Here is a 72,089-nt window from a genome sequence, read left to right on the forward strand (position 1 = left end):
CAGCGTCTGTGCACACAGACGCCCTTGGGTGGGCGGATGGAAGGGGAGCCCGTGCACGTCCTCCCCAGATGGAGTGTTTTCTCAGTGCAGCAGGCAGCAAGGTCATCAATCTACGAGAGTGGTTGTATGAAGTGAAGTAACGTACCATCAGGTGAGCAAGTGATGTGTTCCGATTCAGAAATATAGAAAGGGATGACGATGAGGTCTAGTGGGTAAGAATCTTTTCTGAAAACACTTATAAATAATGGGGTTCACATGTAACTTCAGCTGAAATTCAAATAAAAATAAGCACAGTATGGGATGCTCTAAATTTTCTTTATTTTCTAATAGCTACTTAAACCACTCTACAAAATGCTCTATAACACTATTAAAAAGCTTCTGAAACATTTAGGGTGGGAATGAGACCCCGGGTACCTATCCATCAAAACATCATGCAAACACTTCTTAGAAGGTATTTAGCTTTGTGGAATTACTAACAGGTGATGGTACATTGTAGTTCCATATAGCACAGTGAGAATTTTCTCCAAGCATTAACTTTAAAATAAAACACACATTTCTTTTGAACCGCTTCAGATTAAATTGTTTTGTTTTTCCCAGAAGTTAAAACTAAATGCAGTCTCCTTTCCCCAGTCACAGCTGTGAGCTCACGGAAGATCTGTATACCCACTGCTGCTGGGACTCCTCATCTGGGGAGGCGGAGGGTGAGGGTTCGCGTCATCACAGGTAGAAGAGAGAATTGGCTAATTCCAAACTCGGTTCTTTGTGGATGCTTTGGGCCACGAGGAAGGTCAGCTTGTGTGCATACTGACACGGTGCTGGGATACTGATTAAGCCCTGAGAGGAAAACGTATGGGTGGTAATTAAGAGGATAACTTGTTCTTCAAAGTGATTTTTTTCTTGACATTCTTTCCTCTACTAGTTACGTATAAGACAGAGTATGTTTGGGAAGAAACAGTCACTAGACTCAAACAACAGAGGGCACCCTGCTCACTGGGAACTTGTGCTCCCTGGGCAGAATGGGGTGGAGGCCTGGCTGGCTTCAGGGTGCTGGGAGCTGGGAGCCAGCACACTTAGGGCTAATCTATGATTCCTTTCATTTAATGTTCCAAGGGGCTCTGAAGGAATCTAGGCCTTGGATTCTGAGAGCAGCCCTTGGCCTCATGCACAGGCACACAGAACAGGGCCAGGCCCACTACTTTCCCACCAGACATCCGAGCTTGCTTCACCTTCCTCGTCTGCAACAGGGAAATAACAATACCCTCATTTCCTCAGAGTTTTGCATAAGATGATGAATGTATATAATAAAGTCCTCTGAAAATTATAAATACTAATGTATTAGTAGTTATTTCTACGACAGACTGGCTTTCCCCCACTGTGGACTAAGGAGTCATTCATTCATTCATTCATTCCTCTATTGTGAAAGTCTGTCATTGTGCCAGGTGTAGGGACACAAAGGTAAACTGGGTAACAATTCCTGGGTGGGAAGCTTGAGTATCCGTAGTCAAGTATTAGTAACAGCTGTCACTCACCGGCCAGTTGAAGTACAAGTGGCACAGCTTGAATGTAAGTCTCTGCATGTGGTCAGGCTTCAAGCCATTGTCATCGTAGATGACGTTATAGTAAGTAGGATTCACAGTTCCCCGACGGGCAGACTGGCTGACCAAGTAAAAGTCGTACCTGAGGGGAAAATGAAATAAAAGTGAGAAAGAAGGCAAACAAAATAAGGCCAAACTTGAGCAAAACACAGCAAATGTTTTATTAAAAATAGGTTTTCGAAGAGCACTTGCCATTCAGGACGCGTGGCTTCTGAATCCACCACAGTGCCAAGGGGCGGGTTCTGTAAGGTGTGGTTCATTTCCACAAAGAATCGTGGCATGCACTTCTTCCTGACCACAACTACTGACAGTTTGGAGCTTGGAACCAGAAAGACAGAACAGTAAGACAGAGAGCACTAAAACCAAGCCACACAGCCTGCTGTTTCTCTTATTTGGTAATTTTGAGGAAATAAATGAATTAATAAATTCATTATAAAAGCACTGCAAAAAGAAATAAACAAACAAAAAAACACCCCCGATCTCTCCTCTCCCAGAGACATATATTATACAATTTTTAAGTTAGGGATTGTCCTCATTTGCTGCAAAAGTGGGGTAGGTCCAGTCATTGGCTAGTTTGTATCATTTAAAGGGGACAGGGAGGAATCGTCGACAGGGCAATCAACTTCAATTAGCACTTCTAAAAAAGGTTTTCCAGAATTACATGTAGAGACAAGATTTTTTTCCCATTAGCAATCGTCCCCCTAATTTTCACCTTCAGTCTTCCTCTCAGTGTCTGAATCGCAAAGGGAGAGCCCCAAGTCCCTCTGACTCCTCAAACCGTCACTCCTGAACACGCTCCTGCAAAGATGGATGGACGGGCCAAAGACACACTTGGGCCAAATGCTGAATGACGAGTGTTACAGTCAGCGTCTGGTAAAGCCAAGGCCAAATCCAAATATTGGCCATCACGTAAGGTACTTCTGGGATGCAGCGATCACTGTGAAATTTCATGGTGATCTCTGAATTAAATTGGTCATGTTTCCGATACTGAGACTTACAAGTCAATGTCACAGTGCAAGAAAACAAACGTCTTGGCACTGTCAGCTACCCTCAAATGGCATCTTGTGATTCTGAATTTACCTGAGGTCAGTGAGGAGCGAGAGATGTTGGCTCTGACAGTGTGGATGCAGCTGAGGGTGATATTGTCCCCAGGCTATTATGCTCTCCCTTCTATGTGTCACTAATGAGGTCCAGACTTAGCTCCTTTGTGGCTCTTGGCTGCCACACTTGGCCGATGGGGGTGACGGTGGTGTAACCCTACAGGTGGAGCACTGTGAACTGCTTGGAAGAAGATGCTTTCTGAATATTGCGAGATTACCATCCTCCCCCATTTTCCAGTTCTAACAATTTTCTTGCACTTGCCACTTGACATAATCAATGTTGTACTGAAAATGCTGTATGAAACGAGTCTAGAAATGTGATAATGGAGCAAGGTGCCTGGTGTTGGACTGATTTCCAGACGCACCTCAGTGCTCACAGCACTCACAGGCCTCTCAGCACCTGCCGTAGGCTTAGCAGCACAGCAGTGCCTGCACTGCGGAGGCTCAGCCCTGTGTGTGGATTTGGGCCTTGAATTTGAAGTCATAGCTTATCTTTTCCCCATGGCATGTTTGTATGTATGAAGCGTCTTCACCAGCCAGCAGCCCCGCAGGCCTTCTGCTGAGTCTCAGTGACAGCTGCTCTGTCTGGAGGATGTCACCTGCCTTCCTCCAGGTGCCACCACCCAGGCTATTTACATCAGACCATCCCGAATACCCTCCAATCTAGGGGAAATCAATTCATCCAAATGCAAAAACACAGATAAATTTAAGTACATAAAAAAAAAGACATGCTGCCATATAGTAATTCCAGTAGAGAATGACAATGTGCTATAACTGTGAGTGTGGAGAAAAAACAGCAATTTAATACCTCGTACTTGAACTTGCTTCCGTCACACTGCTCAGCAGCTGTGGCACTTCGTATTCGATAAGTGTTTTTAGCTGACCATCCCCTACACCGTCACGGTACACAACAATCCGGGCTGGCAAATCCTGATTGTACTTGTACCATTTGTTGAGTGCTCCTGCAGAATTCGGTGTGAGAAAAGAATGACTTGTCTGATGCCAGCAAAGCATAAAGTTCCCATTAAATATCAATGTTTAAATGAGTTTGCTATTTCAGACCGCTGTGCAATAGGGTGATACCTAATTTGGGTTGTATTTGCAATAACATAAAAACAGGTAACTTTAGGGAACATTCCTGCATCTTTGCTATTTGAGGAATCATAATGGTTTCTATGCCATATCAGATTCTTAAACATAGCACATCACTTCAGTATAATTTTAATAGTTAAGCAATACATTAAATTTTAATTCACACAATAGACATACAAATTCCCAAAACCGAAGTACTACTAATGTGGTTTCTTCAAGTCTTTAAATCCTCTCAATAAAAACAGACTGAGTAATTTTTGGTCATTTCCTTCTCTAGTGAGCACAAACATGAACACCTAAGAAAGACCTTGGCTGTCCCTCTGAGAGCATCTCTTCACATGGACTCACCCAAGCGGTTCCACGTCTCACTGACAATACAGCTTTAAAAACCTTCCACCCGACTCTCCTAGAAATCACCAAAAGAGCAGGGTTCCTACCCAACAGAAACTTTACATGGCCACTAAAAGAAGAACTGCCAGGTTTTGAAGTGAGGAGAAAGTAATGAAATAATGTAATAAAGGTGGAATGATCCTTTTTGTGTATATATTGTATATATAATTACATTAGTTTATTGTCCAGGAAATTCATTTTAGTTTGATAGAAGATCATATATGTAAGTCCATTACCAACACATATCACTAAATTCACTTTTTTAGGAAAAAAAATCTTTACAACCCGTTACCCACACTCCCATGCCCCCCAAAAAAGTTTACAGATGGGAAAACGCAGCTCAGGGGAGGGGTTGGGAATCACAAGCATGCTGCGTAGGAGTGACAAAGGCAGATCTGGGCCGGTCCCTCTTTCTGTGGAATCCACTGCGAGAGTGCCTTTCCTCGCGGGCTGTCTTCCCCATCTTCCCCTGCTGTGCCACACTTTACCCACTGACATCCCCGAAGGCTTCTCTCCTATTTCTAGACCTAACACTGCTCTGTCACAGTCCTTGTTCCTCCAGTGTAGGTTTCTTCTGGCTTTCCAACTATTTGCCAGAGCCATCAGCATTTACAAACTCTCCCTCCTCCTGGCTTTCTGTTATCACAGGCAGGTGACAATGTAGATTGTACAGTCTGACTGTTAGCCCGAGTCAGCACTCAGCTCTGGGGATCTCCAGCTGGCTGCCAGTTGACTCAGGCAGGCTTGGGGAGGTTGCTTCCTCCTATCTGGTCTCCTACAGACATGTGGACCTCAGATCTGAAGGAATAGACCTTGCAGCCCACCCACTCCACCATGTTTTTATTACCAGTCATGAAAACTTTTAAGCAATCTGCAACCTCAGTGGTTGTTCTCTGAAGGATACAGCGGGAAAACCACCTAAGGTAAGCAAAGAACATAAGTAAAGCTCAACCTCAAAATATCTATTATAAACATGCATCACGGTTAAATTAAGAAACAGATATGAATAAAAATCAATGTTGTTCATAATTTTGTATATGCTATATGATCACAATTAAATTTAAAACGTACCCTCCTCCAAAGTGAAATTTATCAAAAAGAGAAACTAAAGCAATGTGCTGACATCAGACACACTGAGTTCAAATCCTGGCTGGTATACCCATCAACTACCTGACTTTGCTATGCAAACCTAAGCTTCTGTTTCCTACCTGTAACGAGGAAATTTCCAAGATGGTATGATGGTTACTCCCTCACACTATTGTTGTAAAAATTAAATTTTATGTATATATAAAATTTGTGCTTAGCATAGTACTTGACACATAATAAGCAGCAGAGGCCTCTATGCTATGATTGTAAAGGAATTTATTAGTTTAGCAGATCTTCTACTTTCAAAATAGTCAAAGATTTCTCAAGCACAAACTTCCACTTCTATTAGAGAGTCTTTTAGACTTACAATCTTAACATGATTACCTTATTTAAATTTCAGACGCAAGTTTTCTTGCTAAAGTTATTAATTAATTTAAAGCACTTAGAAAATGAAGACATGACTCGATCACCAACTTACACCATACACAAAAATAAATTCAAAGTGGGTAAAAGACTTAAATATAAGTCGTAACACCATAAAAGTCCTAGAGGAAAACATTGGCAGGAAGATCTCAGACATTCCACGCAGCAACATCCTCACAGACACGTCCCCTAAAGCAAGGGACATAAAGGAAAGAATAAACAAATGGGACCTCATCAAAATAAAAAGCTTCTGCATGGCTAAAGAAAACAGCATTAAAATAAAAAGAGAACCAACAATATGGGAAAACATGTTTGCCAATGATACCTCAGACAAGGGCCTGATCTCCAAAATATATAAAGAACTCACATGACTCCACTCCAGAAAGACAAACAACCCAATTAAAAAATGGGCAAAGGACTGGCACAGACACTTCTCCAAGGAAGACATACAGAGGCCCAGAGACATATGAAAAGATGCTCAGCATCACTAGCCATCAGAGAGATGCAAATTAAAACCAGTCAGAGTGGCCAACATAAACAAATCAACAAACAAATGTTGGAGAGGATGCGGAGAAAAGGGAACCCTAGTGCACTGTTGGTGGGAATGCAGACTGGTGCGGCCACTGTGGAAAACAGTATGGAATTTCCTCAGAAAACTAAAAATGGAAATGCCCTTTGACCCAGCAATTCCACTGCTGGGATTATACCCTAAGAGCCCTGAAACAGCAATCCAAAAGAACCTATGCACACCAATGTTCATAGCAGCACAATTTACAACAGCTAAGTGCTGGAAACAACCTAAGTGCCCATCAGCAAATGAGTGGATCCAAAAACTATGGCACATTTACACAATGGAATTCTACGCAGCAGAGAGAAAGAAGGAGCTTATACCCTTTGCAACAGCATGGATGGAACTGGAGAGCATTATGCTAAGTGAAATAAGCAGGTGGTGAGGGACAAATACCATATGATCTCACCTTTAACTGGAACATAATCAACAAAAGAAAAAAGCAAACAAAATATAACCAGAGACATTGAAATTAAGAACAATGTAACAATAGCCAGAGGGGAGTGGGGAGGGGATAGTGGGGAGAGGGGTCTACAGGAGCTACTATACAGGACACAAGGACAAAATCAAGGGGGAGGGTAGAGGTGGGGGAGGGAGGTGGGACTGGCTGGGGTGGGGTGGAGGGATGGGGAGAAAATGCAGACAATTGTAACTGAATAAAAAAAAAAAGAAAGAAAGAAAATGAAGATGTGATAGGAATAAATAAGCATGCTATCAACACTGCTATACTTCTCCGCATATATGCAGCAATAATGACGCAGTTAGCATGCTGCTAACTAGCTGGACGGCCTTTATCTGCCTGACTAGGGAAGCGACACACAGAACAGGGATCTCTTTCAGCCTGGAATGAAGTCAGAGGCACGCTGCTATTTTTCCTATTTCCCATGTTCCCAATATATACCCAATTACAAATTTAATGGAGCAAATCCAACAGCTTAAGTCTAGACAGAAGAAATTTTGCCAATAGCTCCTACAGCCTCAAAACATGGAATAGTGACAGATATTAAAATAATTCTAAGAACTATAATTTAATAAGAACTATGAGCTCATATTTAATGTTAGCCCTAATCTTGCCTATGTATCTAATAGCTGTGTGAACAACCACCGTATCAAGTGTCTGTGAGCATTAAGAATGATAAAATAGTAACAAGCATGTACTGAGCATTTACATGGAATGAGTGGCAGCTTAGGATACAAATCCAGGCAATCTGATTCTCCGCTGCTGGACATAATGCACGTAAAGTTCCTAGTGCAATGCAGAAGTTCAGAAAACAAATGCACAAGAGTTTCTACATAGCCATCATTTTAGGAATACGACTGGCATACGAGCAATAGCTTGTCCTAATGTATGAATAAATGATTTTTAATGAGGCTATGTATTGCCCCAATATTATCAATCACATTTGTATATGTAAGTATAATTTATGACCCTAAGTGTTCATATCTTTGTAATGAGTAAAGAATACAAACTATTCCTTGCTGTGTAGTGTTTAATCAAACCACACTTAACAGTCTAGATAGTAGAAGAACATGTTAGGTCAATTTCAAAACTACCTGGTGATTCTGAGGTTAATACTGGCCACGAATCCAACCACCACGATCCCCTTGTTGAACGCATCTTTACAGACATCAATGCCAACTACCATCAGGGACTTTAACTGTAAAATTAAATTTTCCATGATTTAATGGGGTGATGTATTATTTCCCCAAACAATAACTTAATATGAAATTTAAAAAATATATCACTCCAGCTGTTACAGTTCAGTAGGTTGAGCACGGGCCTGTGAGCCAAAGGGTCGCTGGTTCAGATCCCAGTTGGGGCACATGCCTGGGTTGCAGGCCATGTCCCCAGTACAGGGCGCACAAGAGGCAACCACACATTGACGTTTCTCTCCCTCTCCTTCTCTTTCCTTTCCCCTCTCACTAAAAATAAATAAATAAAATCTTTAAAAAAAATTATCCCTAGTTATTTAATTAAGTTAAGCTAGGTGCCAGGGAGGTCAAGGTCCAGGTAAGGCAGATTCTTAAACCAGAAGCCAAAGAGTCTGAAATATGAGGGGAAGAATACAGTACACACTTTGCTTAAGAGACTCACTAGAGTCCAAAATAGCAACCATCCCGTGTGGAGAAGGCCAAGGGCCATTGGTTCAAAAGATTCTGGGAAAGTGGTCAGTCCATTTACCCCCTGCCTCCAGGATGAAGGAATCTGAAGAGGAATTCTTTTCTTCTTCAGATCTCTAAGGAATCCTCATCCTCACCTGGCTCTGCACCTCTAGGGGGTGCAATGGCCAATGGTCCCTTATTTCTCATCCCCCCCACTTTCTCCCACAGTGGCAATGGTTCAAGATAGAGAGAGGATTTTCTCAGTTTACAACACAGTTCGGAGGCTGAGCTCACAGACTCTGCCAGTTCTGCTGGATGGGTCTGGGAGGCCCATCCAGGGTGCAAGGCTACTCTGACAGTTAGCGCCTTGTGAAATCAGGTAAAGGCGGAGCCCAAGGAACAGATTTTAAATAGCTGCCAGAAGGCTCCAAATCAAGTCCCTCCAAGTCTATGCCAAACTGGATTCTCCTTCATGAAATATCTGTTACCAGCTTAACAGGAGCTCCCTGAGAGCGTGGGCATGCCTCACCTTTGCACACCTTCACGGTGGCTTGTGCACTGCCACAACTCAGAGTAGGGGCTCAACGAGCCAAACAATGCTTCTGGGACCATGCAAAAGTATCTGTTACTTTGATTTAACTTTTAAAATGAATTAATCAACTGATGGATTACTAAAAGGAGAAGAGTGACAGGCTCCTCACAGGAATCTCGACGGCCCACAGCTCGCCTCCGAGTTTGCAGGTCATCTGCATGGCGATCTTGGTGGCGATGCTCATCATCATTCCCTGTTTGTTCAAGGTGTGAACCAGCACACACTGGCTAGGGACGGGGCAGTCGCAGCTCAAGTATTTTTTAACGGACTCATAATAGCTCTGCTGATTGGAAGGCAGAATACACATTACCTAAAAACAAAACAAACAAAAAGTCAATTTGTTTACGCTTAAAAATAGCTTTATAAAGAAAAATGAACACATGGATTCTCCAAACATCTTCTGCCCTTAAGTTCTCAAGAAGCAAATATGAACATGCCTACAGGTCTTTAAACTTTGATAATTAAGGCCATTTGAAAGGCCTTCTCATTAGCCATCCACTCCACCAAGCCCCACTCCAGTCTTACCTTATCCATCACCCTTGGCTTTCCCTTCCCCTTCATCTCTCTACTGATTTAATTCTGTTCATGCCCTCAAGTTCCCTTCCAACCTAGCTTTTCCTCCAGCCACCTCCCCCTTTTGACCACGCCCTTCTCCTGTGGCTCCCCAGCTCTCATCCCCTCTGCCTCCCAGCTTCACCCACAGGGAAGAATTGGCTTACACTGTGGTCTTTTTCCCATCAGGAACTGAACAACCAAAATAAAGAAACAAAACAACAACATTTTTTTGTTCACTGGTATTGAAAGTAGGGATATGGGAAGCGGGAAAATAAAGAGAAAGAAACTTGAGATCTGCTGGTACTTTTTAGTTCCACCCATCTCTGTCACTGCCCCTATTTCTTATCAGGTATTTCCCTCACAGAAGGACCTCCCCTGGACTATCTCTGTCTCCTTTCTATCTCCCATTCTCTACCTTCAAAAACCACTGAATTATAGAAAAGACAGGCTCTCTCATGATTAGCAAAAGAAAACAAATGAAGTGATTTTTTTCACCTACAGATCTGTTCAAAATCATAATGTCAAGGGCTAAAATTATTTACAATTAATTATATAAAGTGGGAAAAGGTATTTTTTAAATTGTCAGCAAAATTCTCTTAGGAGCCTTCCTTCCTTCCATCCTGTGAGTTTGGGGCCAAGCAAGCTAGGTGGCAAAACAAGGCAGGAGCCCAATGGGACCAAGAGAAGGTGGAGCCGAGTGAGACAGGTCACACATCAGGGTTGGAAGCAAGCTAATGTGTGGTGAATAATGGCAGCCACATTTCTCACTACCAGAGAAGGGGGGTATAAATTTGGGAAGGGAGAATGCTTTCCTGTGGTATTGAGTTGGAACTGGAGGTGTGAACGTGTTTTTAATATACACATAGATACATGTGTGCATAATGTATATGTGTGTATGTACACATAAACACATACATACATGTATTTGCCCTCGTCTCCCCACTGAGAAAGCCTGCAACAGCGACACTCCAGGAGCAAATGAGCACATCCCATGCCCAGACCTTGGTTTCCAAATACTGCTCTCCACCCAGAGGAATCAGGGTTCATTAGAGAAACTTCTGATTCCAGAGCTGGGCAGCAAAACTTCAGGGTTAACCTGAAATATCTTATTGTGCCAGGCGGCAAGGGCATGTCCCAAGAAAACTGGGGAAATGTCAAAAGGCTTGAATAGGGCTCTCACAGGAAAACCCAGGAACAATCTCAGCATCAAAGTAACAACAGCAGTCATGGACTGTAAGTTGGGAAATAAAATAGGAATGCAAAGTGATACAAATAGATGAACGAAGAAATGGAGAGAAAAGGGAGCTTTTCTTTATAATGTGATGCCACCTAGTAAATGTAGAAGGAAGTATGGAACTAGAAAGCCACCATTTGGCAACCATCAGAGTATTAACGGATTCTGTCAAGAAGGACCAACGGAGTGCTCGCTCGGCAGCACAGGTACTGAAATTGGGACGATACACAGATCAGCATGGCCCCCGCGCAAGGATGACACGCAAATCCATGAAGTGTTTCATGCGTTTAAACACATGTATTTATAACAACAACAAATCAGAATTATCAATGGATTCTAAAATGAGTGGATAAAAGTCTGATGAGGAACAGATATTCACATAGTCCTGAAGTACCTCCCTATGGAGACAAACCAGCCCTAATTAATTACGAAGAGAAAAGAGTAACTTGACAGTGGAAACTTGACTGATACCACCTTAATCAATAGGGTACCTGGGAGGATGCGGTAAAAACAAAGAATCATACTCCTGCGAAAAGTGCATAACCTGAATTTAATCAAAAGGAAACATCAGACAAACCCAAATTGATGGACTTTATATACATAACTGGTCCGTACTCTTGAAAATTAGAAGGTCATCAAAGGCAAGGAAAAACGATGGAACTGTTCCAGATTGCACATGAGACTAAAGAGACGGGACCACTAAATGCAACACATTAGGTCCTCTTACCAGAGAGGACAAGTGTGAGATAAACGGAGAAGTGTTCAGAGGCTGTGGATTAGCTGGTCATACTGTCTCTTGGTGTTGATGGCTGTCTTATGGTTCTCAGGAGTGACTTCGTTTGCAGGGAATACACACTAAAGTATTCAAGGGTAATAGAATATCATATCTGTAACTTAATCTCAGATGGTTTTGGGAAAAAAAATAGATATAGATATATAGGACAATAGATGATTGATAGAAAGAAAAATAGAAAATGATAAAGCAAATACGATAAAATGTTAACAACTAGGGATTCTGAGTGATGAGTATTTGGGAGTTTTTTGTACTAGCAACTTTTCTATAAGTTTGACTTTATTTTTTTAAATAAAAAATAACTGCTTTTAGTGTGAGAATTCCCTTTGTTTCATACCACATCCTCATGGACCATTTTTTTGTGTGTATTTGACTAAAAGAGCTACACCACTTTGTATGATATATGAGTGGGAATGTTGGGAGCTGGGATGAATGAGCTCGGGAGGTAAGATGAGGAGATGGGACAGGAAAAGCACTGCAATATAGTGCGAGGCTGAGACCACGGAGAAGAGCACACCCTTCCAAGAAACAGGAATGGGTGAGATGTTTTTAAGAACAGGGAAGTCCATTTTAACTTGTCTGCAATGTTGAAATGTGATGTCATTATTCCTTGGCTCCAAACCCTCTGCAAAGTCAGCCTCACACCACACACACACACACACACACACACACACACACACACACACACACACACACCTACCTACTCTGGGAAATGAGGCAATTGTGGAAATCCCACAGGGTGATACAACGCAGGAGGAAATGGCACTCACAAAAGATGAAACACACCCAGGAGGGCAAGAATTCAGAGGAAGCAAAAATATGGGGTCACAAGTGACATGCAAAAACCTAGGTGACATGGAACACAGGTGCCCCAGCATTTAAGGGATAAGATAGGAGTTAATTTATCTCAAATCTTAGTTGAAAAGATGACTGCCCCACTAAGTAGAAAAATATGTAGACATCCCAGAAGCTGATATAGGGGTAACCACAAGAATTTTAAAATAAATATTAGAAATATGAAAGAGAAATAAAGTATTGATTAAAATACAACGATTAATACTTTCTTGGGCACTTGGGGAAACACATAGCAATTTGTAAACATAACACGGGAGATTATGTTCATACTCTCTCAAGACTGTTAGATATAATTAAAAGTAAAAATTACACATCAAAGCACAAGATGACCCTGTACTTACCAACTGAACGTCGGGATCAAGGAGTTTCTGTATGGCGCCGAGAAAGGCCGCTGGACTCTCTTGTACTTTCGTGCTACGTAAAGAGTAGTTTTGAAGATTTAAAATTCTCCTCTTAGTGGCACATAATCATATAGAGTTAAAATAATACAAATGGATTTTTATAACAGACTAGCAACTTGAGAAGAAAAATTATTAGAGAAACGTGACAACCTTTTGAGTCTAAAATTGTTTCTCCCACTACAAGACATGCCAGAAATATTTAACAGTCACTTATATTAGCTTAAGATAGTTTTGTGGCAAGTAAGATTTTTGGAATTGTACAGAATCCCTACAATTAATAATTCTGCTGCTCAAAATGAGGTTGAAAATGAACTTTTAAAATCACAAGTCACAACATCAAGTGTCTAAAACAAGATTTAAACTAGGATTAAGATTTCTCTAATACCAAATCTCCATAAGAACTTTAAAATGAATGTTCCAAAAATCATCAGGTTAATGAGACCAAGATGTTCAGCTATTCTTGAATCTGTATAATTCAGACTAAAAGATTTTCTTTTCTTCCCTGACAGCTTGTTTGGAGCCTGGAATATTCAGCCTTCGTCAATCAGTCAGCAAATACTTATCAATTAACTGTTCTGTGTTCACAGCAAGTTATGGGGCAGAGGCTACAGAAATGATTCCCACACAGAGGAATTTATAAATCCACTTTCTTTATATAGAATCAGCCTCTTAAGTGTGTATGATTGCCTGGCCCGATGCCCAGTGGCCTTTTAAAACTTGCCCACCAGGGGGCAGGACCACTCTCTCCTACTTGCTGATTCCTACCAGCTGTAGGAATGGCGTAACAGCTCTTAAAACAGCTCAGTGCGTCTGACTTTTCCAATTCAATCTCTTGAATCAGACTCTACCACTATCTTACTGTCCATTCCTTCTAAAGTCATCTGGCAAATGTTTCAGATGGGAGAAACTATGCATATAAACCTAACAGGTAAATGGATACTTCATGTGGGATGGGGGGGTGGGAGGGAAGGATGGGATAAGTACAGACTTTCAAATAAAACGGGCCAGGAACAGAAGATGGACACGAGCTTGCTCATGGAATTGGTGTGCGAAAGATGCCAGCCCAGGGTCTGCTTTCTGTGGCTTCTTACATTAACCTTTTCCTGCCTTATTAATTAGTTCATAGTTTAAGAGAAATTAGAGCAGGTGAAACTCAAACCAGGCAATCTGTTAACAGATTTGATAAGAAGAGAATGCTAAACTACAGTATATAATGTGACTGGGGCTATCTGTGGTTTTCAACAATGCATGCACTGCTGATGTAATTAATTAGCAACCATGTGTTTAAAGAGTAATTTCCACCCTGTCAATGAGGACATCTGCATCTCCACCATAACGAAGAAAAAGAAGCGTCTAGTGCTCCTCACTAACTAAGCATATCGAGCTCAGTAAATGAGGCATGACCAACTTCATGACTTTTCTAAAGCAAAGCAATATTCAGTGTGGAGCGTGCTTGTGTGCGTGGGTCCCCGACTAGCCTGAAAGCAACTCATTTGTCTTTCTCACCCCTCCACACTGGCACAGTGTCTAACACACGGAAGATACTCAGTAAGTGTTCAAAAACTAAACGGAGGGCCTTGGTTTAATCAGAAAACTGTCTAAATGACTAATTTTATTCTATAGTAACAGAATCAGAAAAGCTTATTTCAGATCTATGTTTACATTTAATTGTAAAGCCTAAAATGTATGAAATGAGTCAGGAAAGCAACTTTATTTTTTTTAATATCCTGTTTGCTGTTAAGTTTTGTAGGTAACTAGTATGACAGAATTAAAGAAAAAAAGTTGAGTAGGTAATATATGAATTTATACCTGAACTAGCACTGAAAAAACTTCAAGGTAATGAGACTATTGCCTAAAAACCTGGAAAAAAATATTTTACAGAGACCAACATAAAATATATTTTAACTGTATAAAATTTAATCATAGCAAAAACATATTTACTTACAACTACTTTCTTGGCACTTCAAATTAGGAAACTTTACTGAGATAAAGAAGCTTTTATATCTACCTCAGCCCTTATTTCCTAGCTTCTGACCAAACTGAATTAATATATTAAAGAGGTTGGGATGATTTTCAGGGTATTCTCACATTTTGGGGTAGTCCACGTTAAATCCCATAGAACTTCCAACTCTTCTTAAGCAGCTCAGAAAGTTCTCAGTCACATTTTCAGCTCTGTTGCTACAGATAATCAACCATTTATTCAGAGATTTTGCACTTAAAATCTTGCAAGTTCGAATGTCCTTGGACCAATCAGCAGCAGACATGGGTTGACACTGAGAAAAATAACAATCATGACAGGGTTGAACACATTTATCCAGAAAGCATTCAATAAAGACAGAGTGAAGATGGTCCACACTTGTCCTAAGAGAACTATTTAGAACTACTTGCAACTATTTGCTCTTCAGATTCAAAGCACTGACACAAGCACTGCACATGTGAACAGAATGCATGTGTTTCCCAGGAGGGGAGGCATCTGAGCACCATCCAGGTCGGCCGCTCCATGGCTGCAGAGCCTTAGACAAGTCCCTTTACTTCACAGGCCTCCACTGTGTATTAAAAAAAAAAAGTGTCTGGTTCAAAGACCTCTAGGTTCCTTTCCAGCTCTAAGAATCTCTGACCTTTATTATGAATGGCGGCTCAGGCAAGCGGGCTGTCCAGTTTGGTTGGTCTCTCGAATCTAGGCATCTAGGATCACTCAAAGAGAAAATGCTGATTACTGATACTCCAGATCCTCATACTAAAACTAACAACCCTACAGGCAAGTTAAGAATATATTTATGCAAGGAGCAGCTACACCGAGGAGCAAAGATGAGGCCGGGACAGAAGCTCCTTTCCCACTCTTGGAAGGCTCCTCAGGTGACCAGGAAAGACAAGCTCCCTGCACTGACGAGGGGAGACTATTTAGACTGGGCACACTGGTCCCTAGCCTTCCGTGTATATCCATGGACTGGAAGTGAATGGAAATGTCCTTGGTATTGCGAGCCAGGAAGAGCCACTGTTAGAATTTAAAAGAAACACACTGTAATCTAATTCCTTGCTACTCAAATGTTGTCTTGGAGCAGCACGGCTGTCTCCTGAGAGCTTGTAAGAGATAGAGTCCTGAGCCCCATCCCAGACCCTCTGAATCAGAATCTGCATTTTAATAAGTTCCCAGGTGATTCATCTGCACATGAATGTTTAAGAAGCCTTGTAATCCCCTTGTTTTACAGACCCCAAAGCTGTGGCCAAAAGAGGTTATGGAGCCAGTTGGTGGCTGTGACAGGTTTAGAATGCTGGTGGTCTTGACTTTGCAACCAGAGCACTTTCCGCCAAGCACTCTGACTTCCAACCACCTGCCATCCTCACGAGGCCTGGCTGTCAGGTGGCTAGGCAGGGACTCCGTGAAGAGACCTTAGGCTGAGAATGGAGGGGAGGGGTTAGCTCCTCCATGGACGGTTCCATCTGGAGCCAAGGTTCATTCCCTCCCTTTACAGCCAGTGTGAGGAGAGTCACGCCCTCTCACCTACGCTCCTACCTGTTAACAGGCTGGCAAAAGACCCAGGACAAATGCCCACGGCCCACTCCGAGGTCCGTGAACCTTTAGTTTACTCATCTCCTAGAACCCAGTCTCAGGAAAGCAGAATTGGTCAAGAAGTCAACGACCCAGTCACATCTAGCCATCTGCCGCCACCTCTAGGAGGCAGGATCTCCCATTTTATGTTCCTTTTATGGAGACCTGTTTGCATGCCAAAAAAATGCGGGGGTGGCGGGGGTGGGGGGCGGGGAGCTGACAAATAGAAGACTTTCCTTATTGAGATAATGAGACAGGTCATTTTAATATTTAAATCCGCTTCATATGTGGAGCTAAAATTGAGCTTCTCTTTATTGATTCCTGACCAAGGTCCTAACAGGGGCCTATATTTTAGTACTTTAGATAATTATGTGTGGTTTTGTTTTGTATTGTTTTTAAAAATAGTTTTCATTTAAAAAATAGCTTTTTTCAGCTTCTCCAATAAGGTTTTGGTAATTTAGAATAGATTATCAAAAAGAAAGGATGAAAAAAATCCCCATTCGGCCAACACAAACCAACTGCTGCTCAGTTTAAACTGTTTAAACATGGTAGTTTATTATATCAAATAGGGCAAGAAGAGAGCCTTTAAAATGAATAAAATATAATTGAATTTTAAAATGGGAAAAGTAGAAATGCAACGCACAATTTTGTATAGAACAGACTCACTTCTTGCACTGAAGCCCTAAAGAAGCAATGATTGGCCTCTTCAAGTTTCAGAACATCGTTCTCCTTAAATGCTATGGTTTGGGATGAGATCTGTGCGAATTTCTTCATGTTTATGCCAACTGAGCAGCATTTTACTTTGGGATAAGAACAACTCCGGTATCGGGAAACATAATTTATTGAAATTAACCTTTACCAGCTAGCAGAATTTTCCCAGGTACTATGATTTTTAATTTTTTTTAGTGACATAGAGTACTACAATACTCAATAGTAGGTGGCATGGTTTAATTATGATGGCTTGAAATACCATTTTTTAATGCGTTTTTAAATGTGACACATCACACTGACTGATGTAAATCATGTGCTCTGGGGGCCTCTGAACCCACGCAAGTACTGAAATTGAAGAGGAAAAGAAAGGGGACCTCAAGGTTTAGGACAAAGGGAACACATGAACATACTCACGGAGAACCCAAATGAATATTACAAGCCCACTTAGTCCCTCTGGCATGTGATCGAACTTACACACAGTCAAGCAATTACTGTTAAATAAAAATAAAATCACAACACTTACTATGTGGCCTTGCACTAATATTTTTTCTGAAGGCACAACCCGGCCAGTCAGTGACATCTGGCATCCGAAATGCAGCCCCCAGGTCTCCAGCTCAAAACGAGCATCCTTGTTTCTGTTGATAGAGTTGAGTTTTAAGTCATTAAAGTGCTTCCTTTCTAAAGAATTATAATCATTAGAAACAACTATAACTTAATGAATTATTCAGAGGCTGATTTATTTTTTAGGATTCCTGACTTCTATTTCTACTCACTAATTTTTTTTCTCCTGCTCTAAAGAATTATGGGAGTGAGATCTGGGACTTGCAGGGATGGAAAAGGCTCCCAGGGAGGCACACTGGCTGGCGAAACGGGCCTTGGAGCCAAACAGACCAGAGCTTAACTCCTACTGCTGACGTTTAAGACTATGTGGCCCTGATCAGACTTTTAACTTTTTGATCTGTGGTTTTCTTGTTGGTAAAATGTATGAATTATAAAACCAGCTACTTCATAAGGCTGATAGGAAGATTCAATATGATGATACATGGCAAGTGCCACCATGGTGCCTGGCAGATGCGACGTGCTCAATAAATGTCACATACAATTCCCGGTAATAAACTTAATAAAGAGATATTGTGGAGTCTCTGGATGTGGAGACGTCGTCTGGGAGTAACTGAATTTGTGGCTTGAGAGTAGATAGAGGATGACACAGAAAAGGAACACCAGAACCTCGTGCTTCAGAAGAGTCACAGGGCAGACAGGACAGTGGGAAGACTAACAGGAGAACATGAGCATTAGTAATAATAACCACTTTATTTAGCTTTATAGTACTTTGAGGTTATAACTTAATAGGCTTTAATCACAGTTCATGTATTATCTCATCGGATTATTGTATGTATTACAGATTACGATACGTATGGTCACTGCTACCAGCTGTGGGCCCCTTGAGGAGAGCGGTCATACCGACCGCGGGCCCTGGCATGTGTAGTGCAGTAGCCGGTACATGGTGAGCCAGACGCTTACAGAAGAGACTGATGTGATTCATGCTTTCATTCACCTATCAAAGCTTCCCCTCTCTCTTTAGGGAAGCTCAAAGCTCTCTACCACTGACTTTCCACAACAGCTCATTATTTCCATCTACTCGTGTTACATCTAGTCTAGTCGTAATGACTACTTCGAGTTAATTATTTTGCCTCAGGTACTATCTGTCCAAGATGAGATGGGTGAGGTGATCCCTGGTCAGGACACTGGGCTGAAATAAACGGGATTACTGGAAGGTGGCAGGGAGACGTGTCAGGAAGACTAATCCATAAAGGGAGAGAACAAGGAATAAGTGGGAATAAGTTATTCTCAAGTAGGAATGAGTCTGGGGGACATCCAGGATAAGTGACATAAAGAGTAACCACAAAATAGAAAATTATGAAACCATGAGCATTATAATAGACATGCACATTTATTATAGAAACATTAAAAAAAAAAAGCAAGTTACAAAGCATGATGCATAGGCCCTGGCCAGGTAGCTCAGTTGCTTAGAGCATCATCCTCATACACCAAGGCTGAGGGTTTGATCCCGGGTCAGGGCACATGCAAGCAGCAACCAACGAATGCACAAATAGGTGGAGCAACAAATGGATGGTTCTCTCTCCCTCCCCCTCTCTCTCCTCTCTTTCTCTCCCTCTCTAAAATTAATGAAAGTTATTTTAAAAAAACATGATGTACAATGTTATGCCATTTCCCTAAAAATAACATGATTATATGCATTTGAAAATATCTGAAAGTATACATCATTCATTCAATTATAATTCATTCATTTATTTAATAAACTTTACAGAGTACACACGCCCTTCTTTTTTTGTTTATGTATGTAAATTTCTAAATTCTTCCTTTAAATTTTTTTATCTTTAAAGAAAGATCATTCTACAACAATGTTGCCCAGTAGAAATATACAGCAAGCTACATATTTAATTTTAAATTTTCTAGTAGCTGCATTAAAAAGTAAAAATTAACAAGTAAAATTATTTTTTAGATATATATTATTTAACCCAATGTATCCAAAATGCAACCCTTCCAAGATGTGGCATTAACCACATTTTAAGTGCCCAATAGTTACATGAGGCTACAGTGCTGGACAGTGAAGTTTCAGGAGGTGAGAAGGGAAACAGAGAGTGGCTTTCCATCACGGAGTAGAGCTGATTGTCATAAATGAGGGCAGGAAGGCCACTGAGAATCAGGTGGGCTGCACCGAAGGGCACAAAGGTATTCCTAAGTTTAAACAATACATGGGGGCTTTTCCCAGTGACCAGTATGCTGAGGCCACTCTACTAAGATCCGAACATTCCTGACCCTGACTGTTGGGGGCCTGGAGTGGTTTTAGAGCATTTTGTTTTTAAAGTTACAGTCCTCTTTCCTCTTCTTTTTTCAAACTTTTATGCAGAACCTGAATGCATTAAGTGGATGAAAGCAGAGCCATCTAGCTGAAGCGGGGTAGTAGTTCTGCTGGAGCAGACTTCACCTGCCTCCCTGCAACCTGTAGACCTGGGGTATCCTGGGTGACCCTCCAGCCCTGCACAACACAATTCAAAAGTGCCTTGATCTGAATCAATAGGAATGAGACATTTTCACCAGGGAATGCAACATTTTATAGATCATCCGATTCTACAAACTAGGCCAGAGGCAGGGTGCACCCTGGTTCCAGTGAGATGTCTGGTACCTCTGGATGTCGTCGGCAAGCCTGGCCAGGCGCTGCTGCCTTCCTACGGGACTGAGACGCGTTTCTTCAGCCACAGCTTTCATCAGCTGGAAATCAGAGGTTGCCTGGCTAGTCAGTCCTATTAAGCATAAACAAAAATAAAGTAAGAAAAATGAACACCCCAACCCACCTCAGGCACAGAGTAAGCTTTTCACTGAAGCTGAATCAGATAGCACTCTCCAATAAAAATGCAAACTGTGTATGTCATTTTACTTTTCTAGTAGCCCTGTTTAAAAAAAAAACACACTCAATAAAGAAACGGATGAGCCCTGGCCAGTGTGGCTTAGATGGTTGGGCATTGTCCTGCAAACCGAAAAGTTGCCAGTTTGATTTCGGGTCAGGGCACACACCTGAGTTGTAGGTTCAGTCCCCAGTTAGGGCACCTATGAGAAGCAACCAGCTGATGATTCTCTCTCGCATTGACGTTTCTCTCCCTTTCTTTCTCCCTCCCTTTCCCTCTCTCTAAACCAAAAAAATAAAATTATAAAAAAAGAAACAGGTGAAATTATGTTAAATAGTATATATTATTTAATTCAATATATCCAAAAAGTTATCATTTCAACATGTAATCCATATAAAAAACTTATTCAGTTATTTTCCTTTCATACTGTCTTCTCAATCTAGTCTGAAGTTTACACTCACAGCACCTCCCCATTTCCTCGGCCACACTAGTCACATGTCGAGTGCTCCACAAACACACGTGGCTACTGACTACTGTGTGGGACTGTGCAGGTCTAGAATATCAGAATACCACTAACAATGAGCATCCCTCCCTTCAAGGAACATATCCTTCTGCGTGTTTCTAATCACAAAACATACACACGCCATACTGATTTAGGCAACACAAGTATGTAAAAAGTAGAAAGTCCTCCCTTCTTTTTAGTCCCACCCTGCTAATCAAATAAACATGATTAAAAACATAATCAAATAAACTCAAGACTGTTAGTATATAGTGAAGGCTACTGTCTGGAAGCACAGGCAAGAAGAAAATAAGGATGATCTGGTCACAAACAGTATACCAGAAGAAAGACTCATATTGCTTCCTAAACTAGTGAAGCTCAAAAAATGGCAAAGTGCAACAACCTGGCGTTAGGAAAATATCTGGGGCCTATTGTACATAGAGATAACAAGTGGAATACATGAGGTAACCAAGCAACTTCCAAAGGGCACTCTATCCTCCCACTTTTTCTACTATCAAATGAATTACTCAAGGGTCCATCCTCCAAGGGTCCAATCAATGCTCTGGCACGCAGCTAACAGAAGGAGGGTCTACCGCTGCTAAGTATCAGAAGCCTGTGGTCAAGAACCCGCTAGAGTATAAAACATAAACATTACCTGTTAGAAAGCAGACCTCGGGTATCAGGTGGACCATCCGAGCCTCAGTGTTATTTCTCTTGCTTTTCAACAGACTAACAAGCATTGGCTGATGTAGGTCAGATAAAGTAATATCATACTGCTATAGAATGCAAGATTAATGGGGGAAGGGTTAATATGGAAACATCGTAAAATGAGCATCTTTGCTTATAAGCAGCAAGGTAATTGCAAAATGAATACATAAGCAAATATTTTCAATGAAGAAAAAATATCCCATGGCTACCTAGTGATTTCTGCTTCCTTCCTCTCAAGTTCTATTTTTTATATCTGAGGGCTAATTTTTACTTCTCTTTCACAGGGTGACATCATTTTATTTTGTTTGTAATCATGTCCATGCTCTCTTCTGGGTTCCGTCCACAGTCAGAACAGCCTCCAGCTGGCTCCGTACTCCGGTCAGTGACCTGCTGGAGCTGAGTCAGGCCAGCATTTCCACTACTGACGACGGAGGCAGGCTGCCCCATGCATAACTGACTGGCTCTACGCACCTATATTCACTTTGAAAATATCTAACACAAGCTAGAGGCAAGGGTTATGTTAAGTCAACCTCAGACTTCCCCAAAGAGTGTGGCTGTCCTTAACTTCCAGGATTGCAAGATATTGTAGGGAAGCAGCTATGAAGTCTGACAAAGGTGAATCTGATCCCCAAACCTTCTACTTAATAGTACTGGGACACTAGGGAAGGCACCTCCCTTTCCTCTTCTATAAAATGAAGAGAACAGTAGTCAGTAGTACCCATGTAAACCACTAGCATCGTGTCTGGTTTCTAATGAACTCCTTCTACCTTACCCCCTTTTCCTCTCCTAGGCTTGAATTTCAACATTTCACTTTGCCTGAAGTCTATTTCTCTTCCAAAGGCAAGAGTTCCAATTAACATTCATCTCTAGTATACTTTACTCAGCACTGATGACAGAACAACTGGAATTATAAATTATAAAGTGCCTGGGCACCATGTGATGCTGACATCAGTAATTATAATTAAGCAAGCACTCCATTTCAATAAGGACTTTTAGTCATTAAAATGAAAAACAATTCAGAAAATTGCAGTTTACAGTGGTGATTCCAACTCAAGTTATAGCTAAAAAGCTTAGAAAAGCCTTTGTGGAAGGAAGAGTTTTTATACACGGCTTCATCAATTCAGTACACACCTCGTGCCTATGATGTTCCAGGAGCTGCAGTGGTAATTATCCATGAAGCAAGGTAGATGAGAAACACAAACAATATGCTAAGTGCTTCTATTTTTCCTTCTCTAACCTTAACAAACCTATGAGGCAGATATTATCATCATCCCCTTCACAGATGAGGGACACCGTCAGCAACTAAGCAACTTTCCCAAGGCCCCATAACTGGACATTAGCACAGCCAGGACTTATCCCCAAAGACCTGGGAACCTCTGCTTGCTCCAACACTCAGTACTGGGTCCTGGGGGCAGGGAGGGGCTGGGGAGGGAGAAATGCTGGTGGTAGTAAAACAATTTATGGCTCTTAAGTCAGGGAAGGGTTTATGAAGGAGGCAGAGTCCAAAAAGATTGGACTTGAAGAAAATGTGGGGGTGTAAGGACTCTGGGGTAACAACTCAAGCAAAGCATGCTCTGGGAAGAGAGCATTCTATTTACCTGGGGTATGGCCAGGAATTCTCCCCACTACACTATGTCATAAGGTAAATTTTACCCTCTCCCTTGCCCCAGTTTTCTTAGCATTTGAAGGTATGGTTCAGGATAAGATAAAATGGAGAAATACAAAGGTCGATATCAACATGTCTTCCACTTTGAAAGTAGGCTACATAATAATTTAGTGATCCTTTTCTGGACAGAAAGACATTTGAGAAAAAGGCAATTTTGTTTCTTTTTCTCTTCAATTACAGCATAAATGTAGTGAACATGACTCACTTCAAAGAAAGTGAGTGGGATTTTACAATCATTCCTTTTCAGGATGTCACAGGTAATCCATCTGCTCAAATGAGAACAAATTTAACAGCACAGAAGAGAAACCCAACCTTTCAACAAACTTTGTGTTTACAAACAAATGCTATGGAGCACATTTCACGCACACGATTGCAAGGCACTAGGCACCAAGGGCTAGCCAAATGCCACCCCCCCCACCCCATCCTAGAAGGAAGACATGCTCTGGAAGCAGTGTGACAAGTGCTTAGAGCACAGCAAGGCTCTTCTGTGACTGACGGGAAGCAGAGTCAAGAAAGGACTTCACTAACGAGGTGACCTTTGACCGTGAAGCTCGGATTTTCCAGATGGTGAAGGAAAAAGGCATGGTGTGGCTTTATGCATATGTCTAGTGAACATGAGCAAAGCTGGGGAGCATTTAGTGACAGACATCAAGTGGACTGGGGGACGGCAGCATGGGGTGCCTGGTGGGAATGCCGTGGGAGATGAGGCTCAAGTGCAGATGGGGCCAAACTGTGATGCTGGAGATGAAGAGGGGAGGCTGGGAAAAGGCGGGCAGGGTCTCCACCATCCACCCAGTGCTTACAATGTGCAGGTGCCAGGCCAGATACTCTGTGTGCACTATTATCTCACTCACTGTTTTCTCTGCACCATGAAGGCAGGCAAATGACTCCCTGTCACAGATGACACTTCACATTTAGCAATTTGCTTGAGGTTGCACCACTAGTACCAGGACCATCTCATCCCAGAGCTTGTGCTCTTAACCACATTTCTGGGCAGTGTTTCAGAGAGCTCTCCCTGGTGGCCGTGAGATGACAGGTCACAGTGAGGACAGGGCTGGGGCTGGGAGACCATAAAGGGGTGACCAAAATGCCCCAGGTGGGAATCCGTGAGAGGTTCTGTATTGAGGCAGTGAATAGGGTGGGGAGGAGCACGGGTTACAGGGATAATTCAAGGTAAAAATGGCAGCACCCTTGTTGGTGACAACCGAGGGAGGAGGTGGGGGTGAAGCAGAGCAAGGAAGCAAATCCCAAGGAGAAACACGTGAGAAAGACAATGAATTCAGTACGAATTATGTTAGTCTGAGATGTCTGCAGGATAGTCGTGCCAAGGTGGTCTGAAAATAGAGATGAGTACATCATTTAGAAATGAGGGCAAGGCAAAAATACTATATTTGAGAGGTCTCAAAATACAAAGAAAAGATCCTACGTGCAGGAACCATGGTGAGTAATAGCATTTAAGGTTTGGAGGAAATTAGCGGGGAAAAACATTTAAAAAATAAAGGCTGAGAAAAAACAATCTGAAACCTAGCAAAGAACCACCAGGGATGTGCCCCAAGTATCAAGGTGAAAGTGGTTGCTAGTGTCAAATGCCATCAAAAGCCCATTAGGATGAGAAGAGTAAGTGAATTTGACCTTTAAAGATCAATTTCTGTAGCAGCCAAACCAGATACGAGACTTCAGGAAGAATTGAAGCGGTGCTTGGAGCTACTGTAGGTGACGACCTTCTAAAGAAATTAGCTAAGGAGAGAAAGGAGACAGCTGTTTTGAAGGTGTAGAAAGGTAACAGAAAGCCTTGTGCTTTGTGTTTTTAAAAAACAGCTGTGAGAGTATTTTTAGACTCTCTGGAATATGACTGCACATTAAAAGAAGGAGCCTCTGAAGGTGGAGGTGGGGGCAGGGGTAACTGTGATAATTATGAATCAATCTTCCAGAGAGAGCAGGAGATTCCATCAATAAATGTTTGCGTGTCTACTATGTGCAAGGCACTGTGGTGACCCTGGGTGAAGTCCAGAAGGGGAGTCAGACCATTCACATCCTGCCCACAATAATTTGATGCAGAGAAGGGGGGCCTGGGGAGAGCATCATGGGGTTCCCCTAAGAGTTGACAGCTGGGCTGAGTATTGAGGGTGTTTAGTAACTGGCTGGCTGTGAAGGGGTGTCCAGGAAGGGGAAGCAACATGTGTGAAAATGCAAAGGGAAGTAACCGCAGAACATACAAAGGCAACAGGAATGGAAGAAGAGACTCAAAAGGCAGGGAGGGGTCATGTCATAAATGGCCTTGAAACTCTACCCAGGAGCTTAATTACATCTGGCTCCTAAGGAAATAGGGAACCATGGAAATATTTTAAGCAGGAAGTGACGTTACCATATATGCTTTTAAGGGAGATTACTCAGCCTACAGGAAGAAGGACACAGGAGACAGGACGGGGATCTGGGCCAAGGCAGGGATGGTAGGGAAGGAGGAGAAGGGACAAGTCAGAGAATGATGGTGGAGGCACACTCAGCCTGACAATTTAAGGAACCTACTGGACTTGGAGAGGAACAGGGAGACTTCTCTGAGCTAAGAGGAAGGGAGATGAAGAAGAAGGGGACAAAGTCCTACCTGCTTGTAATAATCCACATAGGTGATCTCTGTGCCGTCCCGCTTCTGAAAGGAGTCCGTGGGCTTCACTGACCAGTCAATGTCGTCAATGCGATAGGTTTTGTTATTGTATCTGGTGCATGCAAGAAACTTTTAATTTTTTTTCAAATCATACAAGATATGCAGCAATTTTACTACAATTTTAATTCAAAGTATCAGACTCCAGATTTCAGAAATTATGAGCGAGAGTAACACAAAATAGTCACTTTTTAAAAAAATGATCAGTTCTTCTGTGAGAAGAGTAATAATTAACTCTTCAGTCTGCACTGGCAAGGGTGTCCGACACCGGAAGTGCTGGGCCACACTGGAAGAAGAGTTGTCTTGGGCCACACATGACATACACAAACACTAATGAAAACTGATGAGCAAAAAAAAGTTTTAAGTAAATTTATGATTTTCTGTTGGGCCGCATTCACAGCCATCCTGGGCCACATGTGGCCCGCGGACAGTGGGTTGGACACCCCACAGGAAGACTATTGTATTCCAACAACACTGGGAGAGAAGTTGTTAAGACCACAAACTGTTTTTCTCACTGATGGACACTCTGACTTCAGGTAACTCATTCTTCAATGCCAGAAGGTCAAACCACTGTTTGAAACTTTCCCATCAGCTTCTGGTACCACACCGATTTTTCCTGAGCCCCTAGATAGCTTTTCTGATAAAAAGCACACAAAGAGGGTCGATTTGGGGTGCTGCTCCACCTCCCATCTAGGGCTGGCCCTCAGAAAAATGTGAAGCAGGTCAGCTAAGATGACTCCAAGCTCTTTGTCCCCTTCAGACCTGTATGGCTGGAATGTCTCCTATGCTACCCGCCCCCACCACCACCCGCCTTTGGACAGAAACTTCCTTGTCAGGTTTCATTCTCCAGGGCTCTTGGTAGCTGGCGAGGTGACTCTACAATGGTGGGATAAACCAATCATGAAGTCAAGATGGGATAAGAAGGCAGCTTTCTCACCCCAGGTAGTGTGGAATTTAAACAGTCCCACCTCTGTGCTCTGTAAGCCAGAAAAACAATTTTCCATGGAAATTCTAGGGCAGACTAGAAGGCCACAGGTCCTCTAGAAGAAGTGTGAACTAGTAACAGTACATGGTAAACTGTTCAGTACTCAGGAAGCCACCTCATCTGCTATGTGTAATTCAATTCAATGTGCATATGGGGCAAATTATATATAGACTTACGTAGAGGCTTAAAAGGTCTCAGGCTTAAAGACCTCATACTCATAGAGAAGATGAGACATGGGCCTAATCGTCTATCCCATACTGTCATCAAATAAAATAAAATAGCTATAAAGTGGTGGCTCCTAGCAACATGCTATGGGAGCAGCACAGGGGAAGGAACTGAGTAATTCCAACTGAGTGGACAAGTGGAGGCTTCAGAAAAGCAGTAATGTTTGAGCTGGGCTTTGTGGAAGTAGAAATTTAAATGGAAGAACTAAGAGTAGGGAATCTGTTAGGTAGGATAGATAGCAAACAAAGGCGGGGAGGAAGAGGGATACATGTCCCACCCACTGACTCAGCAGGCCTTGAAATGCTGTGTGTCTTTTCCACTATCTGGGAAAGGAGGCCTTCATCCCAAGGCCTGAAAGGCCCCAAAGGGCCCATAGTGCCTAACGGAAGAAGCCCATTAATACCTTTGGGTATTCACGCCCTGTCCTGGAAAGCTAGCACTACGTTTATCTGTCAATAAATATGTAACTTCTTCACCCAGCCCTGCATGCCACCACCTTTATAAGTCAGCAGGACAAAGGACTAGGGTGGGGGTGGAGCTTGGCACTCTTCTCTCTCTGGCTGCTGGGCCAGGCCTGAGGGCACCCCTATGCCTGCCACCTGGCCTTTGGCCTCCCTGACCTTCACCGCCCTTACCCTGCTTCACCCTGAACCTATACCTTTCAGCCCCCCACCCCTGCCTTAGCTAGGCCTGTTCTATTCTAGGAGAATGGATCACCAGTAAACCCTGCTTGCACGCTGATACACTCGTTCAGCTTTAATTCTCTACTGCATTGGTGGGAAGAACTGAGTTTCTGGGAGTTTCTCCTGTAACAAATCCAGGCAGAGGTACTGAAGTAGTGAAGTGCAGACTACTGGGGGTGGGGGGAGGGGCAGAACAAGAGGTAAGGCAGGACCAGGTCAGATTGTGGACAGTCCAGAATGCCAGTCGAGAAGGTCTGATCTCTAGACGACTGAGAACGACCAGGTCCTCTAAATGGGACAGTGAACTGATCAGATCTGTGGTCAGGCCAATACCTTTGAGACAGGCCAGTAAGCCAGGACAAGTGGAATAGAGAAACTGAGACAAGTTAAATGGCCAAGCAGTTTACAGCCAGCCATCCAGTCACTCGCAAAGTTCTATCTGCCCTAACCAAGGACACTTAAGAGTGAATGGTTTATACTTTTCCTCACCCACCAGAGGGTAAACAGCTTAAATCAGCCTACTCAGGGACACAGATGGCAGAAGTCCAGTTAGTGCCATTTGTGCCAACCACACCCAAGGACAGATGAAGTTACGGGAATAGATCTCACTTTGGTACATCAGCATAAAGTTGATGAATATTCTATGGAGATCATCCCCTGAGACCTTCCCTAAACTCCTAACCTTTAAAAACCCTCAAAACAAAGGACCCAGGATGTCCTCTCCCTCCAGGGACCACACCAGCATCTTTATGCCTCTCCCCGCCTTCCTCCCCCACAGGCATGCATCTCCTAAACCATAAGGGTCCCAGGGGAGCAGCAGACAGCACCAGCTCATCCTGCGATAACCCCCTGACCCTGTCTCCAAGGCCCCACTTTCTCTGACTTCTAGTGAGTCAAAGCAGCCCTGGCTAGGCTCATTTCTTGCCTACATTTTTAGGGAACCAAAGCAGCCCCACCTGGGCTCTCCTGTTGCTTCTCCTATGCTAAGCCCTTCCTTGTTTCACTGTCCCCAGATTTGGTACTGTCAATCACATGGACTCATGGTGTGAAATCTTTCCTACATGAAGTCAAGAACCCACACACTACCAACCAGCTGGGGGGTCCCTGTCCCATAACACCCTGGTGCTATTCCTGTTCCCAAATACCATAAACAACTCATTCTCTAGGGAAAAGTTTATTTAAAAGCAGGCTTTTACCTTGTAAGGATGATGAGCCCAAGCAGCTGTTTTTCACACATGTGGGTAAAGCCAGACATGCCAGTTTGGTAGCAGAGACCAGTCATGAATTCCAGAACAGTCTCATTCCGGAGGATTTTATAACTTACATCAGCACTAAACAGGAGCTGGCTTTCAAACTGTGACACAGAAATGGCGAACCCAGGCCAAAGGGACAGCCTAAAAAAATAAACAGAAATGTGAAAGCCATATCAGAAAAACAATAAACATTTTTATTTTTAAATTTTTATTGTATTTTTTCCATTACCAATATCCCTCTTATAACCTTTTCCACCTCCACCCACTCCCCTACCCCCTGTAATCACCACACTAAACATTTTTAAATGCTGGCTTTTACATGCCAATTCTCTAGATTTTTGTGAAATAATTTTTTCCTCAGTCTACTTTCTTCCAGGTGCTGACTAAAAACTTTAGCTATCTCCAGCTGGAATGTCTTTCAACACATATAAGATAAAATATATTCCTGTAGAGCAGGTTCCTCAGTCCTGACACTGCTGACATTTTGGCCTGGATAATTTTTTGTTAGGCACTGCTCTGCATGTTGCAGGATATTTAGCACATCCTGGCCCCTACCCGCTGAATGCCACTAGCAGCCCCCCAGCTGGAACAACCCAAAATGTGTACAGGCATTGCCAAATGTCCCCTGGGGGACAAAACCGCCCCAGCAAAGATTGATATGTTTATGGAGAACCACAGCATGAAAACAAAGCATACTGAGCATACTGACAGTATACTGAGCATGCTGACTCAGTGGTGAAGACAGTGGAGAAACTTAACAATGAGATAAAGAAATAACTGAAATGGCCCTGGCCGGTGTGGCTCACTGGATTGAGTGAGCCCCAGCCTGCGAACCAAACGGTCACTGGTTTGATTCCCAGTCAGAACACATGCCTAGGTTGCAGGCCAGGTCCCCAGTAGGGGGCACGAGAGAGGCAACCACATTTCTCCCTCCTTTCCTATCTCTCTAAAAATAAATAAAAATCTTAAAAAAAAAGAACTGAAATGGTATCATGTACAGACATACAAAACTGTAGCAAGGCTACAGCTCCTTTCCACATTTATGAATATTATCGACTGGAGCCTCAAACAAGAAAAAGTGGCGAAAATCACATGAAAGAATAGATATTTTTAAAATCATTTTGGTTTATATTCTGTGTAGTTCATTCACTGTGATACTAAGCCAGCCTGCACCCACTCCAGCTCAGTACACACTGGACATGTGAGAATCTCTAAGCCAGGTGGAAAGACAAGTTAACAGCATGCTGTACACAGACCACTCAGACGGACTGAACTAACATTTGGAAAACCCCAATTTTCCCTCCACTTGGGAGAAGGCCAAACATCCTGCCCTCATCTTCAGCTGATACAGAGAGATCTGATTAAGATAACTCAGATTACTGGGGAGAAGTAGAGAGGGACTATAGGAGGGGTTTGCCCTGGCAATTGTGGGTGCTTCAGGACGGGATTGGCTGCGAAGTTGAAAGCCTCCAGAGCCAACAGAAATACAAAGGAGAGAGCTCTCAGGCTCACTCTAGGACGCCTGGATGATGGTGCTGCAGCTGCCTTTATTTCCCAACAGGCAGTATTTTATATGGGAAGGAACTCTGGGCACAGCCTAGAAGCGGGCTGACCTCGCAGAGGGTGGCAGGTTTATTCTTTGAGTGTTCTAGAGGGAACACGCTGAGGCAGAAGCCTGCCATTCTTTCAAAATTGTGCAGTTTTTGTATCTTATGTTGTTTTTAGTTCATAAACTAACCCTATAGAAACAAGATAACTAGTAACAGGGGAAAGGTAGGAGAACTCAGGTGTTAGAGTTTAGCCTTAGTTGATAGGCTCAAGTGATGAAAGCTGTGACTTGCTTGGCCTAAGTAACTGCTTTTGAATAAAGACTCCTTTATCACCAAACCTTTGCCTCTGGAATTTTTGCCTAGAGGGCAGCAGCAGGCTGCTGTTCGGTAACTCTATCTTTACAAATTTCTCCCTTTGCTAACACATCTGTCTCTGGGCTGCTGGCTGCCTCTCTGTCTTTAGTGTGGTCACATACTTGGGGAGCTGAGTAACAACCAGTTTAAGACTTAGCTCAGGACTTTCTCAACAGTGTCTGCATCCCAGTTTGGGGTGAAAATTCTCCATGTGTTCCTAACAGTTCTATCCTTCCCTAGGAGTTTAGTTGGCATTTGTCCGACCTCTACTTACCCGTATCACCCAACCTGGCTGTGCTAACTTCCTGTCAGCAAGAAAGCAGAGCACCAACTATGTAGTGTGACATAATATAGCTTATTCTGCTCTGATTATTACTTACCACACATGGAAAATTCAGTTTCTGAATTCCTTCTAGGATTCATGATAATGATCTAGCACACTAAGAAACCCGGCTGCTAGCTTCACATCAACACTCACAATTCTATAAAACACTTGAAAAATTTTAAAAATCCATTACTTTTCATACCATGTGCCCTCATAGGAGGCCTAACAGTTGAATACTGCATCATAAATTTTGATGTTCACATTGTAACTATTTCAGAGTAACAGAAAATATAAATAAACCTACTTGTGCTGGGGAATTTCCACTGGCTCAGAAGGCTTATAGAAGTTCCGTCCAATTTGGTACATGGACAATTTCTTTAAGATCCTGCAAGTACATATTTTTTTACTCTTTGGTGAACATAAGTGAATAACAGTGTAATTCTAAGTTTGTACCCATCCTGCACATAATGATAAAAACATGTAGAAAGTACAGAATTCTCATTCTTATAGCACAGGGAAGTTCAGATACTAAATATACACATGAGTGTATGTGTGAGAACAATCTCTTCTTCATATCTGAGAATGACAGCACTGAAGTTATTTTTATCTGCCTGGGTTTAACTGCAATGACAAGCATGCAGTCACTTGAACAGGTACGACTGTGGTTATAACATTCTGGTCAGCGTGATGGAGGCAAGCCATGTATGAAGGCTCTTCTGGCCTCTGCCCCCTTTTGAAATGAGGAAGGATGTTCCCAAGGGGGCTTCTCAAGCTGTCTGGGTGCTACCAAAAAACACGGGTGCCTCTTCGGCAGCTGGTCCTGGCCAGCTTTGGAATGGGGCACATCACTGATCTGAAGCTGCCCGGCCCACGCAGGAAATGTTAAGAGTTTCAAGTCAAAAAACAGGGGCTCCAACTGTGTGATTTTGGCTTCAAATGCCCCTGAGCCTCAGCCTACTCATCAGTGAAAAGTGAATTTTCATAGTATCTGCTTCAGGGCACTCAAGTGAGGATCAAGTAAGATCAAATACAAGTGAAATGGATTTCTAACTGAAAAGCACCTTTGCAATGTTAGCTGACTTAAAACAGTCCCCTCTCAGAGGGCACGCGCAAGACTGGCTTCTGAACAGCGTGACACAGCACTGAACTGAAGCCCAGGTAAGATCTAAAGGGAATGGCAAGAATTATGACCAGAATGAAGAAAATGTGTAGGGGCAGTTCCTTCATGCGCGCTACTCAGCAAAACCCAAAACTCCCACCCGTATCCGTCCAGAGGTCAGTGTGGAGCAAAGGACTTGAACCTTAGGTGAACAGCTCATCTGACTGATCTGCACCAGCAGCATGGGAAGCGGTGGTCTGCATGCTCTGTGTGTCCATGTACCACCTAGTGAGCTCGCTAAAAACATGGATTTCCAGATCCCACTCATGAAATTCTATTCACTGGGTCCACTGTGGGGTAGGGAATCTGCATTTTATCAACCCCTCCCAGCCCCCAAGATGACCTTGAAGTAAATGATCCACATCAGTTTGAAGAACACTGAAAAGTTTAGTCACCCCCTTCCTTCTGCACCCCCAATCCCACCCCCAAGTGAAAGCTGACTGCAGATGGTGGTGGCCTTTTACACTAAAATAAATTAATTAGAAGAAAAACAAATGCTTCAGTACTAATCTAGACATGCCCAACTTTTAAGAGGGAGGGGTACAGGGTACAGAAAAGGAAGAGAAGGAAAAAGGCACCCTCCCTGCTACCACGGAGACGGCACAACCCCTGAGTTCTCTGGCTCAGTGCAGACAGTACTGGATAATAATGACGAATGCCGGCTAGGGGCTGTGGTGCACCGCCGCGCACATCACCGCACAGGTACAGGGAAGACGGCCCTAAGGATGACACTGTTGCTGGCATACGGCCTACAGACTGGTTGATTAGCTTGCTACCCAGGCTCTACGCTGAAAGGCATCATTAGCCTAAATTAACTTCACATTTAAGACACCTTACTTTTTAAAGATGATGCTGAAGACCTGCATGCACACGGGGGAGCTTGCCGGCAGCTCCTGCGTCAGAGTGATAGTCATCTTTACCGTCTCGCCTCTTCGAGTTTCGCTTGACAATTCTGTGACCTGGGAAAAGAAGTACTCAACATGCACTCTACAGATTAGCCCCAAGCCTGCAGAAAGCAGATGTGACAAAGCCAACACAATTTCATACACATTAACAAAAACAAAACTGCGGGTGTTACTGTGTGAGTAATACTGTAATCAACCCATCAGGTTGGGAAGGGTTACCGTCTCTGTACCTTCCCAATTCTATGAAAGCAACACATCTCTCTACTCTGTAACTTCTTTGTGAAGAATCAAAATGAGACTCGGGGTTCAAAGACTCAGTGCAAAGAGAATTCCAGAGCAGTGGTTCTTGACTTTTTAAAGGCACAAGGGTGGGGAGTGGTGAGAGAGGTCACAAATTACTTTTGAGTCTGATATAAGTTACAGACGTTATTCCAAGAAAATGTCCCAAATGTATATGCCGCAAGGATGTGCCTAACACACCCACTTTCAGGGGGGTTGTGGGTGCCCAGAAGCCTGTCTTGCTCATCCTGGGTTCATGGATTTCAGAGTACAGCCTCTCAAAAGTTTGTTCATAAAACAGCGGAGCAGAAATGAAGAGAAGAAAGCAAAGGAGAAGGGATAGACCAGAGGGGGAGTAAACATGGGGAAAGAGAAGAAAGTGGTGGAATTTTAAATACATAGGAAATGTGATTTTATTGATTTTTGAAAAGCCTAGAGAAATCCCTAGGGTTCTTATAATCTGGAACAATGTTCTAACAATGAAATGAATGCATGAATAGGTTTCTACACCAGCTTTAAATTTAAAGATCCTTCGACCAGAGAAATCTCCACAGATTTTAAGAATAAAAGACTAAACAAATCAATCAATAAACTTCAATTATCAAGGATTTTTCAGAAGGGTGGGAAATTAGAAGAGATCAGTTCATTAGCAAGCATTTATGTATTTTACCCTTATTTTCTATAAAGTGTAGTTTAAACCACTTTTAGGTTAAACCAAGAATGTGGTAGAGGGTCCTGGCTGGTGTAGCACAGTTGGTTGGAGCATTATCCCATAAACCTGAGGGTCATGGGTTCAATTCCTGATCAGGGCACAGGCCTGGGTTTCAGGTTTGGTTTCAGTACAGGCTCATATGACAGGCAACAGACCAATAACCAACTGATGCCTCTCTCCCTCTCTCCTTCCCTTTTTCTCTCCTTTCCCTGGGTGAGGATTGGAGAAAAAAAAAAAAAAAAAGAATGTAGGGTAGGAATGGCTCACTGCATGGAAACAAAGAGAAACAGGTACTTTCCCAGAAACTGAAATATTTCATTGAGACGATCTCTTGCTTCAGATAAAACTGTAGAGAAATCAAAGGTAGAAAGCTACAGAAAGAGCTCATCAACATCTGGGAGGGGTCTAGCAGCCAGGAGGGATGAGGGGTCCCCACCCCACGACAGAGATTTCAGGACGAAGAATGAAGACAACAAAGGATGTTGTGCTGAATGGTTGGGGTTGGGGGCAGCAGATGGTCCCCATTAGGACCTCTCTCTAGGACTGCATTTCTAACAGCTATCTAAAAGCAAACTCATCGGCACCCTCTGCTCCTCCCCCACCAAACACCAACTCCTCCTTGCTTCTTGGGCCTGTCGTGGGACCCCACACCCTCCAATCCTGGGCTGCCAGCCTCAGAGTGAGCTTTCACTTCCCCTCCTCCATCCACTATCTGATCAGTTGGCAACTCTTAGTACTTCTACATCAGCAATGTCTCTAATCTACTTCAGCTGTTCCAATGCCATTATTTTTCCACAGAGCTTAGCTTTAATTTGGAATTGGACAGACCCTGGTCCTCTGCCCCTTGTAGCCTATGTGAAATGGAGGAAGTTACTTCAACTCTTTAAGACCTTCCCCCATCTTTAAAGTAGGAGTGAGTCCAGGGCTGTGAAAATCAAGTGAGGGGATTCACAGATCTTGTCCCCATCTGCAGCAGGGCTTTGCACCTTTCTTCAAGCCCTTTGGACCTTCTACCCAGATCATTCCAGTCACAGTTAATAATTTTCCCACTTTTCTCACGTTAAGAATTCAAAAGGATGTGATCAGAGTAACTGTTATTTAACTTAGCTCCCATGGAAACTATCTCTCAATGGCTTCAGTGGCCCTTGGAGGAAAGTCCCTATTGCTCAACAGAGCACTTAAAGTTCTCCCTGCCTTCTGAGTAACAAATTTCCATTCCTTCCCGGCTAACCCCGAACTATCAGAAGTTTCTAAAACATGTCCCTTTCCCTGGCTGGTGTGGCTCAGTGGATTGAGTGTCTGCCTGTGGACCAGAGGGTGGCTGGCTTGATTCCCAGTCAGGGCACACGCCTGGGTTGCGAGCCAGGTCCCTGGTAGGGGAGGTGCGTGAGAGGCAACCACACGTTCATGTTTCTCTCCCTCTCTTTCTCCTTCCCTTCCCCTCTGTCTAAAAATAAATAAATAAAAATATTTTTAAAAAGTAAAAAATAAATAAAATAAAACATGTCCCCCACTTTCCAAAATTGTGCCCTTGCTCCTTTTTCTTGTCCTTCTGTCCAGGAATACACCACCACCACCACCCTCCCTCACTGATCCAAATCCTGCCCTAAAAACAAATTAAGTGTCACTCCCTCTGCAGTGTCCTGCTGGAACGATCTTTCCTTTCCTGGAGCTCTATATGAAGACCTTAACCTCAAGATACTTAACCTCTCTAAGGCTCCAGGGGTGACGAGAGGATTAAATGAGATCATGCATACAAAGAGCCTGGCAGAATAAGAAGATATGTAGCCTGGTGGGTGTGACACAAAGTATAGATCTGCTCAACCCAAGAGATGTGCTGGGGCTAATCTCCACAACAACCAAGCACAGCACCTAACACCTAGTAAGTGCTCAGTAAATGTTAGCATAATAAAACTGCTAGTTATTATGCCATTTATTTCATTCTACCTCGTACTGCACTTACTTGTAAATAACTTGAGTACTAAATGGAAAAATGCTTAGACAACCAGAGCCTTTGATTATTGATCCTTGTTTCCTTTATGGTGGTAGCACCCTGCCAGGCACACAGTAGGCTCTTTCTAAGTGCAGAATGAATGCATGAGAGTGGCAATTCAATGTGACCGGTGATAGGAACCTAGATTGTGGCCACATATGCACAGATCGGATCCGGACGACAATGGAAGACCAGGCGGCGGCAGAACAGGACTTCTGGAACTGTACTATGTGGGAGCACAATGATGAATTAGGGGAGGAGCTCTTCCAAGTTATACGAGCATCTGACGAACTCTGTAGTGTATGGATGAGAGTGCAGGATGTAGCCCCAGTCAGTAGTCAGACCAGAACAAGGTGAGGTAGTAATATCTCCATTAGGACACTTTCTTTTTACTATTTCATTTCCACCGTCACTGGGTGGCGGGTCATGTGTGGATAAGGAATAAGACAACACACTTTTGTCTGAACCTAGTATCACCTGTGTCTAAGAAAGGAAATCAACAGGCCTGATTTGTTAGACCTTGTTTTTACCATCTATTTACTCACCTGCCCCCTCATTAAATTCCATCTCCAACAATAAGGTGTGAGGCGCTTACTAAATGCTTATTTTGAATGAGAAGTGAATAATATTAATTTATTCCTAGCATCTATAAAATTTCTCCACTTTGGTTAGGTACATTAAGTAAACTAGATCATTCAAGATGGCAGGGGGTGATATATAGTAATTTTAATATATCTAAATTTCCAAATTGTTACTACAAATGTATCTATAAGCAAGGTGATCTTAAATGATTACAATACACTTGAGATATACCCTTCCAGTATCAGAGACAATATTAGCATGTTATCAGTATCTGGTCATCTGACAAAACACTGAGGATCAGTAAGAACTTAAGATAAATAAAAATGTTTCTAAGTTTACAGGTCCAGATTTTTCAAGCCCTTAAATTGAATTATCTGGTATAATTTTAAAGTTCCATAATCAGATGAAATACACACTCAAGTAGCTCCCGTAAATTTCAGGATCTCATAAAATGATAAAGGCCCAAGAGTGCTCCGAAATGCATTTCTTGAGAAAATTCACAAAGATTTTACACACAGTCTAAAATGTATGCTATTGACCCCACTCTGCTCAAAATGCTGACCTAAAGGATTAAGTTTTCCAAGGGAAAAAAGTACTCAATTTTAATCCAATGTTCTTTAATTTTTTTCATACAGAAATTGGCTCTTTTTTTCCTTGCAGTAATTTTAATATTACTTTAGAACAAAACATATGATTAAAATTTCAATGCCAATGTCTTTGTTTTAGGGCTGAAAATGGATAAAGGACAATGAATCATGCAGTGGTCACATGATTAAAATATGCCTTTAAGATTAGTATCAATAACTCATATTTCATACGATGAGACAAGTCATGAAATAAATGACAGTTTTAGAATCAGAGATTAATGTAAAGTTATTAGGGCACAGGGGCACCACTGTGTGGGAGCAAGAAAAAAGTAAATTTAAAGGCCTGAAGCCATACGCTGAATGGTGTTTCAGTCTTGCCTATATTGGGAAAAGTTTAAAAAGGATGCCTATTTCAAGGACACTTTACAAAAAAAAAAAAAAAGGTGAAAAGCAGTGTTTGTATTACAGCTCTTATTTTACATCAGCTTCCTAATTTAGAAATCAGTTACTGACGAGGCCTTAAATAGGAAGTCGTTTTACTCTCAGACATGGGAAGAGGAAAGAGGAAAGGAGTGAAACACATTCCAACTCATGAAAATCTGCTAACCTCTTCAATATATACAGATGAGCATAAACACACGCATGTGTGTGTATGTGAGTATTAAAAAGTAACTGTACTGTACCTTTTCTTCTAGCTTTTGTGAGAGAAAAAGGATGGTACCATCAAATGCTTTTGCTCTGTTGGAAAGTTCCCTATGACTGTAAAGCAAAGCAATTCTCACGCTTCTAGATACCAAATCTGGCACATACGTCACATGATATTGGTATAACTGCCAGTCCTGCGGCAAACCTAAACTAAAGAGATTTGTGACCAGTTTCACAGGTATTCCACTGGAACCTGGGGGGAAACAAATAAAAAACACTTTTTAACAACAACAACAAAAAGTCACACCATGTTGTTAGTATTAACCACATCATTTAAAAATGTATTTGCATGTGCAGAGTTGTTGCTGTAAAGCCAGATTCGCGTTCAGTGACACAGACAAGCACTAACAACCTGTAGCCTGAGAACCTCATGGAGTCCCAGAAACACAGGTTCGGGAAGTCAAAAGGGGTTGTGTGTAAAGCACGCCCATGAGAACATAAGAGCAGACACTGACTCTCTTGTCCCCGGGAGAAAGGAAGCATCTTAACTCAGCTACCCTAGGACTCCTTCCAAAGCTCAGATTCTCTGTGGGATTCACATTAGGGGACTAACATTTTAGGATGCTGCTCACAGATTATATAGACACTGTCCTGTTCTCACCATGAATATGATCCTGGCCTCTTGGAAATCCAGATAATGAAGTTAATTATACTTCTGAAAATCCTGAAGCAGTTCAGTCAGTGGCTACACCACTCTCCCAATCCCAGGGAAGGCCCTCAGAGATCAAGGGGAGGGTGCAGAAGAAAGGAAGAATGGACACATCTCTCCTATGTGAACACAGGACCTCTAGGCGTCTGTGCCAGTGGGAAGGCCTATGTGTGCTTCTGGGAATTCCATCCCTTACAAAATGTTTTATTCACCTCTTCAAAGTCTACAGGACAAATTCAGAGATGGCCACGAAAAAGCTGGTCAGCGCTCAAGGTGGCCTAAGTTCCCACCAAGACAGAATCCAGAGGGCACTAATGAGGGACTTCTCGCCTCTCCTCGAAGGGAATCATCTGGTGCTTGTCTTATAGAAAAGAATTGTATCAAATAGGTATTATTTTGTTTTTCTCATGGAGGAAGTGGAAACATGAGCCTCTAAGATGGTAAGAAAAAAAAGTACAATATCATGTGTGCCTTGGTATTCCCTCAGCTTCATCGGTGGTGTAAATCTGGTAGGAACAAGAAATTATTGTGCTATTTTAATTAAACAAAAGTTTCTTTTGTTTTTCTAGATCCTGAGGCAATGACAACATATTTTAGCTGCTCCTATTAATAGACAAAGAGAAGTCACCTAGAAAGTCAGGGCTGGCAAGATCCTTCGAGATCATCTACACCACTATTTGCAAACTAATCATGACCCATTACTGCTGCAGTTACGAGAGGACATGAGGCAAAACACTATGTGTCATGAGAGGACTAGACCACAACGGAAGTGGATCTGAGCCCCTTGCATGCAGCTAGGGCAAGCACTCTTACGTGAAAACTTGTTTCAGTTGTGTGTGTGTGTACTGCTGGATAATAGTCATGCAGCTATTTCTTATTTTGCTGCATGGTTTTAAAAATTTGAAAAGACTGATCTGCATTATGGAGTCTTAACTTCTGGGAGGGAGTCACAGAGCCTTTGGAGAATCCAGTGAAAATAAGAGACCTACTTCCCTGAAAATGCATATGCCCACAATTCTGGGTATAATTTCAGGGCTGAGCCTGGAATCTGGGCTAAGAATTCCAAAATAGGTAACATCTTTCTTTGTCAGCTGAAGTAAAGAAACATTATTATTCCCTTAGGGGAAAAGGGCTGGGAAAGAGTCAAAACATCTTTTTGAAGTCCTATTCCAAATGTAAGGAGAAAATCTTTTCAATAAGTGAAATGTTGTTTGGGGGGAAATGTTACTATTTTTATTAATAAAAAGGGAGTGAAGGTGAAAACAACTAGTATCTAGATAACGCCTTGAATAGAGCAGATAGTCAACAAACATCTTTTAAGTTCACTCATTTATTTTATATCTAGAAATTAAAATCTCTTAAGCAAGATTTGGTGACATTAAAAAAGAAGTAACATAAAGACCAGTGACCTGTTTTGCAATCTCTCACGTGGGCCAATCTCTCTCTGGTGCAGGCACTCAAATCCATGAAATCCTGTCTGATTTTCCCACCTCTTTCCATGAGGGTACATTCAGCATTACCAGAAGAAATGCCATTTTTATCTAAAAGATTAAAAGAAAACCATAATAGCTCATATTTTATTGTAGTGATATTATTTACAACTACTATATCCAAAATGCATCTACAACGAAAACTCGCATTTTTGTGGTGTTAATAAAACTGGCCCACATTGCTGAAAACAACCATGACCATACAAAAGTCTTCAGAGTAAAAATTCAAAATTGTGAGTACATGGCATGTTTTGTTAGAAATAATGGACCCTAAGTTCGTCCTCCCTCGTCATATTTTGGTCTGGTCTGATTCTCCTCTTGGCTCAGGGGAAGCTCTATCTCCCTATGTCCCACTCCACAGCCACTCAGGGAGAGTAGCTCTCCCTCCCCCAGCTTTTGTGTGATGCCCAGAAGACCAAGAGTGCCCACACCAATCACAAGCAGGGAAACGCCCAGAACACTGCCATTGGTTTTTATACTAGATCGTTTCCTTGAGAATGAAAGTCAACAATTCACCTTGGGGCAGGTAGGTTCTAGAAAATATGAAACTACAATACAATGACAATTTCTGTTAAAATGATTACAAAGAGATGTTGATTTTTATTTTTAATTGTATTTTTTCCCATCATCACCACACTATTGTCCGTGTCCATGAGTCCTTCTACCTTTTTGCTCAATCCCTACACCCCCTACCGCTCCCCGCCTTAGCTGTCAGCCTGCTCTCTCTCTCTGAGTCTGAGAGATGTTGGTTTTTAGATACAGCTTTGGCTCTCTGAAGACAACATGAAAATATGTAATACAGAATGTTATGACAAAGTGATATGACTCATAGTATGACGAGTCGCTAGAACTCTGACCTGACTGCCACCCTCTGACAGAGTGGCTGAATGCAACTGCCCCACATGGCACCATCACTTTTGCTCAAAACTGCTGTCCATACCCTTCTCAGTGAAGTCTGTGTCTCCTGGAAACCACAAAATTTACTTAATTTTTAAAAAGTTATTGTCAATAGATTGTCCATGTCATTTACTATTCATGGTTTCAAAAGATGTTGGATGGTTTCTAAAAATTCAATCTTCCTAAAATATTAGCTGCCAGAGAGAAGGGAAGGGGGATGGGGAGTTATTTTGAGTACAGAGTTTCCGTTTTGAAAGATGGAAAGAGTCCTAGAGATGGACGGTGGCGATGGTTGCCACTGGCCTGTATAACTAAACATGGTTAAAATGGTATATCTTGTGTTATGTATATGTTACTACAATTTTTTTAAAATAAATAAAAATTCAATCTACCCTCAACAGATAAAGGGTTTCCATCACTTGCTAGTGACAAGAATGTGCAACAGACATGGAAATACAGTCCCAAGGGGAAGCTGGGATAAGGTTTGAATGGTGGCAGTTGCGCTGCCCAAGAGCAGATCTTCTGTGAGTTCAGATCACAGGGGTCGTGGAGCAGGGCTGGAAAACCCCTGCAGAGCAAAAGAGAACCAGGCATAGGATCGGGGGAAGGACTGGTGAGACTGAGAGTCCAGAAGAATCTAAGTGGTTAGAGACTACATGGTTATTAACAATTAATCACTTAACTTCATGGTCAGAGCAAGGGAGATGGTTAATAGATTTCAGCAGTGGTTATGGGCTGAACTGCCAATCCCCCAGATTCCTCTGTTGGAGTCCTAACCCCTAGTATCTCAGAATGCAACTGTATTTGGAGACAGGGTCTTTAAAGAGATAGTTAAGTTAAAATGAGATCATTAGGATGGGCCCTAATCCAGTATGATCAGTGTCCTTAGAAGAAAAGATTAGGGCACAGACAAGTACAGAGAGAAGATGATGTGAAAAAACAGGAAGAAGGTAGCCAGCCACCTAGACCAAGGAGGAAGGACTCAGAAGAAATGAACCCTGCAGAAACGGTGATCTTGGACTTCCGGCCTCCAGAATCATGAGACAGTATATTTCTATTGTTTCACCCGCCCAGTTTGTGGTACTTCGTCAGGCAACTCTAGCGAACCAGTGCTTGGAGCATGCCAACTCACACATGAGATAGGGACAGCTTGGAGCAGCATGTTGACAAATGTCCTGAGGGTAAATCTGGATTTACAGGGAAGAGAGCTACCATGAAGTGGTGACGCCTACCATGGGTGGGGAAGGAAGAGGAGGCAGTGGCAGCCAGCACTCCAGATTTCTAATATGCCTGCAAGCATTTACATGTCAAAGAATTTTAAAATACTTTTTCAAATTATTCAGTGGACAGAAAGAATCTGAAAACCAGCTTCCTAATATCTGTAGATTCCCAAATGCAAAGCACTGTCAGCAAATTCAGCAGGAGACTCTATGTTTGGGATTCCCCCAAAACACAGCAGACCCTTCAAGGAAAGGTAAATGTAATGTGATGCTCAGGAAGGGACCGGGCTGTTGGAAGGCATAGTGGAGTCACTCCCGTTCCATTCTGAAGGAACAGAACTGAATGGAACAGACTACTGCACTTACAAGGCTGTGGAATCCTGCTTGTTCCCACGAGGCTATTGCTGGACGATGCTTCATTGTCACTGAGATCAGTAGATACAGGCTAAAACGGGGTGGGGGGGGAATTATTGGTCCAATTTCAGATGTTAATACATAAATCAAAAGGTCAGTACAAAATAAAAACCACATCATGTCCTAAGTCATTAGACTGCCACGAGCTAACAATGTTAACATGTAATGCTTGAGAGCTGGTAAGAAATTGCCTATTGTAGAAAAAAGAATAAGGACGAACTAGTGTTCCCCATTCATCAAACTTTAATTTTAGTGCTGTGAGCCCGATACAGCCGTTAGACCCTGGAGGTGTAAAGAGGCTGAGATGAGACCCTTGAGTCAGGGAGCTCACCAGAGGGGAGGTGGTCCAGATGGGCACGACCTCATGCTTCCATGGCCCACAGACACGGGCCTCCAGTGTGAATATGCCCGTAGCAAGCGGATAAACTGTGCCCAGAGCATCTGGGTCACCAGCCACATGACGACTGTCCTGAATAAAGTTTTCCAAATTATTTCATAAAATAAGTGAAGGGAACTATTAATATTCTCTTTTTTTCTTTTTTAGTGGATTGATTGGGGTGGCATTGGTTAATATATGATATGGGTTTCAGGTGCACAACTCCATAATACGTCACCTGTACACAGCACCATGTGCCTTCATCACCACCACCCCGCTCACACCCAATGCTCCTCCCCACCCCTGCTCTCAGTCATTAATATTTTCTATTTTAAAAAATAGTTTCTTTTTTCATCATAACTGCTCTCAGTGTTCAAGAAGAAATGTATCTTGGCCTGCTAAAAAATGTGTGAAGTGAAGAGAGGACCTTTTCATACAGTAAAAGCATAATGACCAAACTACTCACTTGAATACAATCTGAGAGACTGCTCCAAATACTAAGAATGTGTAGTAACATCACTCAACTGTCGCCAATTTGCTGATCAATTGGTTCCAGTCGCTTAAGTCTATCTAGCAAGGAGTGGTACAGCAGTTGATCAACATTGGTTGAATCAAAACCACATCTGTATCTGAAATTATTTATTTTTACATATGAATTAACAAGAATCATATTAGATTATATGTGATATAATGCTACTACTGAAGGTATGGCAATTTTTACCAAGAGACTTAAACGCAAATCAAATAATTAAAATTCAGGAGTAGAAAAGGACAGCATATTTGTCTCTAATATTTAGTTCTCTTCACTGACCAAAATATCTACATTAATGTCTTACTCAGATAAAATCCCAAAGGAAAAAGTATGAGAAGCCCTGGGAAGACTCAAAGTTGAGAGAGAAGATAACCCACTGCTTCCTGGGAGGGAGGAAAAGAGGGATACAGAGGAAGGCCGAGTCCACGAAGAAGACATATAAGACAGCAAGACAACGCCAGCTAAGCACTGCACGCACCGTGGGGTGGGCCTGGAGGCTGCCCACCTCCGTGGCCCTGGGGCTGCGGTTGATGCCTCGAGCCCTAACGCGGGCGCGTCCACTCATGCTTCCGACGAGCCCAGAGGGACTTCTAACGCAGCAAAACCTCCATTAGGGTAGTTTCTATTGGCATCCAAATGGCGCAGCTGCGACCACAGGTAGCGGAAGTGGTGGGTCTCTGGCTCCTGGGCTGGAAACGCCCCAGCAGGGTGCGTGGGTGGAGGGAGCACGCACAGCCCACAGGGTTACAACGTGGCGGGTAGGGAGGAGCGCACAGTGGGGTGGGGCAGCGCGGGGCGGGGTGTAGTGCGGGGAGGGGAGGGATAGCAGAGGGGCCCAGAGTTCCCTTCTCTTGCATCCCTTTCCCTTTTCTTTGCCCACCCCGCAATTTGGCATTATCCAACTTGCTAGTCTGTGCCTTTCTTATGTGCATGGTTGCATACGTTGTTACTTTATCCAGTTTGTATTTTCTGCTTGGTAGTAAGGGTAGGCAACTTTTTTTCATCTGTACGATAGCTAGGAGTTTTCTATTCTGTGAATTGTTTTACATACATTGCTGTTTTTAAAATTGGGCTTCTCATGTATTCAGTTTTGATTTGGAAGAAACTTTATCCTTTTTTTAAACATTGCAAATAGCTACTTCCGGTCTACCACTTGTTAATTTTGACTATGAAGTCCTTTATCTAACCAAAATCCTTAATTTTGATGTAGTCAAATATACCAGTTTTTAATTTTATGTTTTGTGCATTTTGGGTCTTTTTGTAAGAAAATTTTTCCTGCCTTATGTTTACAAGCACATATATGATATTAAATAACTTGTACCCTTCAGGAATACACACACACACACACACACACAATTGTATACATGTGATGTGAGGAGGAATCGAACTTTATCTCAATAATGAGTCATTTTCTCCTGACATCTTCAGTTAAACAGTGTATGCTTTTTGTAATGGTGGGTAGACCTACCTCCAGCAAATGACAAACTCCCATATATATACCTAGATCGGGTCTGTGCCTTCCATTTCTATTCTGCTTATACGTATCTGCTCTGCACCAGTACTTTGATCACTTTTTATGATTATTTCTTTCTAGTATTCATAAAATCTGGTGGAGCAAGTCTTCAGTCTTTGATTTTTTCATTTATTTATTCACAAAATGTATTCTTCCATATTAATTTTAAAATAAGTTTGTCAAACTTCTCTAAAAATGCTGCTCAATTTTTGATTGGCTTTGTATAGAATATATAAATTAATTTGGAAAGAACTGTCATCCTTATAATGCTAGATTTCTTTGTTTATTCAAGTTCTCTTTATGTCTTACAATAGCATTAAAAATTTTTTTATAAAAGTCTTGCGTGTTGTTTAATTTCTGGAAATTATATAGTTTTTGTTACTACTGTGAACTGTACCTTGTTTTCATTGTATTTCTCATTAGATATTTGTATAGACACATATGTTAAGTTCTGAAAGTTGATATTGTTTTTCAAGTTTGCTGAACTCCTTAGTTCTTATAGTTTATCTTTTGATTTCATCGAGTTTGAATGTAGGTGATCAGATCATCTATAAATAATAACATTTTTATCTAATCCCTTCTTTCTTTTTTTTATCATGCTGGCCAAAGTTTCTTGTACAATGTTCAAAGTTACTGTGACAGATGGCATTCTTGTCTTCTTTCTGATTTTAAGGGAACTATCTCTGTTTTGTTTGATGTTTGCTATAAATATCTGGTTTATAGTGTTTATCGTTATAAGGAAGCTCCCCTCTATTCCTATTTTTCAAAGATGATTTTAATGGTAAATATTGTGTAGAACTTTATCAAATACTACTGTGGGTCTATCAAAAAGTTTGTGCTGAAGTTATAAAGGCACAGTGCAGACAGTTCCTGAGAGCTATTTGAGGCCCATAGAAGGAGAAATAAGTGGGTAAAATGTGGGAGATGCATAGAGTGGAATGCTAGGCCAACAGTCAGACAATACCTGGAGATACATTCAGCAACATGAATAGATCTTCTACACATTGTGTCGAATGAAGAAGAAGCAAGAGAAGGTTGAGAGGTATAACAGGTGTACTTGGGGATGGACTAATTTTTTTCAAGCAAATATGTATCTCCAAGGATATACCAGGATAACAGACTGAGCACCAAAGGAAGGGAAGGATAGGAGTGGCAAAGGGGGAAGTGGCAGAGAAAGCAAAATACAGTACAGGGCGGAACTTGCAGAGACCCATGAGAATCATGTACAATGAACTGAATAATATGTTTCATTCAACTTCCTGTACTTAGGCCCTAAAATTGAATATATATAATAGCTAATGTTTGTTGAATACCTGTAGTATGCTTGGCTCTAGGACAAACATTCTCGTCCCCATTTTGAAGATGAGGAAATTGAGGCTTAAGAAACATAAGTGACTTACCTGAGGTGTTACAGCTTGTGTGGCAGAGCTGGGATCCCAACTCAGGTCTGTCTACCAGTAAAGCCCACACTATATTCACTCATCTCCCTCCAAGAAGGTGATCTACCTTACTTTAGATACTGCCCAAATACTGTGTAGTATGCCATGCTCTGCCTTCTATTTGTTCCCCATCAGAATATTCTTTCAGCCATAATGATGGGAAACCATTACCCATAATGGAAAACCATTCACCATAATGATGGCCTTGGGCAGAGATGGCCGGTCTCAGACTTGGCTGAATGAAGCCACTCAAATGAATAATACATTTTTGTAAATGAATGAATTGGAAAGTTGGAGTGACCATAAACTACTGTATTAAAAAGAAGGGAGAAGGGAAAACAGAATCTAGACAAGAAAGCTACTTTTGAAAATCTGTGCTTTATTTCTGAGTAGGAGAATAATCTTTATCCCCATGTTTCCCAAATTTACACCTCCTGGTAAATTTGACTTGCTTTGATGAGACAGCACCACAGAGTGACAGAAAGGTTGAAAATGTATGTAAGTGACTTTGAACAATTAAAGCCTTTCAGTTTTCCAAATACTGGCTCGTTATAAAATCAGAAGTATCAATTATTTTCAATTCTTACCTTATTTGCATTTTAAATTCTCTATTATGATTACTACAATGGCATACAAATCAGTCACACTGTGCTGTCCACATATGATTTTTAAAGGCACTTACATATTCCCTGTATCAGGGAGGCAGTACAGCGTGGTTACAAGTGTACACGGGCTTTCGAGTCAGACAGGCTGGATGGACAACCCAACTCCATCGCTTATTAGCTTTCTGAACCAAGAAGATGTGGAAATGTGCTTCATCTCCCTGGGCCTCAGTTTTTTCAACTATAAGATGAGGATAAGATATGCCAGGATTTGTCGGCCACGGCACTACCCTCATTTTGGGCCTGATAATCCGCGTCGTGAGGAGCTGCCCAGTGTATTGCAGGCTGTTCACCAGTACCCCTGCCCTGAACACACGCCAGGCCAGCAGCTCCTCCTCTAACCGTGAGAACCAAAAATGTCTCTGGACCCTGACAGATGTTTCCTGGGGGCAAATCGCCCAAGATTGAGAACCATTGAGATATGATACCTCCCAAGGTTGTTGTGAGGATTAAATAAAGTGACAATAATGATGCTTTGTACAGAGTTTGGCATGTAATAAAAACTGGATAATTAATTATCATAAGAATGTATGACGGACAAATTTTACAACAATATATTTAATACAATTGTTGCCATATTTTATATTTTCAATCTTGTGTCAAATCATTTCATGTGCACACACAGGCTCGTGGTGTTGCTAATCCTACGTCACTCTTGTCTTGTGACACCCTACACCTTTTCCACATTTATCTCCAGCCATTGCTATGGTGATCGGCTACACACAGTGTAACCCACCTCAGCTGTAAGGTGCACATATGACTTCTGTCCCAGGAACTCATTCACCTCATGGGGGCAACCCTTGACCAACATGGGGTGGAAAAGGGTGGATAAATACTCCCTGTAACATTCATCAGGCAGATGACTTTGTGGTGCATTTTTGGCATCACAGAGGGTCCTCGTGTGTCCAAGCATCAGATGCCACAGTGGTGATCAACTTAATAATGCATTGTTGGGTTGGCTTCATTCTTCCCAGACCCTCTCACTGTTCCTTACAAACACTTCCCAAAATAATCTACCTGCGTCCCAGCCCTTACTCACGTTCTATTTTGGAGGGAACCTAGGCTAGCATTGTTCAATAAAAATACAGTATTCACTCAATGAAAACATATTTCATGTCTACTGTGGTCCCAAGCATTGGTATCTAAATTTTATCAATGAGGGAAAATTTAGAAAATTAAAAAATTAAACTCATTCTGCAAGTCAACTACAAAATCAGTTTTTCTGTTATTCAGTCCAGCAGCTATAGCTTAAATGTTTTAAGAATTTTTATTAGGGAAACCCTGTAAATAATGACAATCTACAAGTACAGACATGTTCAGATCAGCTAATTTGTTCAGTATCCATGGTTCCTGCTCGTACATACTTAATTCCCCAGGCACAGGTGTAGATGGTGGAACACCTGTGAAATTAGTGCATAAATGGTGTTATCTTCTTTGGACCTTATTTCAACAATACTTACTGAATTAATTTTGAACAGTCTCATTTTTTAACTTTTTATTTTGAAATATATTACATTTACAGAAAATTGCAAGACTAGAGCAAAGAACCTTTCACCAAGATTCACCAGTTACCATTTTAACATATTTGCTTTACTATTTTCTCTCTTTATATGTATATATTTTTCTAACCCAGTTACAAAGACGTTTTAGACTTCATGGCCTTTGACCCCCTAATATGTTAGTATGTATTTTCTTAAGAACAAGAAGATCTTCCCATTCTCTTATAAAACCACAATACAATCACAAAATTTAACATGGATTAAACACTATTGTCTAATCTACATTCCATAGTTAGATTTTGACAGTTGTCCTCAAATGCCCCTTAAAATGATTTTTTTCTTGTCCAGAGTACAGCTAGGTCAGGATAATTCATTGTATTTGGTTGTCATGCCTCTTTACTCTTCTTTAATCTGTAACATGAACAGTGTTGTTCTCCCATTAAAAAAACAAACAAACAAACAAATTGTGAGAAATACATTGTTAAAATGTCCAGAGAAAGAAAATTCCCATGATGCACTACATGTTAACTGCTTAACCATTGTGATGGAATTCTTTCAAACATATTGTCCGCCTCCCGGTCTGCAGTGAATGCTCTAGAGGTCAAGTAACTCCTTCTGGAGAACTGATGTTGCAAGCACTGAATGTTTTGTGCTGTCCAGGTATTTCTGTTCATGTACATGGACCCCCTTTGTTCTCCAGAATGGATTTAAGGTTACTTACAGATGTACAAAATAAAACAAGAGGAAAATATTACAATGGAGGGATTCTCTATTTTCTAGTTCCTCCCTAGTTCTCTGGCCATTAGGTTTGTATTTTCCTCACCCAAGCACTGTCTTTCCCTGGGAGAACCCATCCCTTCGAGCAGGGAGCCCCACCCCAATGACCACAGGGTGCATTTGGACTTTCCTTAGCCCTACGTACTTTTACCTCGGGGCACCTTCTTCAATATTTTTGAAAAAATATTAAAACTTTTATCTCACAACTCAGATGGTATAAAAATGAATATATTTTAGATCTTTCTCTGTCTGACATAATACCTTCACTTAGCATAATACCTTCTAGGCCCATCCATGTTGTCACAAATGACAAGATTTCATTCTTTTTTATTGCTGCTCAATTCCATTGCATGTCAATACCACATGTTCTTTATCCATTCATAGAAACAGAGACCAAAGGGATGGTTACCAGAGGGGAGGGGACGGGGGATGGGGGAAAAGATGAAGGGAAATATAGTCAATAATATTGTGATAAGTTTGCACAGTGACAGATAATTACTAGAATTAGTGGAGTCATAACATTGTAAGGCATAAAAATGTCCAGTCACTATATTATACACTGAAACTAATATAACTAATATAATATTGTATACCAGTTATGCATAAATTAAAAAAATTAATTCACTAACCTCAAGAAAATTAAAAAATGAATATATTAATATTATATATCAGATCACTTTTATCTAAAATTTTTTTATCTTCCAATTTTAAAAGAAATTAAAACATTTTCAAGCACCCCAAAAAGTATTGTGAGCCTTAGGCATTGTGCCTCCTGGGTCTAGTGCATGAGGCAGCCCTGCCATCACCCCATACGCATTCCCTAAACTGAGCGATGTGGTGTGGAAGCATTTCAGGGGCTACAGCAGGAAGGTCGGGGTGGTCCCTGACTCCTAATCCCCACAGGAGTGTGCAAAGGGTATGTGAGGATGGACCCCAGGCCCAAGATCAATAGCCAAGGGTACATGTGGGTCTCCAGGTCAGATTTCCTTTACAGTACTGCCTTCTGTGTTAGTTACAGGTATGCCCACTTATTTAATCAGAGAACCTGTTAGAATAGGACAGGCACCTCTCCTAGGGACAGGCATTATATGGGTGGAGGGCAGTACTGTCTAAACTCATATTGAGAGAAGAAATTTTCCCTTAATTAGCAAGGCTCCTCCTCCCTCCCTGCATGTTAGTACGTCTCCCATTACTGTGAAGTTGCCTTTGGATTCCAGCTCTGCCTTGGAGCATACCAGAATAACAAATGAAATCACATTCTCTCAGCATTGTCTACTCACTTTGTTACTTCAAGGAAGGGCTCCAAATTTATAACTTTAGTAAGTATTCAATTAAAGCTTTTAATTTTCTCCGTCTGGAGGTTAAGATGGAGGGACATAGTTCATAGCAACTATAATGTAAAAGAGCATTACCAGGAGTCCTTAACATGCTGGCCTAAGATTTACAAACTTTAGACCCATTTACATCAATATGAGGAAGTGAGAATGTGAGCCTCTAAGTGTCCCTTGGACTCAGCTCCCGCTAACTCCCTTACTGAACTCATGCCTCAGATCACTCTGCCCCAATATGCCCTATTGTCAGACTTGATGGTTAAATCAGATCTTCCCAAATAGAGTTATGGTGGCTGAGAATTTTTTACCATGATGCAATTCAAATATGGTAAGATTCCAGGTAACCGAGTCTAACCTTGTTTTAGCCTGATATTAGGGTAATATTCACTAGACAAAGAGCAAGTCCATAGGACCACACAGTGGAGCTTAGTCACCGAGGGGGACTTCCTTGGGGGTGAGTGAGCAGGGCAGGGAGTGCGGTTCTCCCAGTGCACCCCAGCTCCAGCAGGGCTGCTCGGCTCTAAGTTGTTTCCACATTGTGACTCTACACACACTTTTGCTTGAAAATTAGATTTTCCTCCTGAAAACTAGGTTTGAAAGCCACCATATAGGCTTTTCTCTCCTTTAGAAAAACAAACTACCTAAAAATCTTATACAAAGTTTAAAGATTTAGAATGGCAGTATCCCATCCACCTGAACTCAGGTAGTGCACAAAGAAAGCAACAGCCTTGGACTCCAAGAGAATCAACTCCAGCTCTGCAGTGATGAGCTGTGTGAACCTAAGCAAGTAACACAGCCTCTTAGTTTTGCTATGAAATGGGGATCATAAAACTTAATGCACAAGGAGTGTTGTGATTGGAAAGTGGGATAATGCATGTGGCAAAGTAGCCCGTTCAGATAGCGGATTCAATGAAGTTGACCATTTCCCTGTGCTCCCTGTCCCTCTGAGGGAAATCTCCGTGTTCTCTCCCTGTTAAAGGAATTTCTTTCCTACCCCATGGTTCAAAACCCATTTTTTCTTATTTGAACTCTAGCAAAGATAAAAGATGTTGGATATCATTCTGAACAGTGAGTCCCTGTATATTAGCGAAAATTATTTTATTTATTTGGTTACTTGTTTATTTTCTGTTTCTTCCATATAGTTCCACCACGAGGACTTGAAATTTATATGTTCGCTACTTCATCCCCAGAACGAATCAGGGCCCAGCACCTGGCACAGTACTTACTGGATGATTGAAGATGCTTGAAGGCCACGAGAAAACTCCCCTTCGTTTTTTCTTCTCTGCTTTATATTTTCCTATCATTTCATACTTTTACATAAAGAAATGTCATTCCAAATCTTTAATCATCTTTTCCAAATGACTCAGCAACTTTGGCAATTATGAAAGCAGAATACAAAATTGGTGTTCTGATACTTTTAATACACAGAAATAAACTTGAATCTTGCTTACTAAGTGCAACTTGCTCGCGGCTTAGCGTCTAGGCCCTAGACTAATACGCTTAATAAATAAAGCAGTATATTATAACCATACTCCCAAGAGAATGCAAATGGAACTTCACGCAGAATGGCAGGTTGCTAAAGGTAATGTCTAAATAATTGTGGCTTGTGGTATATGCTACATGCTTACAGAATTTCTAGGCAATAATGGGCCTTGATAAATCTTTCAAAAAGGAACACAGTATGAATAATTTCCAAGAGTGCTATATAATACTTTTGAATATTTTTTTATAAAACAATGAAAAAAGTTTAGAATTGTATTAGTCATTCAGAGTATTGCTAGCAAATAAAGTATTTTCAAATAGAATGAGGCAGAGATAATGAGTAAAGATATTCCTTTTTTTGGAGGTGGGGGCACTTCAAGGGCACTTTATCTGTTAAGACTGGTGGAAAGAATAAATATAACACAGAAAAGTATAAAAAGAAAGGAGAAAATGGAATTTTAAAAATTGGAAACCAAAAATGCACCTAAATTACTGAGGATTTTGTGTTCAATTATGTATGGAGCCCAATAAATAGATGCTCATTTAAAAGTGTACTAAGAAAGCCCTGGCCAGTGTGGCTCGGCTGGTTGGAGTGTTGTCCCGTAAACCAAAAGTTTGTGGGTTTGATTCCCTGTAAGGGCACATACCCAGGTTGTGGGTTCAATCCTAATGTCTCTCTTTCTCTCTTTCTCCCACTCTCTCCGAAAAAGCAATGAAAATTTTCTCAAGTGAGAATTAGTGAAAATAATCAGGTAAATAAGTGTTGAGACCAGAGAGTATCACACTTGCATTTTTCAGAAAGAACAAAAAGAAGACTTAGTTTGCGATAAAGGAATTTCCGTCCTGACATGTAATCCTCTGACTCCGTGGATGCTCTACTGGGAGCTTGCTTTGTTTTCCTCTTAAATTCTGTGATTCTGCACGGGATCTAACACATCTGTGATATATCGCTTTATCATGGCAACACTAATATGTTAGGATTATCTGTCCAGAAGTCTGCTTCTCCCACTGGAACATACACTTTCTGAGTGCGGAGTCCTTGCTTGAGTGTTACCTATACCCCCAAGTCCTGGCGCATCCCTAGGCCTGGGCACAGAAGGCACTGAAGCAATGTTTGTTTGTTGTTGAATAGTGCATTTCTCCCCCTTTTAAAAATAATTCAGATTACATTTTTAGCGCTCCTGTTCAAATAGGGCATGATGTTTTAGTATATTTAGGTAAGACTCAATTATTTCTAACAACATTAATTCAAAGATCTCAAAAATCCAACCCTTTACAACTTAACTGGAAATAGCTTTATAATAGGGTTCAACATGAAGCTATTAAGTGTATTAAATGTACTGAGTCCTTTGATTATTCTTCAAGGAGTCAACTGGTGATTATGGCTATCTGAAACAAACACATTTCTCTGAGAGTGGATATTTAGTATAGTTGAAGTATGCTGACTGGGAATTTTTTTAAAACTGCAATGAATGTAATTTTTCCGAGGTGAAAAAGAAGCATTCATAGGAGTTCAAGAAGCTGTTGCAATGAATCAAGAGAGTTTTATACTTCTGCTGAAATGTTAGTTTATTCCTCGGTAAGTCCCTGACTTCCCCGTCAGTGAGTTCAGACTTCCTAATTTCATTCTTCATTTACCAGCAGATACTGCGTTTCAAGCTGGAACAAAGGTTTCTTTTTGGAAAAGTGGCATTGAATGGTGGCTTTTACACCGTTCCCTCGTCCTCTGAGCATATGTTCCTCCTTTATCCCACCTCCGTCGTCGTCATTGAACCTGTATCTTCCCTCTCCGTTGTTTCTAACCTCGTTTTCTCTTCAAACACTCTTTACTCACTCACCCGTGTCTTCCCTTTTTCCATTTTTCTCTTCACTCCCCATGTATAGTCACCATCTGTTCTACTTTATAGTCTGCTTTTGTGTTTACTCATTTGCTACTGAATCCTTTGTATTTATCAATTCCTCTCCTACCCTCAGCTGGCCGTCATCAGTTTTCAAAATCTGTAGTGAAATGAGCATGTCAGCATGTGTTTGTTGAAGGGAAAGCAGAGAAAATATTGGGTGCTTTTTCCAATTTCTTATCTTCCCCTTTCAATTTGAAAGATGCCTAATCTTGCTAATTTGAGCACCAGCTGTTAAGAAAGATGCCTCTGCCAAAGATAATGTTCCCAGGCTTTATTCCGCCTCTTTGAAAATGGCATTTTTTCAGTTAGTGGAAAGGAGCTAGAGGTGGTTCAGAGAGGACATCAGGGCACTCAGTAAATGGGAAATAGAAAGAGTATATAATTTATGCCCTTGGAGATGAGTCACCAGCAAGAAAGACAAGAGGACGAGCTGAATAGGACCTGGTGCAACTCAGAGGAGGCAAAGCCATTAAATTTCACTTACCAACCTAGAACGAATGAACTTAAAAAAACCTGTGCCCAAGAAAATCCCATGTGCCATGGTTAAACACATCAATGCCTAGGAATACACACTATAAACAAAGAGTCGTTTTCCATCTCATTACTTTATTTTGTCAAAATAACCCGAACATGTATACATAAATTATTGATTTGTTACAAGAATGTGTCACATAAAAGTCCCTGAGACATTATCAAGAACCACTTGAAATGTATCCCATGCAATTATTCACTGCATTAACTACCAAGGACTCGGCTCCCTTCCCTGATATCTAACGTATGTGACACTAAATCAGAATCTCCCTCTCTGGTGCCTGCTTTTCTGCCAGTTTACTGCTGCTGTGCAGTAAGTCATTCGCAGGCTGTAAGGAAGGCACGTTAGAAGGTGAATTAGTTCTCAAAGCCCTAGGGTGGCAGTTAGTAGAGTGATAGCGAGTAGAACTGGAAGTCCCAAGAGAAGACCTTGTGTAGCCCCCCCATTTTGCAGTTCAAGTGACTGAGGCTCAAAGCAGTTGTGACTGCAGAAGCAAGGGTGGTTCTGCCACCACTGCGGCAACCTTAGGCGAGTCCTACAGCGGGTGTGGACCTCAGCCCCTTCTTCTGTAAAATGCGACTGGTGGTACCACAGCTAACATCTTCCAGGTGCTTCCTACATGCCAGACACTGTACAGAGTACTTTAAGTGTGTCTTATCCAATTCTCCCAACGCCTCCATAAATTATATATGATTACCAGCAATTAGCGATGAATATCGAAACACAGAAAGCTTAAATAATTTGCCCAATATAAGACAATTAAGAAATCTTGCAGGGCTGGTCCAGGAACCCAGGGATATCTGCCTCTAAAATTTTTAAATTACAGTCTTTAAATCCCTTCTAAGAAACCCCCGTCATACAGGTTCTCAAATTCCTTATACCTCTAAAAGTCTAGAACTGAGCTGATAAACTATGACTCAGGCCAAATCCAGGCGCCGAATTTGCTTATGTATTGTCCATGGCTGATTTTGGGCCAGAACAGCTGAGGTGAGTAGTGGCAGCGGAGACTGTATGGCCTGCAAAACCTGAAATATTTACTTTCTGGCAAAACCTGAAATATTTACTTTCTGGCCTGAAAATGTAGAGCATTCTGTAACTGTATAGCACTTTACAATGTACAAAGCTCCCTGGTGTACATCATCACACTTAATCCTTGTTTTGTAGGGGCATTCATGCATTATAAAGGAGGAAGCTTAAAACTCAAGAGTTTAATTAGGCCCTGCCTAATAAGGCCACAGGGGCAGAAATGGCAGAACCCCATACCCAGGTTCTGACTCCAAGTTGCAAGCTCTTTTCATGAGGCCACCCTGTCTCCTGTAAATTACTTTCAGGGGAGAGCTTGGAAACTGGAAGGACCTATGAATACTGAAAATGAGTCAGACTGTCTTCCTGATGCAAATATCATTCCAGGGCATTCATGCAATTAGAGTCATCAAGTGCTAAAAATGTTAAATTTCTAATAAGCGTAAAGAAAAGTTTACATATTAAAGGAAGGACACGACAATCCTAGAAGATATTTTGAAATCTATTATCATGCATTTATATGCATTTTTTATCAATGCTTGTGAAAATTTAATCTGCTCAATTTAGAATATGAAAAATAAAATACCATAAAATGAATTGCCATATTTCTCTTGCTCTTCAATGAAATTAGCCTTAAAAAATACTCTGTTCTATACCCAAAACTTTCAAATAAATAAAAATGCAAGTATACCTTCCTCATGCTAAACAGTTAATAAATACGTGGTTAGTTTTAAACAGACAATACTTAGGAGAGCATTAGTAAAATAATAGTTACTTACTTAACTACATAACTTAACCAAAACAAAAACAATTTTTTTGAAGAAAGCATAGGTGTGTCTATAGTCTGCAAATTCACATGTAAATTTACATGCAAATTTACATTAACATGTAAATGGATATGGACGCACCCTGAAATCACTATAGGGAAAGAAGGAAAAATAAATCAATTTCTTCCTCACTGACTGAGTGACTACATTTACCTCAGGGTTAATGTAAGATAAGGAAGCTGAAGCTCAGGGTTATTACTAATTTGCCTGAAGTCACACTGCTGGAATTCAAGTTTAAGCCAGATTACCTTCAAAACCCAAACTCTCTCTCACTGCCCCATGTAGATTCCCAATAAAGCCAAGATCATTGGCCAACATCCCATAAATACTCATTTTAAGGATAGAATTTTTCCTGTTTCTTTATTGACTGGCTGATACTTTATCATTTTAATTCTGTCCATGCTATAGTATTTTAATAAGGACATTTTATTCATGGATTTTAATTCTTCCTTTTAAGGATAAAAAGAATTGAAGCACTTTCTGGATTTTAATGAGCTTTTGGTGAGTCTACAACAAATGCAGAAATAAAACTATGATTCAGCTAATTGTAGTAGTCAAATGCAAAATTACTATTTACAGCAGAACCCTGTGTAAACCTAATTAACCTTGGACCCTACCCACAATAATTAGTCATGGAGAATCTTTATTATAATAAATTAAAGAGAAATATAAACGATTATTTCAGGCTGTAAATCAACTGGCTTTCTAATAATTCATGATCTGTATCACTAAGAATGTCACTTTAAATAAATAGGTTCTGCCAGTTAATGTATCAAAGTTCACTGATTACTTGTTGGCAGTGGTAGATTTTAAGAGCCTTAAAGAGAGGGACATTACCTTACATATTTTTGTCTTTCCTGTGGCACCCCAAGGCCAGCTGTTTGGCACAGAGTAGGGACACGGTAACACCTATTGAATATGCCGCTCAAACAACTTTTAAAGTCAACGTGTATATTTTCAAACTTGGTCCCATCCAGTCTCACCGGCCATGGAAATGTGCGGCTGTCTGTACTACTTGCAGACTAGGAGGGAAACCTGCTGGCCCCAGGGAGAATTGCAGGTTTAGCCTTTAACAAAAGACAAGGAACATCACAGACACTAATTTAGTTCCATTCCCTAGCAACCAAACATTTAACAAGAAACTGACAGAAACAAACACTGCTGTTAACAGACATGTGATGATTCCATAATACAGTACAATCTCTTTCATTGTTCTGCAGACAGGTAATGCCCGCATCCCTAGAGGATTGATATTCCAGTTTAAATTTCAGGTCCAGTAGACACAAAATAAGTAATTTTGTGGAAAGTGACACTGCGGCTTCCTTTTTTATCCGTAAACAGTGTCTGTGTTCCTGGCAAGAGGGGAAAAGTTTGCTTCTGATTTATTTCACATCTGTAATTTTGATATGCATTTTAAAAATCCAGGTTATAGAAAAAATAGACAGACATTAGTAGAAATCAGTTAGTGTACAATTATTCACATTGTAAAGGGATTCTCCATAAGGTTTTATTAAATACTGAACTCCGCCTAAGGCAGTGGGTTTAGGATGTGATTGAAAAGCAGCTTTTCAGGGACACATTTATGTAGAGAGGTACACATATATTCACCTTAACTCTTCTCCAGGGACAATCCAGCATCTTGGTTCCATTCATGGGACAGGGGAACAAACATTACTTGTAAAGGAACAGTCCATGGATTCTTGGACGACTCCTCACCTTTGTTAGGAGCTGAGGCTTTGAGGAATTCCACCAACAAGGAGAAAGAACCCCCTGTGGCCACAGTCCTATTCACAGCAAGGCTCTTTCTAAAACCAGAGGTTTGCTGCACATTGGCCCAGTGAAATGTGAAACAACGAACAGTGTGCATGACATTGTACTCAGCAAAGGCCACAAATACGACCTGTGGCAGATGAGGAAATTCAGAGCAACTGACTCAATGGCTTCTTGTAGTCAAGCAATTTCTTCATCTCTACTCTGGTTAGTTACAAGGCAAGGAAGGGCCCCCTTCACTCCTGAAGAGGGGGCCCAACTGCTACTTGCCCAAACAACATTAAGAACGGAACTGGATCTTACCCGCCCAGTGTCTGTGCTGAATTACATTGGCAAATCACCCTTTTTTCCGTTACTAAACCTTAGTCCAGTGATTTGTCATTCAAGGCGATGCACAGCAGAGGATCTAAAAGCTGATGACTTGACCTCCCCGGGTTACACCCAGGAGTGTATGGCTTCACCGTTCAAACCAGCGAGCCAAGTTGCGTATGCTCTGGGGCCGGTCCCCAGCCCTCTGCACAGCCTGGCAGGCTCGGCACCAAGGCTCATCCCAGAAGGAGGTGACGTGCACAGCATAGCTCCGGCGCCAACTAAAGTAACGACGGTAGACAGCTGGATTTCGGTCGAGGAAGAGCAGGTAGGCAGCCAGGGAGGAGGCATTAGGGAAGTCGTCCACGTGGATGAAGGCACCTCGGGGCACAAAGCGCTCATAATTGGCACGGTTGGGGCCCAGCACCACTGGTACCGTCCCAGCTAGCAACGCGTTGCGCCAGAGCTTCTCGGTGATATAATCCTGATGCTGCGAGTTCTCGAAGGCCAGGTAAAACTTGTAGCGGGCCACGGTGTGCAAAAGCCCAATGTCAGGCACTGGCCTCCGGGTCCCTCCCTTGCCAAACACGTCCACGGACACGTGCTGCCTCAGCTGGTGATAGTAGCGGACCCGGGCCTGGCGCTCATCCCAGTTGCTCACCACCCAGGCCACTAGCCCCCGTTTCCGAGCCAGCGGGGGGACCAGGCCTTGTGGCTGGTCGCTGGGATGGGTCCTGGGGTAGAGGTAGCCATAAGGCACAAAGACGTCTGAGTCAGCCCGGTAGGAGAGCGTCCAGTTGAAGAGGTTACCTGCCAGGCTTCGAAGCCCGGGGGAGTGGGAGGGCGACTCAAAGTTCATCCACACCCAGCGCTGGCCCGGGGGCCTGGGGCCCGACGCAGCCAGGGCTTCGGCGGTCTCCTCGTCCAAAACACGCAGCTCTAGCTCCTCTGCTGAGCGCACCCGGACGCCCCAGGGCGGGGGCCAGTCCAGGGGTCCCTTCACAAGGTCTCGGTGGTGGAAAAGCACAGCCTGAGCTTCCCCATAGGTGGTACGGTCGGTGAGCAGGCGGCAGCCGCTGATGTTGAAGCGCAGCCAGCAGTCGGGGGGCGGCCTTGTGGCCCTATCACGCCCAGTGAAGGGCTCCCACCACAGCAGCACGCCCACTGGCACCGGCGGGGCGTCGGTGGTCCAGGGCACCGGCGGGAGCTGCCCCCAGCAGACGTAGGCAACCAGGACTGTGCACAACAGGCCAGCAGCAGCCAGCGCTGAAGCGGACCGGGGCAGACTCCGCGCTCCGCGCCGCCGGCAGGCCACTGGGCCCCACCGCGCCCCCATGGCGCGCGCAGACAGAGCAGCCACCGCTGGCCGCACGTCCGCAAGTGTGGAGCAGCCGCGGCCGCTCTCATACTGCCACTGCGGTTCTAGCCGTCGTAGCCGCTCGCCGCCGACCCTGGATCCGGAGAGGGCGGTCCCGGAATCCCAAGGCCCGAGGATTCTGCTCCCCTCCCCGCAACTCCCCGTGGGGCGCGCCTCCAGCGCGAGGTGAGCAAGCCCCGCACCCCAGCCGGGCGCCGCCCCGTCCTTCCCCTCCATAGCGCCCCCAGCCCCACCCCGCCGGCCGAGACCCGGGCGTTTCCTGCTGCGCCTCCGCTCACTCCCCTCCCCCTCCATTGCTCCAGGACTGCCGGCTGCACCGCATAGGCTCATCACCGGTTACTCCGTATCCCGTCGCAGGGGATCCCAGGCCTTTCTGCGCGAGCCCACCGCTCTAGCGTAGCGCCCGGGCCTGCCCCGAGCTCCTTGCCAGGTAAGTCCCGACGCTCAATCGCTGTGGCCGGGTCGCGCGCCTTCGAGTGAATAGGCGCAGGGCACGCAACACCCTCCGAAAGCCGCTGCAGCGCGAGAGCCCGCGCAGGCACCCAGGGAAGGTGAGCTGGCGGTGCCCAGCTTCCTGGCTGAACAGAAGATCAGAGTCCACTTCCTCCCTCACGGCCCTGCAAAGGCCAGCGACGCCTGCAGGAGAGAGTGGTCCCGAGAGTCGTCGGTGACCTAGACCTTGTGACCCAGAACTTGTGACCTACCGAGACAGGCCAGTTGTGCAATCAGCTTCCCTCCGCGCACCACAGAGGTTTTGCATTTTGTGAAACCAAGTTTTAAAGTGAATAGTTAAACCTTACTGCCATCAGAACAGTCCCTTTGCCTACTGTCCCAGCGAAGAATAAAACGTTTTCTGAGCAACGGAAACACGTGTTTTTCTTTGCTTCTGCACAGAACACTTCTGACGGCCTCAGCTCACAGCCGGCTTTGGACTGGGGCTGGGAGGGCTCATTAAAGCAAAGATAAAGATAAGGCCCTTGAGGCCTTTGTCCTCCGGGAACTTCCTGCCTATTCACTGAATAGTGAGGTGAATGAATGAACATCACCATTAATTTTACTAAGCACTTAAGAAACAATTTTGGCATTTAAGATTATGCAAAACACTCTGGACTATAAACTGATGACTAAAAGAAATATTGTAGCACAAAAGTTTAGGATATAAAGGGTAAATATCACATTAGCCTCTCCAGGTTTATCAATGAGGAAATAATGGAGACATCTACTTATAGACTCACCTGAGGAATTTTTCCCCTATGGCTTGAATTTGGATTTCTGAGTTTTGACCTCTGCTTATGTCATTAAACGTTTATTCAGTGAAATTCTAAATAGGCTGTGGATGGGCTGCTGACCTGGGGAGGCAGTTTTGAGAAAACTTTTAGTAGATCACAGCTGTGCATCAGTGGTGGGGGGGGGCAGTGCCATGTCAGTTACAGGATGTTAGGGGAGAAATAGACTTTCTGGGAATGGGGCCAGCCTGTCAGAGGTGTTTGATGTTACAGCATACAGAAAATACACTTGGGTTTGCCATTTGGATTTTTTGTGAGCTTTTTCATTAAAAATCAAGTCCAGATTGTAAACGCTTCTCTAAAAATGGTTTCAGGTGGCACTGCCTGCTGGCCTGCAGTAACAGTGTGGGAGCTGGGTGGACAGTGTGAGCTGCCCTGGCTATACCTATCAGCCTCGTGTCACTCTCCTGCACGCTAACACCTTTTCAAATGTTTCTATTTCTTTAACTTTCATAGAATCATTTTCAAGCTAGTTAAGCAAAATGTCATTGGAATCAGGAATTTCAGTGATTCTCTACTGTTATTTTTAATTAAAAAGAAAAACTATAAATGCACAAATAACTTTTTTCAACCAAATGAAGGAAAGGAATATTAGCCTTTTTTTAAATGCAATTCCAAAATCTACATTTGTGCACATTTCTCCTCCACTTAAGTAACATGTCATAAATAGAGCCTAACATTGTGTCCAATGCATGATATGTAGGCATTTGATAAATGTTAACCTGCTTGTTTGCTTCCTCCCCCTACACCCAGTTTTCCCTGAAGTCCTCCAGATGTTCCAATTAAACAAACTTTTTACCGGCAGAATGGCTCAGATCTCATGAATATCAATTTCCATTGTGTCCACTTACCTTGGATGGGTGCCAGACCACAAACTGTCCCTACTTCAGTGGTACCTTAGTGTGAAGTGTGGGGGAGGGTGTACCTGGCAGGAAGGTATGGCTGGATCAATGGAACCCAGTCATGACTTCTCTACAAACTATAGTCACGCACCACAGAAGGACATTTCTGTCAATGACAGATTGCGTTTATGGCGTGGTCCCATAAGGTTATAACATCTGAAAAATTCCTATTAGTGACATCATAGCTGTCATAAGGTCATAGCACAATGCATTACTTTTGTGGTGATCCTGGTGTAAACAAGCCTGCTGCACAGCCAGTTATAAGAAAGTATACCAATACAACTATGTATAGTGCGTAATGATAATGAACGGCTATGTTACTGGTGTATGTATTTCCCATATGATACATTTTTTTCCACTTCACAAGCATTTTATTAATCAGATGGCCATCAGCTTGCTCAGCCCAGAGAAATAATTGCTGCCAAGAGCTTTCTGGAAGCCAGGGGCCTGCTCCCTGTGGCCCCTTCAGGAATCAGGGTCTGCAGGCCACCCGCTGAGTCACAAGTGACAGGCAGACGTGGTTGCAGCCACAAACACTATGAACTCATTGGAGTCCATATGAATTCATAGTGGCATCTCCATTGCTGTCCAGGTCCTTGAGCAGTTTGTCCATAGCATCCTTGTCCCTTCCACTCTGCAGGAAGCCCAGGAGCTCCTTCTCCAAGAGCACCTTTAGCTCCCCCTTGTTCAGGCTCTGCTTGTTGCTGTCTGTACCTCCATACCTGGCAAAAACCTCGACAATAATAGCCATGGCCAACCCCAATTGTGACGTGGTGCTGGATGTGGGCCCATTTTCCTCCTGGCGGCTGGTGTGGCTGAGGGAATGCTGTACAGTACTTTTTATCATTATTTTAGAGGGTACTATTTCTGTTTATTAAAAAAAAGTTTGTTGTAAAATAGTATGCTGTGTTACGCTGGTAGCAGGCTCACCCATCTCGACTTTACCCTGTTTGAGTGCCTTGTTTCCCTCTGATTTAGTCCTGTGTTTGTACTGTAACATGCTGTAAAGGCTTGTAGCCTAGAACAATGGGCTGTAGCAGCTAGGTTTGTGTAAGTACACTTTTATGATGCTTGCACAACGACAAAATTGCAGAAGGACACGTTAGTCGGAACACATCTCCATTGTCAAGAAGCACAGGACTGTACTGATTAAAGGTCGTAGGCATTGGTTTATTCACAGGGCAATGGTTAGTGTTTAGTTAAAAAGAATGGAGAGGTAGGGGACAAGGGAGGAAGGCATTAAGGGAAAGGAATAATGCCAGGTGTTCTCATTTACTCCTTTAACCAACCGGAAATGGGATGAAAAACACTATTTCTACCTTCAATAATCTGTAAGAGAATCAGACAGGAAAGAGGAAAGGGATCATGGAAGGCTTTGAGAAAGTGGCTCCTGGAATAATTAAAAACTACTGACACCGGGGAGGGAGAGGGCTGAGATGTGTAGTCTTAACAAAAGGGGCAGTACATGCAAAGGCCAGGCAGAGGACTGGGATGATAGGTTAGGGATTACTAGGGTTTAGTTTGGCTATGGAGATGCAGTTTTATCCTGAAGGCTGTGGAGAGTCCTTTAAAGGTTTAAATAAACCAAGGGAGCAAGATAGAAATTAAAATTTTTAAAAGCTTATTTGTGAGGGGAGCTGAGTATATGGAAGGGGAGATGAGGTGGGCTTCGGGTGTGCGGGCCAAGTTTGTTGATGCAGGCCCTGGTTAATGCGTGTGTTTGCTTGGGGAAACTCATCAAGCTGCATGCTTACGCATGTACATCAACTCAGTAAAATGTTGTAAATAAAAGTCATTCTGTCATTAATAAAGGATGAATTGGGTATTAAGGTCCAGGATAAGAGTAGAAATAAGTCCAGTTGTAAAGCTGTCACTGTAATTCAGATATGAAATTAAGAGGGCCTTAACTAAGACAGTAGCTGTGAGAATGAGAAAGAAAAGTAAAAAAGAATAGAGTCACAGGTATTAGGAAGCCAGTCCCTTCCCCTAGGAAGCCTTCCTGGGCACCCATATCCACATATCCAGAGTAGGCTGCATGCCCCTCCTGTGTGGTCCCATATGTATACCATCGTTCTGTTTCATTCGTAACTCCACCACGTAAACACATCTAGGCATCTAGTAGTATTCGTCATCTCAATGAATGCTTGTTTAATTAATGAATGCTTTTAAAAAAAAATCCTCACTGGAGGATATGTTTATTGATTTTAGAGAGAGAAACATTGATGTGAGAGAAAAATGATTGGTTGCCTCCCGTAAGTGCCCTGGCCTGGCATTGAACCCACATCCTAGGCATGTGCCCCAACCAGGGATTGGCCCCTCAGCCTTTTGGTGTACAGGACGATGCTCCAACCAACCAAGCCACCCAGCCAGTGAATGAATGGTTATTATATTATTGAAATGGTTAATGTATTATTGAAATGACCTGTCGGTGTCTGTGTTCCCCACTAGAATGTGGGTAGGTATCAGGAGGAACTGGCTATGTGAATGACCTACTGGGACCTTAAGAAGCCCCTTAAGCTTTCCGTGTAAACTGCTACATTTGTGTTAATCAGAACTCTGGTGACAGGTATTACAAACTTGACCAAATTAGGCTGGCTGTCATTGGTCCAACCTGGACTAAGTACTTATTTGTGGGCAAGGGAACTCAAAAGAGTTTAGACCCTCTTTTGGAGCTATGTGGTACAATCAACCCCATCTAAACCTCAAGGACCAACAACGTGGGGAGGGTAGTTCCCCAAAGGAAAAAATGCTGTTACTTGTAGAAGAGGTCGGCAGGCAGAAACAACATAGCCAAATGTAAAGAATTATTATTCTAAAGGAACTCTAAATACCTTAGAGCTTTATAAACATTCTATGATTCTTTTTAAATTAGTAACAATAAACATATGATTCTTTGTGTATTTAAAGTCTTCTTCAACTTCCACAAAATAATTAAGACAGTATAGTAAGAAGCTAGGAAAATTCCTGGGCAAGTGGAATGAGGCAACTAAGACAAGAAAATTAAACAAGGCCAAACAATTTAAGCAACTTAACACCAGCTGGTGAATCTACAAAACCTTATCTCCCCTAACCAAGGACACTTAGAACCAAATGGTTTATACCTCTCCTCCCCAGTGGAAGAGTACCTAACCTCCCTGGCCATAAACTACAGGTATTGGGGAAGAGAGAAACGCTAATGCAAACAGAGAGAGAACACCAGAACAAAGGGAGCCAGCTTGGGGAGAAGCAGTGTGACTCCCCTTTCAGCTCCTCCTCCCAAAAGAGAGAGCACATCTGTGTCCCATTAGAAATTTCCCCCTCCCAAATTCCCATGTTTCCCCAAAATAAACTCGTTTCTGAAAGCTCAAGATGAGGTGGACGTGAGGGTTTTTACCTGCCACCTTCTTAGAGTGTTGGCCTCTGATACTAATAAAAGTGCAATTATAATCCAGTCCCTGCCTCTGCTTTTTGGCTAAATGGTGACAGGCAGCAGGAGCCCAGACTCGGTTGCCTTCTGGTTTCAATATTACACAGAAAGAGCTGGCTTTCCGGTGCAAACATGAAGGCAACAAGGTCAGGAATAAAAGAAGGCTTTTGGAGCCTGAGGCTTGATAAAGCAGCATAGAAGAGAGCTTCATAAATCAAGGCTTATCATCGTGTCAAAGAATGACCCATTCAGTTCCAAAATGTAATATAGGACACAATTCTCTGGGGGCAAGAACCAAGCCAACTGTGGTTCCTAGAAGTCTAACTCATTCTTTGTTCTTCTCCAGGGAAATAGTTCATTTAAAGCTTGTCCTGGTTCTCCTCACCACAGACAGTTGATAGTTCTAGGGAAGCACCAGAACACAGTGCTAGGGCCTTGGGTCTGCTCCCCAGCTCCAGGCTCTGTTGGCCGAGGCTCCATTAGGCTATCCTCAAGTGGTTGCTGTTTTTGATTGGATCTGAGATGTCTCTCTCTTAATATTGACCTGCTAAGTGTACTTTCATTTTTTTTTTCTTCAAGAAAGAAAAGAACAATTCAGAGTCCTCCCAGTGTTATGTACTTAACCAGGAGATGGGGAGCAGCCAGTGAACAGGTGTGGTTAGAAAGTTTAATCCATGCGAAAATAGGTGGAGATTGTTACCTTTGGCAGATAGGTATGAAAATGATTGTTAAAAATTAATAAGACTTGGGTAAGTTCAACAATAACCCACAATTTATTGTTATTGCCCTATTAAATTTTTGATAGAAAAATAAACCTAACACTAACTTATAAGGTCTTTTATTTTTTTCCAAGTGCAAAAACTTACTGCCCGTGAAAGACATTGTTATGAATAGTCAGTATGAGAACTTACTTTGTTTATTTTAGGGTTTTACTCTTTTGTACATTCAAGTTTTTCCTGTATACTTACTTGACTGAACAGGTAATGCAAGAATTTTGAATGTTCAGAAAAATGTACATAGTGAGATTTTGACTAAAGTCAGAAATATTTGTATGGTATTTTAAATATATAGAGGATTTTCCTCTGTATTCCTCTTGTTAATCTACTCTTTTTTAAAAATACAGATTATTTTCAGTCACATGTAAATATTATGGAATTCAAGACTCACACAAAAGAAAATTATTTTGATGGTGAGATGAACATGTTAATATCACACAGTGCAATCCCTGGTGCACATGAGATGTTTAATAAATATTTATTAAATAAACAAATACACAAATGAGTGAATGGCTGCCACTTATTAATTATACATTTCATGAAGCACTTATGAAACAATTCAACTTCTGCTCATGAAGATTATGCAAAAGACTTGAAACTATAAAATGATGACTTTGATTTTTTTTTTTAAATAGCTCCCAAGTATAGGATAAAAATGGTAAGTATCATGCTGGCCTTCCCAAATCCTCCTCAGGTTCACCAGTACTAACTTCTTACCCTCTGCCTGGGTCTACTTTACTTGGATCCCCAGTCAAGTGAGTTAGCACAAATCCTGTGCAATGTCAGGAACTCCAGCTCCTCTGATCTGGGCTTGTTGTGGCATCTGACCTGTATCAGTACCTACATGTGACCACACTCAGGGCAGCCAGACCCTAACTCAAGGAGGCAGCACAACTGTGGATGGAGAAAGGGATCTTGACTTGGCTGCCCCTCCCCCTGTCCTGACCTACTTCTCGCACAGACCCAGGGCACAATTCACAACAGAAAATGGAAGGAAGATGTATTTTCTCCAGAAGTCAGGTAATTAATTCTACCTTCATTAGTGAATTCCCCCATGCAGCCAATCAGACCACAACAGTGGTCAGACTGGGTTCTATCATACTCCCTCCTGTGATTCCTGCTCTAAGAGGGGGTCTGAGATACTTGAAATATTAAGAAATACTTGTTGGATTAGAGTAAACAAAATAAGTGACCTATAAATAATTTTGGAAAAGTGTGGAAACAGAAGAGTATATTGTTTACTGTTGCTCATGTGGCAAGGGGGAAAAAAAAACATTCCTGAAGAAGTGGGACAGCCAAATTTTACAGGTCCAGATTAAGCTTATTGTAGCCAAATATACCCCAGCCTAGAAATCTTACATGATGCATGAAAGTGGAATCACATTGAAAATGTTGGTTATAACAGGATTATTTTCACCCACTCCACAATGAACCTTTGGTCTGTATTTACCCTCAGTCATTAATGTTTAGTGCAATCCGACAAACATTCGGTCCAGGGAGGAAGAGAAAGACAGGTGAATAAACACTATCCGGTCTAGCTGCATTGCAGACGCTCCTTCTGTCCTGGCAGCACCACTGGGCTCTGCAGGAAAGGAAACTTCTTTCTTGAGTGAGCTCACTGTTCAGACTTGATTTCCTGGATCACTCAAGACAGTAGGAAAATGGCAGCAACTCTTCAAGTCAGAGAAATTAGATGCGAATGATAGTGGGAGGTACTGTCTGACCCCCCATTTACAGAGCCCACCGTGCGTCCCTTCCACCATTGAACAGCTCTTTTGGCTCTTTGGGCTCCCTTGAAGCTCCCCTGGGCACATTTCCCATTTCCCAGTAAGAAAGAAGCGGTGAGGATTGTTGTGAGATTTTGATATGATAACCCCAGGATTTGCTGTGTTCCTTTGAAAAATAAAATACTTCAGTTTTGTCTTTCCTTTGACATATTTTGACATGACTCTCTTGTCCTTACCAGCTGGTAGAACTGTTTCTAAAGCATTTACCAAGAAATACAGGACTGAGAATTGTCCTATAATGACATTAGAGTCAGGCCTTGCTTAAACTTATAAATCTGCACAAGTATAACTTCATACAATAACATTTATTGATGCCGATCATGAGCCAGGCACATGAGGTACAGCTGAACAAACAGACAGACCAACGTTTCTGCCCTTGTGGGACAGCTGGCTACCATACTCAACCCACCCATGTAAATTATAACCTTAGAGCAAGTCCAGATCAAAAGAATCCAAAGGTTGACATGCGAAGCTGCGATGTGTTCAGACTACACACTTGTCTCTTGAAGCACCATTGCCTTGATTACCTTATCACTCTGTCCTTTGTCACTTCTGTATTGATCCAGTGTCACTATCAGTGTAGAAAGTTCTTTCAGGCCTCTATGTTGGAACCTTTCTCATCTCCATTTACAATTAGTTTAAACAAAGTTTGTCAGATTGTCAACAAAGTTTTATAAGTTAAAGGGAAGCAAGTTTCTGTTGTGGGGAGGGGTAGACATGAATCTCTTTACCCCATAATTTCCACTTCTCTCCTTTAGTTATAGAGATGTGGGATTATAAACCAGAACCAGGGAGCCTGCACATGGGCCCCAAGCAAGCACTATAATTAAGTCAGATAAAACTAAAGGCAGTTGTGTTAGTAAGAATTCTTTTGGTTGCAATTACAGTGACTTACGGGAGGCAGCTTTAGACAAAAAGTTGCCACCACTTTAAGCGGCATCATCTATTGAAAAAAATAAGGGTTTGTTACTTAACAGATATCATTACTATTCACCATGCAAAAGGCAGCTGAAAGGTAAAAAAATTAAGACCAAAACTAACTGAGCATGGTAAGAAATAAAATATATAAAAGTACCTCAGGGTAATCCAGGAAGATTTTTTTCATAGTGTTTATTGCGTTTGTCTCATATTTATTATTCGAAATTTTTTAATACAGAAAAATATAAGAAGAAAATAATGCTTCTCTTCCATCTTCACCTCAAGATAACCACTGTTTATATTTCGGTATTTGATGAATACACAGTATATATAAACTGAGATCATATTGTAATGCTATATATATTCAACTTTCTTTCTTTAACATAAGCTTTGTCCCTTGACTTTAAATGCACATCAAAAATGTGACTTCATCATGATTTCATCATAACACACACACAAATCTGGTTAACCGACGTCTGGAAGTCTCTCTACAAATAGCCATGTCCTGGACCGTGCCCTGTACAAGGGAAACCACCAGTCAGCTTTGCTCATGCACACAGTTTTAGTCAGCATTTTAGCCTATTACTTGTTTTCTTAAATTTTATACCCAATGATTAGCAATCCCCTCATTCTCCTTTACCCCAGCCCATGGCAACCACCATCGTATTCTTTGCTTCTACCAGTTTGACTATTTTAGACACATCATATAGGTGGAATCATGTAGTATTTGTCCTCCTGTGACTGGCTTATTTCGCTTAGCATAATGTCCAAGTCGAACCATGTAACCTCTAATCTCCTGTCCCGTGTGTGTGTGTGTGTGTGTGTGTGTGTGTGTGCAGACAGACATGTGAATCTGGGGGAAACACTGAAACATTCTCGGAACTTAGGGGATTGGTGCTCTTGAAATGGACAATGTTGACTTCCGACTTGATCGCCCTATTTTCTTTCAAAGTTCTTCTGGTTTATTCCTTCTGGAGTATAAAACTGCAGATTTCTATCAGGATTAAGGAGAAAACCATCTGGGTTATGAGAAAATCTGACTAAGGGTTTCCTATTTGTTGTGTGGGCAGAAGGAGGCAGAAATATTTCTTAAAATACCAAGTTTAGAAAAATTGAATGCAAAATGAATGCCCATCAATAAGGACAAGGTTAAGAAAATTTTGGTACCATCGTACCAGGGTATACTGTATATAGCCTATAAGGTCATGATTTAGACAAACATATATTACACAGGAAAATGGTCATAGTGTATGACTAAGTGAAAAAATGCAGACTATACAGGATGTATAATGTGATAGTATTTTTATTTTAAAAAACCTCCTGATTGCCCTGACTGGTGTGGTTCAGTGGGTTGGGTGTCATCCCACAAATAAAAATGTTGCCGGTTGAATTCTTGGTCAGGGCACATGCCTGGGTTGTGGGCCGGGTCCCTGGTTTGTGGCACGCAAGAGGCAACCAATTGATGTTTCTCTCCCTCTGTCTCTCTCCCTTCCCCTCTTTCTAAAAAGAAATAAATGAAATCTTTTAAAAATAAAATAAAAACCTCTTCATTGTATGATTTCTGTCTCTATAAACACTTTAGTTGTAAGACAAAGGACATGTTTATGAGATAAACCAAGGGAAGGATTTCTTTAAAAGACTAAAAAGTTGTCTTTGCAGAAAACTTGTGTCCCATTTTATGCAGCTCAAGAGTCTTCCCAATCATTTTGGCTTGTTACTTTCTACTTCTAATCTTTTCATCTGTGTGGCTCACAGACACTTTGCCAGGACTATTTGGCCAAATTAAGAAGTGGGGTACAAGCCCCACGACGCCAAGTTACCAGTGTGCTGTTCTGGCCCAAACTGAGGAAATTCAAGGGTTACTGGGGCCAGGAGCATATAAAGTAAAGAACGAAAGTGAGCAAGTTGCAAACATCATTAGGGGAAAAGAGAGCATTTTTGTTTTATTCCTGAGCTCAGAAGGAATGTTCCTATTTCATATTATGAAGTATGAAGGTGGCTATTGGTTTAAGATTGCTGTAGATTTTTTATCATTTTCAAGAAGTGTCCTTGTAATCCTGGTTTTCAACGAGTTTTTATTTTAAAAGTGCTTATTAAATTAAAAACAAAAAAAGATGCATGATATGCTATAGTAATTTTAAAAATCATTCTGTACATTTGGTGTTTAGATAGTTTTAGTTACTCATTATTATAAGCAATCCTGGCATGAAAAACCGTGTACACGACTCCAGCTAGGAAGATGTGCAATGGGGTGATGAAGAACAGAATTTAACCACTAAAGGAACCAGGGCCCCAGAGCCCCAGAGTGGAATGAGGACAGACACCCTAGCAGGGAAACAGTGCATGCATCAGTCCTCAGTGGAGCACCCAGCTCAGGCAGCAAGCCCGAGAATGAAAGGGAGTGGGGTGTGGATGGAGTGGGGACATCTTGTTTATTGGGCAGGAGGAGTAAAGTCAAGCGAGGAGGAAATCCCTGAGCGTGTTTGTGAAGTTGCACTGGGAGCTCAAGGCAAACAGGATATCATTTCCAATGGATGAATAATACTTCCCACCCCCTGCGCTTTCCCTGTGTCATCCTAACATACATGCAAAAAAAGTTGATGGTAAGAATTTTTAGAAGGTTAATATCTTAGATTATTAAGTAAATGCTTTACCGCAACTCCAGGTAGTTTTTGGTCTTATAGCCCT

General features: G+C 42.1%; 2 protein-coding genes and 1 non-coding gene across 3 annotated transcripts; 1 reads left to right on the forward strand and 2 right to left on the reverse strand.

The window, feature by feature from the left end:
- Positions 1-400: 400 nt before the first annotated feature.
- Positions 401-44,458, reverse strand: PIWIL4 (piwi like RNA-mediated gene silencing 4). Its single transcript, XM_053924763.1, has 20 exons — positions 44,353-44,458; positions 42,928-43,006; positions 40,364-40,495; positions 38,284-38,498; positions 33,380-33,501; positions 31,688-31,768; positions 29,098-29,295; positions 25,952-26,063; positions 21,631-21,751; positions 20,257-20,374; positions 17,572-17,683; positions 14,876-15,060; positions 12,728-12,800; positions 9,059-9,259; positions 7,809-7,912; positions 5,025-5,095; positions 3,504-3,657; positions 1,788-1,913; positions 1,530-1,677; positions 401-834 (listed from the first exon to the last, which is right to left on the reverse strand). Exons 1-20 carry the CDS (start codon positions 44,446-44,448, stop codon positions 718-720), a joined length of 2,565 nt encoding a protein of 854 aa, XP_053780738.1. The 5' UTR covers positions 44,449-44,458; the 3' UTR covers positions 401-717.
- LOC112317570 (U6 spliceosomal RNA) lies at positions 10,925-11,027 on the forward strand. The gene has a single exon (XR_002976128.2). It is a non-coding gene; the product is annotated as a U6 spliceosomal RNA (small nuclear RNA).
- A 10,615-nt stretch (positions 44,459-55,073) lies between the features above and the next one.
- On the reverse strand, positions 55,074-60,913 carry FUT4 (fucosyltransferase 4). Its single transcript, XM_024574601.4, has one exon. The coding sequence runs from the start codon at positions 60,654-60,656 to the stop codon at positions 59,097-59,099; it is 1,560 nt and encodes a 519-aa protein (XP_024430369.2). The 5' UTR covers positions 60,657-60,913; the 3' UTR covers positions 55,074-59,096.
- Positions 60,914-72,089: the final 11,176 nt, after the last annotated feature.

The sequence above is a fragment of the Desmodus rotundus genome, chromosome 5, assembly GCF_022682495.2.
Source record: "Desmodus rotundus isolate HL8 chromosome 5, HLdesRot8A.1, whole genome shotgun sequence".
In the NCBI taxonomy this organism is placed as follows: Eukaryota; Metazoa; Chordata; class Mammalia; order Chiroptera; family Phyllostomidae; genus Desmodus; species Desmodus rotundus.

Coding starts and splice junctions, on each gene's coding strand:
- PIWIL4 (XM_053924763.1), bottom strand. CDS start 44,448: ATGAGTGGACGCGCCCGCGTTAGGGCTCGAGGCATCAACCGCAGCCCC. Junction 15,061..17,571: donor TATTAGTGCAAGGCCACATA/GTAAGTGTTGTG, acceptor TATTTTTCTCAG/TGTCAACCCATGTCTGCTGC. Junction 7,913..9,058: donor TGTGGGCCGTCGAGATTCCT/GTGAGGAGCCTG, acceptor TTAATTTTACAG/TTAAAGTCCCTGATGGTAGT.
- FUT4 (XM_024574601.4), bottom strand. CDS start 60,656: ATGAGCCTATGCGGTGCAGCCGGCAGTCCTGGAGCAATGGAGGGGGAG.